Raw genomic sequence first — 72,089 nt, 5'->3', positions numbered from 1 at the left:
CTGGAAGGCTATACCGACTCTAGCTTCCAAAGTGATGTGGATGACTCGAAGTCTACCTCTGGATTTGTGTTCATGCTCAATGGCGGTGCTGTCTCTTGGAAGAGTTCCAAGCAGGACACCACAGCGGATTCCACCACTGAGGCTGAATACATTGCAGCATCAGCTGCTGCTAAAGAGGCCGTTTGGATGAGGAATTTCGTCCAAGAGTTGGGCGTCATTCCTGAATTTGTTGGTCCAGTCCCGGTGTACTGCGACAACACGGGTGCCGTTGCTCAAGCAAAGGAACCAAGGTCTCATCAAAGGTCCAAACACGTACTGAGGAAATACCACATAATCCGGGAGATTGTGGAAAGAGGAGACATCATTGTCGAACGAGTGGCCTCTGCAGACAATATCGCTGATCCGCTTACTAAGCCCTTGCCAGGACCATTGTTTGACAAACATCGCGAAGCAATGGGTCTACGTAGTATGACTAGTTGGCTATAGGGCAAGTGGGAGATTGTAAGAGTGGGTGCCCAGTGAGCCAACTGTGTGGCTATGGGCTTTGATGACTCTTTGTATAAACAATCTTTTGTTTAATATTATTTACACTTTTATGGCAATGACTTTATATTACTTCATATTGTTATATTGTGATATACTATTGTTGTTTTGATAAAGACCTTGAATATACTATAGTGTATGTAAGATGTGGTAGAACATGGAGATGTCTATCATGAAATACATCTTATAGTCACTGTATGTTCTAAAACCGTTCCTAGTCGATTGAGCCGTCCGATAATAAGGATAAGGATCGCTCGAGTTTGAGACTAGCATTTGCGATGCGGAGTACCACGTTTCATTGGTAGGGAACATGGAGATGTTCGAAGCATGCAAATGGATATTCATAGGATGAATAATCGAACTACCCTATCCGGACTTTCCAAGTGGTTATCACTTATCGAGTGGATTAAGTCCGCGGTTTTGGTTGTACACCATTAGTCCTTACGACTTGAAACATCATGGAGACTCTATATGCTAGTGCTGTGCTTTGACTCGTTTACCGACTCTATGGGGGTCATCAGGTGTCGAGATTGGGTACAGTTACGACACATATAGGAGTCAATGCATTGTTGTCAAGGATTCACCACATACTTGCGAGTATGGATATCCTATGCGATCTGAGGAGATATTAGTGTGACAAATCTCTGGCCAGAGTACTTGATGTGATTTAAGAAATGGTTTCTTAGTAGCACATGCGATGTCACTAATTTGATCTTCAAGATGTATTGCATAGTTATCGAATCTTGAGCGACTCTCGATATACCAATGGTTGTTGATTCGATCGGGATATATGGATGAAGGGACCGTACTGTACGCTAACCAAAATCTACTGGTTCTTGTAGGCACTATCAGTGATACCTAGGGAATCATGGGGCGATGTTGCTAGGCGCTTTACCATGATTCGTTGGGCAAGTCGGAAAGTGTTGTTCCGAGTCACAAGGAGTTGTGAGCCCACGGCTAGCTGTATCCCTGAACCATTGAGGGTCACACAGTGTAATGGAGTTTTAATCCCCGTTGAGATAGTTAAATTTAAAGAGTTAAATTTAATGAACTAAGGAGTTGGACTTCTTAAATAAGAGTAAGGGAGTAGGATTTCCTAAAATGACATAGGGATGGACATTTTTGGAAATCACTGAATTCGGATTCAGGAAAATTTATTTTGACTTTAAAATGTGCAGAAATGGTTTCTGTGCACATTGGTGAAATCAGTTCATCAATCGGAGTCACGATGAATTTTATATTAATTTCTGAACGAGCGGGCTTTGCTTGTCGGGCCCCAGCTTATGACTAATGGGCCCTAAGGTGTTAGTGGCCTGCATTATAAATAAGTTATTTCAGTACAGAAATTACACACAACAGGTCATAATTTTTGAGACAGAGCAAAAATCGAACCCTAGCCTCTCTCTCAACAAATCGGCCGAACCCTCCCCCTCTGCCCGAGAAAATTCCGGTCTGTGATTTTGAATCGCGGTCAGGAATAACGAATCAGATTCGTGTAATCTCTTCGCAGAAAACTTCTGATAGATTTTCTAGTGCAATCTATCAGAGGGATTAAACCTCTGTTCGTGGACCTGATTGAAGGAGTTCATCGGTTCCAGGGAGAGACAACAAGAGCAGATAAAATCTGTTGGTGTCCATTAATCTCGTTGCGAGATTTAAGGTAAAATTGAATTAACTGTTATTTAAATTTTACACACACACAATAATTTAATCGTTGAACGGTTGATACCCACACTATGGAATTGTTCCATAACAAAATTTTAAACTTCCGCTGCACCGGGTATCAATCGTGATTGATCAGAGAGCCGTGTTTTCCAACACGACCATCTTCGCAGCCTCCTGCAAAGAAGCAGTATACTGGGCCGTCTAAGGGCCCGAACCAGCAGAGGCCACAGCAGCAGAGACAGCAGCCTAGGGGCGGGGCCCCTAATGCGGGAGGATATCCTACTTGCCCGAAGTGCCAGAAGATGCATCCAGGACCATGTCTTCTAGGAGCGGGTGTCTGTTTTCATTGTAAAGAGCCAGGGCACCAGATGGCCAATTGCTCGAGGAAGAAGAACACTACAGGGAGAGTGTTCGTGATGTGGGCTAAGGAGGCAGACCTAGATACCTCCTTGATCACGGGTATATCTTACCCCTAGTATTTTATAATTTCTTCCTTTGGTTAAGAATTTCGATTTTTCTTTTTGGAATAATTTGTTATTTGGGATTTCCTATTTGCATGTTAGAATAGGAAGCATGTTTTACTTGTGATTAGAATTAAGGGTTGTTAGTGACTCATCTTTGGGAAAAGTAAGTAGTGGTATGAAATTGTTGGGTTCTTCTGCGTGCAGGGAGAATTCTAGTTGGAGGCAACTCCACGTTTGCGTTGCTAGATTCAGGGGCTACGCATTCGTTTATCTCCTTGGAGTTTATAAAACAGATAGGCATCACACCTGAGATTGTCGACAGTGGTTATGATGTCACTATGCCGTCAGGACAGATTATTACTACCACCAGTGTCATCCGAGAGTTGGAGTTAGAGCTACAGGGGCACTCCATCCGCGCAAATGTAGTGGTTTTGCCGTTGACCGGCTTTGATTTGATATTGGGTATGGACTGGTTGACAGCCAATGGAGCTTCGATTGATTTTCGTCGGAGGACAGTGTCAGTAAAACCGTCAGAAGGCGACCCGTTTACTTTCCATGCATCTTAGAGCAGTAGTACTTCTCAGGTGATATCTCTTATTCAGGCGAGGAAGTTGTTGAAACGGGGTTCCCAAGGTTTTCTAGCAAGTATTGTCACGGCCTCAGAACCATCTAGCAGATCACTATCAGAGATAGATGTGGTTTGTGATTTTCCGGACGTCTTTTCGAAGGATGTTGCAGGAATTCCACCAGTGAGAAATGTGGAGTTCAGCATCGACTTAGTGCCAGACACCGTGCCTATCTCTAAGGCACCGTACCGACTTGCTCCTACCGAGATGAAAGAGTTGAAAGAGCAGATTCAGGAGTTATTAGAGAAAGGCTTTGTTCGTCCTAGATTTTCTCCATGGGGAGCTCCAGTGTTATTTGTGAAGAAGAAGGATGGCAGTATGAGACTGTGTATCGATTATCGAGAGCTCAATAGGGTCACAGTGAAGAATAAGTACCCACTGCCGAGGATAAAGGACTTATTTGATCAGTTGCAGGGAGCTTCGGTGTTCTCCAAGATCAATCTGCGATATGGTTATCATCAGCTGCGAGTTAGAGAGGCAGATGTGTCCAAGACTGCTTTCCGAACACGTTATGGGCATTACGAGTTCTTAGTAATGCCATTTGGGATGACCAATGCTCCAGCGGTTTTCATGGATCTCATGAACCGGGTATTTTAGCCGTATCTTGATCAGTTCATCATAGTCTTCATTGATGATATCTTGATCTACTTTAGGAGCATTGAGGAGCATAGGCAGCATCTACAGACAGCCTTGCAGACTTTGAGGGAGCATCGTTTGTACGCCAAGTTCAGAAAGTGCGAGTTTTGGCTTGAGCAGGTGGCATTTCTTGGCCACCTTATTTCTAGAGATGGGATTGCAGTGGATCAGTCGAAGGTTGAGGCAGTGCAGAAATGGGGTATTCCGAGGAATGCTTCGAAGATTCGCAGTTTTTTGGGTTTGGCAGGATACTATAGGAAGTTCATCAAGGGTTTTTCCTCTATTGCAGTACCCTTGACTTCCTTAACCAAGAAGAATGCGAAGTTTATTTGGAGTCCAGACTGTAAGAGGAGCTTCGATCAGCTGAAGGAAGCACTCACTACCGCACCGGTTTTGGCGATGGCAGTACCACACGAGGAGTTAGTGGTGTACACCAACGCGTCTAAGCTAGGTTTAGGCGCAGTACTTATGCAGTGTGGTAAGGTTATTGCTTATGCGTCGAGGCAGTTGAAGATTCACGAGCAAAACTACCCGACACATGATTTGGAGTTAGCAGCAGTGGTCTTCGCTTTGAAAATCTGGAGGCACTATCTGTATGGCGAGAAGTGCAAGATTTTCACGATCATAAGAGCCTCAAGTACTTCTTCACTCAGAAGGAGTTAAACATGAGGCAACGGAGATGGTTGGAGTTGGTGAAGGATTACGACTGCGACATTAGCTACCATCCAGGTAAGGCTAATGTAGTGGCCGATGCTTTGAGTCGGAAGTCGACAGTGGTATCGTGTTTGACAGTGCAGTTACCACTGCAGAACGAGATTCATAGGTTTTATTTGGAGTTTTACTCGAGTGGTCATGCACCGAGCTTGTCAGTGTTGACGATGCAGCCAGTTTTACGAGATCGGATCAGGGATGGACAGCCTACAGATGAGGAGTTACAGCGGTTGGTGCAGAGGGATGAGGCTAAGGGCAATCTTCTTTTTACTGTCAGTGATGGCATTATTCAGTACAGTGGTCGTTTGTGTGTCCCGAACATTGATCAACTGAGGAATGAGATCCTGACAGAGGCTCACACATCTCCGTATTCCATTCATCCAGGAAGTACGAAGATGTATAAGGATTTGCAGACTTTGTATTGGTGGCCCGGCATAAAGAGTGATATCGCACGATTCGTATCAGAGTGCTTGACTTGTCAGCAGTTCAAGGCAGAGCATCAGCGTCCAGCAGGGCTGCTTAATCCTCTACCCATTCTGGTATGGAAGTGGGAGAACATCACGATGGATTTTGTAGTTGGCCTTTCGAGGAGTAACAGAGGGTGCACAGCTATTTGGGTGATCGTGGATAGACTCACCAAGTCAGCTCATTTCTTGCCGGTGAGGACTACTTACTCGTTGACACAGTATGCAGAGCTTTACATCAAGGATATTGTTAGACTGCATGGAATACCAGTGTCGATAGTATCAGACAGAGATCCGAGATTTACGTCTGCGTTTTGGAAGAGTTTGCACACAACATTGGGGACTAGACTTTTGTTCAGTACAGCGTTCCATCCCCAGACAGATGGTCAGTCTGAGAGAGTGATCCAGGTTCTCGAGGATCTACTGAGAGCTTGTGTCATCGACTTTCAGGGCTCGTGGGAGACTAGACTGCCATTAGTGGAGTTTACCTATAACAACAGTTTTCAGTCGTCTATAGGTATGGCTCCTTATGCAGCATTGTATGGGAGGAGATGCAGATCTCCTGTGCATTGGAATGAGGTTGGTGAGAGGATTTTACTTGGTCCTGAGATCGTGCAGCAGACAGCTGACATTGTGACTCAGATTCGGGATCGTATGAGGACTGCTCAAAGTCGTCAGAAGAATTATGCAGATACTCGACGATGAGATTTGGAGTTCGCAGTAGGTGATCACGTGTTTCTGAGAGTGTCACCTATGAAGGGAGTGGTACGATTTGGCCGGAGAGGTAAGCTTAATCCGAGATATATTGGACCTTTTAAGATCTTGGAGAGAGTTGGCACATTGGCCTACCGGTTGGCCTTACCACCAGGGCTTGCGGCAGTGCACGATGTCTTCCATGTATCCATGCTTCGGAGGTATGTCTCTAACTCGTCGCATGTGTTGGATTACGAGCCCTTGCAGTTGCCACCTGATCTAGTTTATGAGGAGAGGCCAGTGCGGATCTTGGCTAGGGAGGAGCGGAGACTTAGGACGCGGGTCATACCGATGGTCAGAGTCCAGTGGTTGAATCACTCGAAGGAGGAAGCTACTTGGGAGACCGAGGCAGACATGAGGACTCGCTACCCGGAGTTGTTCGGGTAAGTACTTTAATTTCGAGGACGAAATTCAAATTAAGGGGGGGAGAATTGTAACACCCAGTATTTTTAGCACGTAAATTCGCATGCATAATTAGGGATTTTATTTATTTAGAATTTTAAATTATGGGTTAAATAATTATGTGAAATTATTTGTGCATGTTTTAAGTTATTTTTAAGCATTTAATTCATAATTAGTGATTTTCATGATTTATGGAAATTTAATTATTTTATCGCATAGACGGGACCGTGGACGGACGAGATGACAACTTTCTATCCAATTTATTTCATGAGCCTTTTAAGAGCCCAAAAATATTATTTTGAGTTTTATCTCCTCAAAATTATCAGTATTTAATTTTATATATATTTTATGAGTCCGTTTTTATTCAAATTTAGGCAAAATAGTGACTTTTAATTATCTTTAAAAATCCCCTAATTTAATATTTCGGGATTTGTGTTATATTATTTAAGTTATCATTATTTTTAAAGGTTAGGAATCTTTTATTTTAATAATGATCTCCTAATTAATTATTGGGATCATTATCTACCTAATTATTTTATACTAGTTATTAATCTATTATTAAACCTAAACCTACCCAGCCCCACGTTTCCCACTCAGCCGCCATCACCCCCATCCTTCATCATCTTCTTCATCGACCAGCCATCCCCAAGAAATCCATAGCCACGTTTTTTAAGCTTCCAAGTTGGTTGTCATCGCCCCGTCGTCCTGGAATCGTTCTACGCGCTTTCTTCTCTTCATCCTTCGGTGCTAGGCATGTTTTTCTTTCTATTTTTGCACCATGACAGTATTAATTATGTGTGTGTTGTGTATGTATCGTAAACTTTAAGATTTTTCAGAAAGTGGCATCGGTTTTTGTTGTTTGCAACTTGTTCTAGTGTTTATTCCATCATTCTCACGTTTTCTTCCTCCATGGTGCGTCCAGTGTAAGAGTGGGTGCCCAGTGAGCCAACTGTGTGGCTATGGGCTTTGTTGACTCTTTGTATAAACAATCTTTTGTTTAATATTATTTACACTTTTATGGCAATGACTTTATATTACTTCATATTGTTATATTGTGATATACTATTGTTGTTTTGATAAAGACCTTGAATATACTATAGTGTATGTAAGATGTGGTAGAACATGGAGATGTCTATCATGAAATACATCTTATAGTCACTGTATATTCTAAAACCGTTCCTAGTCGATTGAGCCGTCCGATAATAAGGATAAGGATCGCTCGAGTTTGAGACTAGCATTTGCGATGCGGAGTACCACGTTTCATTGGTAGGGAACATGGAGATGTTCGAAGCATGCAAATGGATATTCATAGGATGAATAGTCGAACTACCCTATCCGGACTTTCCAAGTGGTTATCACTTATCGAGTGGATAAAGTCCGCGGTTTTGGTTGTACACCATTAGTCCTTACGACTTGAAACATCATGGAGACTCTATATGCTAGTACTGTGCTTTGACTCGTTTACCGACTCTGAGGGGGTCATCAGGTGTCGAGATTGGGTACAGTTACGACACATATAGGATTCAATGCATTGTTGTCAAGGATTCACCACATACTTGCGAGTGTGGATATCCTATGCGATCTGAGGAGATATTAGTGTGACAAATCTCTGGCCAGAGTACTTGATGTGATTTAAGAAATGGTTTCTTAGTAGCACATGCGATGTCACTAATTTGATCTTCAAGATGCATTGCATAGTTATCGAATCTTGAGCGACTCTCGATATACCAATGGTTGTTGATTCGATCGGGATATATGGATGAAGGGACCGTACTGTACGCTAACCAAAATCTACTGGTTCTTGTAGGCACTATCAGTGATACCTAGGGAATCATGGGGCGATGTTGCTAGGCGCTTTACCATGATTCGTTGGGCAAGTCGGAAAGTGTTGTTCCGAGTCACAAGGAGTTGTGAGCCCACGGCTAGCTGTATCCCTGAACCATTGAGGGTCACACAGTGTAATGGAGTTTTAATCCCCGTTGAGATAGTTAAATTTAAAGAGTTAAATTTAATGAACTAAGGAGTTGGACTTCTTAAATAAGAGTAAGGGAGTAGGGCTTCCTAAAATGACATAGGGATGGACATTTTTGGAAACCACTGAATTCGGATTCAGGAAAATTTATTTTGACTTTAAAACGTGCAGAAATGGTTTCTGTGCACATTGGTGAAATCGTTTCATCAATCGGAGTCACGATGAATTTTATATTAATTTCTGAACGAGCGGGCTTTGCTTGTCGGGCCCCAGCTTATGACTAATGGGCCCTAAGGTGTTAGTGGCCTGCATTATAAATAAGTTATTTCAGTACAGAAATTACACACAACAGGTCATATTTTGAGAGCAATTTTCGAAAACCCTACCCTCTCTCTCAAACATATTTCGGCCGCCCCCCTTCACTCTGCCCGAGAAATTCCGGTCTGTGATTTTGAATTGCAGTCAGGAATAACGAATCAAATTCGTTTATTCTCTTCGCAGAAAACTTCTGATAGATTTTCTAGTGCAATCTATCAGAGGGATTAAACCTCTGTTCGTGGACCTGATTGAAGGCGTTCATCGGTTCCAGGGAGAGACAACAAGAGCAGAATTGTTCTGTTGGTGTCCATTAATCTCGTTGCGAGATTTGAGGTAAAATTTATTTAATTGTTATTTAAATTTTACACACACGTAATTCAATCGTTGTATGGTTGATACCCACACCATGGAATCGTTCCATGAGAAAAATTTTAAACTTCCGCTGCACTGGGTATCAATCGTAATTGGTCTGGGAACTCGCCAGTTTTCCAACAGTGGTATCAGAGCCAGGTTGCTCAGATCAATCGATTGAATAATCAATTGTACAAAATTTTTGAGTCTCGGTTTATGAAACAAAATAAATATTTTTTAATAAAAAAAAAAAAAAAATTTTCGGGGCAAAACCCGGGCAGCGATTGGATCGCTGCCCGGTGGGGCAGCAATTGTTGCTGCCCCGGGCGGCGCACGGCGCCGCCCAAAGGGGGCGCACAGCGCCGCCCAAGGCGGCGACCGTCGCCGCCCAGGGCGGCGCACGGCGCCGCCCAGGGCAGCGCTGTGCGCTGCCCAGCGCAGCGCTGGGCGCTGCGCAGGGCGGCGCTCGGCGCCGCCCAGGGCAGCGCCAGGCGCTGCCCTAAGGGGGCAGCCGGGCTGCCCCCGGCCCGCGCCCCGGGTGCGGGCCGGCCCGGGAGTGTCCCGGGCGGCCCGCGGGAAAAATTAATTTTTAATTTTTTATTAATTTTAATATTTAAAATTTTATTTTTGGTCCGGTCAAAAATTGTTTTTGATTGGTTCACGAGATTTCGGATCGAATTGTTCGAGTCCGTAAATTTTAAAATTGATTTTGGATAAATTTGAATTTTTGGAAAATTTTAATATTTTATCCGTAAATTGAATTTTGAAATCAATTATTTTGGTACAATTGATGATAAGATATGATCTTATGATATATTAGATAAAATATGATTTTATTTGTAAAATTGGATTTTATAGATAAAATATGATTTTATTTGATATGGAGATAAAATATGATTTTATATGTGAAATGTGATTTTATATATAAAATATGATTTTATCTTGTTTAAATTTGAATTGCCACAGCATGTTATCCAATAAATTAATTTTGAATTAAATGTTATTGGATAAGGATGATCGATTGCCATGACCAATTTTGTAGGTGTATGTTAGGAATTTACATTTTGTCTTTATTGTTGTTGGTTTTATTAATGGGCCTGGTTTATGGCCCGATATGAATGTCATATGTAATAAAAGTGGGCTTGGTTTATAGCCCGTTCCCACCCCCTAAAAATGTATCCCCTACTTGTCATTGTTATTTAATTGTAAATACATTAGATTTAGTGGGAGATCAAGATTTGAAGATGGTGGGCCCAGCAGACAATGAAGACTGAAGAAATGTAAATTGGAAGCATATGTAATAGGATTGCATTTGCATACTGCATATTACCTAGGATTGGACTAAGACCCGTGATTGGCAACCACGGGTCAATTAGAAATGGAATCGATCATCCTATATAATATGTGATATTATGATTGTATGCATGTTTAGACATAAATTGCGTGAATCCGGCAATGCATGCAATAAATTAAATATGATGAGACAAATATTTTTATAAATAAAATCCCTCATTTTAAATATGATTTAAAATTTATATCAAGATAAATAAAGGAAATTTAAATATTGTTTAAATGTTCCTACCTTCCATCAACGGTCAATGTATGTGATGCTACCCGCGGATACGGTCCGGCTCATATTATTGGGGGGGCCCGTCCGTCGGAAAGCTGTACATTGGATCGACAAATGTTGTAAGTTGGGTGGAACTCCCATGGGATCGGCTCATATTATTGGGGGATCCACATGGCGACCGTCCATCACAACTTAATATTGATGGGTCATCTTGACATGTCACTTTAAACGGCGTCATATTATTGGGCCCTTATTGGACATGAGGTAAATACATGGGGGTTGCTTTGGAAGCAATTGGGCTCTACCTTTTGAGAATTATGGTTGGCTGATATTATTCGGGACCATAAGTTTGTCAATTGGACTCCATGTTCTCACTAAGGAAAAAGTTTCCCGTTTTCACTAGAGGGTGGTGAAATCGTTAAAATAGTGGGAGTGAGATTCATAAAATTAAATTCGCCTATTTTATGTCTTAGTAAATTGTTAAACAATCATTGATATATGTCTGTTTTTCCTTTTCAGTATTTCATACAATGAATTCGCGAAATCCTTTATTCTCGATCCTCGAACAAAACAAGCTGACTGGCGCCAACTATACGGAATGGTTCCGAAAGTTGAAGATTGTCTTAACTTCGGAGAAAATGCTCTACGTGTTAGAGAAAGCACCTCCGAAGGAAGCACCAGCTGACATAAGTCCGGAGGAATTGGCCAAACTTGATGCATGGTGTGACCATGACATCAAGACCAAATGCTATATGCAAGCCTCGATGTCTGATGAACTCCAGAGGCGATTTGAGGACACGGTGAATGCTGCTGACATTCACACGCAACTCAAGGAACTTTTTGGGGCTCAGTCGAGGGCTGAAAGGTTCTCTACTGTTAAGGAGTTGATGACGTGCCGCATGCGTGAAGGGACTTCGGTCCGTGATCATGGGGTACGAGTGATTTGGCTCATACAGAAGTTAGCGACCCTTGATTTGGTGTTGGAGCATGAACTCAATGTGGACTTGCTGCTTCTATCTCTTCCTTCTTCATTTGATGGATTCGTGATAAATTTTAATATGAACAAGATAGAGGCCACCCTTGAAGAGATGGTCAATATGCTCGTTACATATGAATCCACACTTAAGAAGGATAAGCCAGCTTTCTTGGTGGGCTCCTCATCTTCTGCTAAGAAGGGGCCAAGTATGAAGGGCAAGAAACGTTCTGCCCCACCCAAGAAAGTGGAACCCGAGAAGAAGCAAAAGACAAAGGCTTCAAACGATGGAAAATCCAAGGATGTTTGCCATTACTGCAAGAAGCCGGGTCATTGGAAGCGCAACTGCAAGGAGTATCTTGAGCAGTTGGGAACTGCAAAGGGTATGTTCTATATCGAAATAAACATGTCACTTAATACAACTTCTTGGGTATTGGATACCGGATGTGGTTCTCACATTTGCAATGATTTGCAGGTGATGACAAGAAGTCGCAGGCTTAGAATGGGTGAGACCCAGCTGAGGCTCGGGAATGGTTCCAGAGTTGAAGCTACGGCCATTGGAGATGTTTGTTTGATTTTGCAGAATGGTTTTAAATTATTGTTGAGAGATGTTTTATTTGTGCCAGATTTAATTAAAAACATTATTTCTATTTCTATGCTTGATAGAGATGGTTATTCTTGTAATTTTGTGAATGGGATTTGCAGTATTTACAAGAATGAATGTTTAATTGGAAATGGACAACTTGAAAACGATCTATACAATTTAAAACTAAAAGACGTTCCAGTGAATTGTATTGACAAACCGGCAACAACAAACAAAAGGAAAATCGATAGTCAAAACCCGGCAAACCTTTGGCACGCTAGACTAGGTCATATTTCCTCAAGGAGGATGAACAAGCTAGTGGGAGAGGGCATGTTTGATATGTCTGATATTAACTCTCTACCTACTTGTGAATCCTGCCTAAAAGGGAAAATGACTAAATCTCCTTTTAAGGGGAAGCCTGAACGTAGTCAGAATCTGTTGGATTTGATCCATACAGATGTTTGTGGTCCATTTAGAGTAGGGACTCAACATGGCCACACCTACTTCATTACCTTTACTGATGATTATTCAAGGTATGGGTATTTATATTTAATGAAATATAAGTCTGAAGCATTTGAAAAGTTCAAAGAATTCAGGGCTGAAGTAGAAAACAAGCTAGGTAAAAGTATTAAAGCACTTCGATCGGATCGAGGTGGAGAATACTTGAGTACCGAGTTTTTGGACTATCTAAAAGAGAATGGGATTCTCTCTCAGTGGACTCCTCCTATGACACCACAGCTTAATGGTGTATCGGAGCGCCGTAATCGAACTTTGTTGGACATGGTTCGATCCATGATGAGCTTCACTGAGCTTCCACCTTCGTTTTGGGGCTATGCGCTTGAAACGGCGGTATTGTTGTTGAATAACGTCCACACTAAAGCAGTGGACAAAACACCATACGAGTTATGGAATGGCAAAGCTCCTAAGTATTCATACTTGAGGATTTGGGGATGTCCTGCTTACGTGAAGCGGACAGTGGGAGATAAGTTGGATAGTCGATCCAGCCTGTGTTATTTTGTGGGGTATCCGAAGAATTCAATCGGATATTATTTCTATTATCCTGCTGAAACAAAGGTGTTTGTTTCGCGGAATGCCACCTTCTTGGAGAAGGAGTTCTTATTGGATAAGAAAGGCGAGATGATGGAACTCGAAGAAGTTCGAGAAGAACCCGAAATACAAAATAACGATCCCACACCTCAGGAACCATTGCTGGACACGCCTGCACCTAGAAGATCCGAGAGGACTTCTAGACCTCCAGTTCGATATGGTCTTCTTCTTGAAGAGGGTCAAGATGAACCCGACATTGGATGTGATCCAAGAAGCTTCAAGGAAGCAATTTCTGATGCGGATTCGAATTTATGGCTTGAAGCTATGCAATCAGAATTGGATTCGATGCATACTAACCAAGTCTGGACTTTAGTGGATCCTCCCGATGGAATTGTTCCAATAGGGTGTAAATGGATCTACAAAAGAAAGCTTGGGCCTGATGGTAAGGTATTGACCTACAAGGCGCGATTGGTGGCGAAAGGTTATACTCAAAGGCAAGGAGTTGACTATGATGAAACCTTTTCACCAGTCGCAATGTTCAAGTCCATAAGAATCCTAATTGCCATAGCTGCATGGTATGACTATGAGATATGGCAAATGGATGTGAAGACTGCTTTTCTTAATGGAGACATTAAGGAAGAAATCTATATGAAGCAGCCTGAGGGGTACACATCCATGGGAAGCGAGCATAAGGTATGCAAGCTTCAGAGATCAATTTATGGTTTAAAACAAGCATCAAGAAGTTGGAACCAGAAATTTGATGAAACAATTAAAGACTTTGGTTTCATCAAGAACCCGGAGGAACCTTGCGTGTACAAGAAAGTAGTTAAGGATGCGGTGACATTCTTAGTACTTTATGTTGATGACATCCTACTCATTGGGAATGATGTAGGGATGTTGCAGTCAACAAAGATATGGTTATCAGGTAGATTTTCGATGAAGGATTTGGGTGAGGCATCCTACATTCTTGGGATACAGATCTATAGGGATAGATCTAAGAGAATGATAGGACTCACTCAATCAACCTACATCGATACCATATTGAAACGGTTTTCAATGGATGGGTCCAAGAGAGGACATCTACCCATGTGTCATGGAGTTTCTCTATCCAAGTCTATGTGTCCCAAGACTGATGCAGAGATAGAGAATATGACACATGTACCATATGCGTCAGCTATAGGTAGTATCATGTATGGGATGATATCTACCAGACCGGATGTAGCATTTGCTCTGAGTGTCACGAGCAGATATCAGTCTAATCCTGGTCAGATGCATTGGAAAGCCGTGAAGGACATTCTTAAGTACTTGCGAAGGACTAAGAATATGTTCATGGTTTATGGAGGACGAGAACTCAAACTGGAAGGCTATACCGACTCTAGCTTCCAAAGTGATGTGGATGACTCGAAGTCAACCTCTGGATTTGTGTTCATGCTCAATGGCGGTGCTGTCTCTTGGAAGAGTTCCAAGCAGGACACCACAGCGGATTCCACCACTGAGGCTGAATACATTGCAGCATCAGCTGCTGCTAAAGAGGCCGTTTGGATGAGGAATTTCGTCCAAGAGTTGGGCGTCATTCCTGAATTTGTTGGTCCAGTCCCGGTGTACTGCGACAACACGGGTGCCGTTGCTCAAGCAAAGGAACCAAGGTCTCATCAAAGATCCAAACACGTACTGAGGAAATACCACATAATCCGGGAGATTGTGGAAAGAGGAGACATCAGTGTCGAACGAGTGGCCTCTGCAGACAATATCGCTGATCCACTTACTAAGCCTTTGCCAGGACCATTGTTTGACAAACATCGCGAAGCAATGGGTCTACGTAGTATGACTAGTTGGCTATAGGGCAAGTGGGAGATTGTAAGAGTGGGTGCCCAGTGAGCCAACTGTGTGGCTATGGGCTTTGTTGACTCTTTGTATAAACAATCTTTTGTTTAATATTATTTACACTTTTATGGCAATGACTTTATATTACTTCATATTGTTATATTGTGATATACTATTGTTGTTTTGATAAAGACCTTGAATATACTATAGTGTATGTAAGATGTGGTAGAACATGGAGATGTCTATCATGAAATACATCTTATAGTCACTGTATATTCTAAAACCGTTCCTAGTCGATTGAGCCGTCCGATAATAAGGATAAGGATCGCTCGAGTTTGAGACTAGCATTTGCGATGCGGAGTACCACGTTTCATTGGTAGGGAACATGGAGATGTTCGAAGCATGCAAATGGATATTCATAGGATGAATAGTCGAACTACCCTATCCGGACTTTCCAAGTGGTTATCACTTATCGAGTGGATAAAGTCCGCGGTTTTGGTTGTACACCATTAGTCCTTACGACTTGAAACATCATGGAGACTCTATATGCTAGTACTGTGCTTTGACTCGTTTACCGACTCTGAGGGGGTCATCAGGTGTCGAGATTGGGTACAGTTACGACACATATAGGAGTCAATGCATTGTTGTCAAGGATTCACCACATACTTGCGAGTGTGGATATCCTATGCGATCTGAGGAGATATTAGTGTGACAAATCTCTGGCCAGAGTACTTGATGTGATTTAAGAAATGGTTTCTTAGTAGCACATGCGATGTCACTAATTTGATCTTCAAGATGCATTGCATAGTTATCGAATCTTGAGCGACTCTCGATATACCAATGGTTGTTGATTCGATCGGGATATATGGATGAAGGGACCGTACTGTACGCTAACCAAAATCTACTGGTTCTTGTAGGCACTATCAGTGATACCTAGGGAATCATGGGGCGATGTTGCTAGGCGCTTTACCATGATTCGTTGGGCAAGTCGGAAAGTGTTGTTCCGAGTCACAAGGAGTTGTGAGCCCACGGCTAGCTGTATCCCTGAACCATTGAGGGTCACACAGTGTAATGGAGTTTTAATCCCCGTTGAGATAGTTAAATTTAAAGAGTTAAATTTAATGAACTAAGGAGTTGGACTTCTTAAATAAGAGTAAGGGAGTAGGGCTTCCTAAAATGACATAGGGATGGACATTTTTGGAAACCACTGAATTCGGATTCAGGAAAATTTATTTTGACTTTAAAACGTGCAGAAATGGTTTCTGTGCACATTGGTGAAATCGTTTCATCAATCGGAGTCACGATGAATTTTATATTAATTTCTGAACGAGCGGGCTTTGCTTGTCGGGCCCCAGCTTATGACTAATGGGCCCTAAGGTGTTAGTGGCCTGCATTATAAATAAGTTATTTCAGTACAGAAATTACACACAACAGGTCATATTTTGAGAGCAATTTTCGAAAACCCTACCCTCTCTCTCAAACATATTTCGGCCGCCCCCCTTCACTCTGCCCGAGAAATTCCGATCTGTGATTTTGAATTGCAGTCAGGAATAACGAATCAAATTCGTTTATTCTCTTCGCAGAAAACTTCTGATAGATTTTCTAGTGCAATCTATCAGAGGGATTAAACCTCTGTTCGTGGACCTGATTGAAGGCGTTCATCGGTTCCAGGGAGAGACAACAAGAGCAGAATTGTTCTGTTGGTGTCCATTAATCTCGTTGCGAGATTTGAGGTAAAATTTATTTAATTGTTATTTAAATTTTACACACACGTAATTCAATCGTTGTATGGTTGATACCCACACCATGGAATCGTTCCATGAGAAAAATTTTAAACTTCCGCTGCACTGGGTATCAATCGTAATTGGTCTGGGAACTCGCCAGTTTTCCAACATCCAGCTGCTGGTCAAGGGTCCCTAGGTCGAGAGAGGGTGGTCTGGACTCGAGTGGCTCGAGTGGTTCGAGCCAAACGAGCCTAGGAAGCAAGCTAGGCTCGATCGGGTGTCCTAAGTCGCGCAGGCTAGGGCTTTTGGAAGGGGCTTCGGGTTATGTGGTTCAGGGTGCATGGGGTCTGGACATGGGCTAGGTTCGAACCGCCCAGACGTGGGCTACATCTGGGCGGCGGCGCTCCGGCCAGGGGTGGCCGGAGCCGGCCGGCAGCAGCCAGGGAGTGGCTGCTGCTCACGGCCGCAGCAGTATAGGGAAGAGGGGAGATCGGGTTAGGGTGTTAGGGCTGGGTCCGGGTCGGGTCAAGGGCCTGGGTCGGGTCTGGAAAGTAGCGGGTCAAGTCGGGTTGGTCCGGGTCCGGGTTAAGTTAGTCGGGCTCGGGTATTTTATTTTTAAGATATTATTTAAGTTTAAGTGTTTAATGGGCCTAATTAAATCCCAAAATTTAATTGGGCTCCATTTAAATTCTTTTGGGTTGAATTTATTTGTTATTGGACTTATTTAAATTTAATTAAGTTAGTCCAATAATTTTTATGGGCTTGGGGGCCCATGGAAGTTATTGGGCCAATCTTTGGGCTTTTGGGCCCATTGGGCCAGATTAGGTTGTTATTGGGCCAAGTGTGTGTTAATGGGCTTGAATAAATTAGTTGGGCTTAGAAATGTATTTTTGGGCTTAAGTATGTTATTGGGTCAGTCTCAGTGTTAATGGGCCAGAATTTAAGAAAATGGGCTTGAGTGTTAGGGCCAGCAGTTCAGTACAAACCATGAAAAATTGCATGTGTCCTAAATATATATTTAATTATTTTATGCATGAATGTTATTTTAGTATTTATATGTTAGTATAAAAATTAAATTAAATATATATGAAAAACACACATTTTATTTAAGTACATGCATTCATGAAATAATTTTATGGCATGATTTAATGTTTAAGGTTGAGCTAGAAAATAATTTTTATGTTGGAAGTTGAAGTAGTGTGACAATTTAAGGGAGACAAGTCCCCACATGTTAAGGGCAGTTTACTGTCAATTTAAGGGTAGTTTATTACCAGTAAGAGGTGATTCGTCACCGCCGCGTACGTTGGTTTTAAGAGACTGATCAGTCGAACCTTTAAGTTTAAGGTTACACTACGGATATGACCATGTGATGTTAGAAAAATGTTATGCTCAACAATGTTTATGTATGTAATATATGATTATATTTAAGATCAAGTTTAAGTAAGATTTTAAGTTATGATTCATGATTTTTAAGCATGCTCATTCATGTATATGTTATGTATTAGTATTTCAGTAATTTAAATTATTTTAAACCCTTGTTATGTTAGCATGTTGGGCTCTAGGCTCACTACACTTATATGGTGCAGGTGAGTACGTAAAGTAAGATGTAGTTCCTACCGATGGTGAGGACGTATGAGCGGACATGCAGTGATCCCCCATGACCGTCGGCTGAGTCTTTATGAACATTTTATGAATTATAAACTCTGTTCCTTATTTATTTTTATGTCTTTTCAGTGGTGAATTTTAGTACTAGTTTTATTAAATAATTTTATTGCATGCAAACTTTTAAGTGGATTGTTTGACAGTATTTTATTTAAGTTTGACTCGGTTATTTAAGTAAAAATGTTGCATTTTATTTATGTTATTTTTAAATCTGTTTATTTTGTGCATATATGTATGGGCATGTATGTACATCTATGTTACTTAGTATTATTATTTTTAAAAAAAAAAAAAAAATTTCCGCATATATATTATTTTAGAATGTTTGGGTCATTTCACTTTGAATAGCAACAAATAGTTTATTCTCTTTAGTCTGCTTATTTCCTTCACAAAGTTGAATCAATTTCTCCCAAATTTCTTTCCCTGTCTTGCACGTCTTGATCTTGCGAAAAGTATTCTTGTACAGAGTCTTGTACAAGATATCTTTTGCAACATTGTCAAGATTTGCCTTTTTTTTGTCATCAGCAGTCCACTCAATTCTTGGCTTTTCAATGTATTGTGGACTTCCACCAGAAAGAGCTACAGAAATGTTAACTTTGGTGATTGTGAGAGGTCCATCAGTGATGACAAACCACATGTCATCATCTAGAGCTAATAGATGCTCTTGCATGTGTATCTTCAAATCATCAAAATCTTCTTTAGAGAACATCGGAATCTTGCTGAATGAAGTCATTTTGATACAGTGTTCAGGAGTAAGATAAGAACCTTTCTCTGACACCAATTGATAGGATCGGTTGAAAGTATAGAGGGGGGGTGAATAGACTTTCAAGCAGTTTAGTATGAAATAATTGAACTCGATCGGTTTAGGGACTGAGTTCTAGACTTATCTTAATGTCTGATGTAATTTGACAAACAGGAGTATGTGCGGAAGTATGTCAAATTACAGATTTGAACACTTCAAAGGTTATCAGTTTAGGTTAAGTAATGATAATGGTAAACTGAAATAACACAAGCAAATGTTTATGGATGTTCGGAGATTTCAAATACTCCTACGTCACCCCTTCTTCCAACTCGGAAGGATATCACTAGAAGACTTTGAATTTTACAAGTACTTTGCAAAACCCCGATCCAGTTTAGGACTTAACACTGCCTAAACAATAACTCCTAGTACAACACTTCAGTTTCAGTCCTAGACTGATGATAGAATACAGATGAATATAACTCAAATCCTTGGCACAAAAATGATCCTTCAATGATCAGAGTAACACTTCAGCGTTTGTGCTTCGAGTTTCTTGATCAAATCTTGAGCCTATAGAACTTTGAATATTCTCGTAAAATGGCAAAAATTGCAGATCGTGAGAGTTCTCCTTTGATCGATCAAGATCTTTATTTATATCTTTGTATTGTTAACAGTCATAAATTCAAATTGAATCTTCAGATAGGGTTTTGAATTTTTCCCGTTGGATTTGTCACTATCAACAACAAATTCTGGAGCCGACATTTCCCTTTGCATCGCGGCACTACCTTCTGCAGAGTATGTTAGGGTACGAAAGAACTTATCCATAAAAGGCACGGTAGTAGACTGGTGAGGGGTAAACTGATGAAGTCGGTTTAGCGAGTGTAAACTGATGAAATCAGTTTAGCATCTTTGACCAGTTGAGCGCGGTGATTGAGTGTGAAGTAGTTTAGCTCCATATATCAGTTTTAGCGCTTTGGAGTTGCTTGATTAGTTTAGCCTTCTTTTAGGCTTTGTAATTTGTTAAACACCAAAACTAATTTCCCAACATAATGTAATAAAAAATAAATAAGAAATGATAGAGTATATAGTATTGGATTTGATTGATAGATTATAGTTTATTTGATTTTATTGATTAAATTTTATATAAAAATGTTAAATGACAATTTTGTATTTTTAACAAAAAATAAAATATAAATAATATTATTTATAAGGGATAATATAATAATTTAAATTCAATGATTTGATTGACTTAAGATTTATTAATGATTTGATTGACGTAAAATTAATAATTAATAGATGGATAAATAATATGACGAGAATAAAGCGAGATTGAATTAGATAAGTTATACATAGATTAATAATATTGTCTACCAAACGGTACCTTAAAGTCATATGATTATTACTTTGTCGTTTTCTATAAGAATTAGTCAAAGTTTTAAAAAGTTATATAATATTTAATATGTTGATTACTAATTTATCACTCGATTTATTTGCACTAAAACCTTCAAAATTATATCAAATTAAAATTTCATATGTAATAAATGTTAATTTTTTTTGAAACAATAAATGTTATATTTTTTATAGTTAAAAAATATTTTTAGAAAACAATGTCAATTAATCCACTATATTAATAATATGATATCTATGATAATAAAAAAAATCTTCTTTACAAAAGCTTTTGATGAAAAACTAATTACATATTAACAAATATCAATAAACTCACTAATAATAATAATAATAATAATAATGATAATAATAATAATAATAATAATAATAATAATAATAATAATAATATTATTATTATTATTATTATTATTATTATTATTATTATTATTATCATCATCTTTTGTAAAACAAATAAATGACTTTCATGATAAAATAATGAATTAATAACAAAATACTAAATTCACTAACTTTTATTAGGGGAGTGTTATTTACACTCCAAAAATTATTAATAATTCTCCAACTTATCAATATAATTCTTTTATGAACAAGATTACCCTCTAATTAATTACTTTCCTATACAATAAAATTTCTATTTACCTTAAAAAAAACCCAAATCCAATCCTTATATTTGTTACAACAAAAAATTTAATAATCTCAAAAAACTGTATCGTTTTTTTTTTCATATGCAAAAAAATTATAAAACAACAAAAAAATTTTTTCTAAGTCTTAAAAAGTTAATATTTTTTATATTATATCTCAATATTTTGTATCATATACAAAATGTTATTACATATTTTTTTATAAAATACATGAACCTAACGGGTTAAAAAAATTTGATTTACCTAAAAGTTAAAGTGTTTGAGATAGTATTTAAATTTACATATATTTACATTAAGATAAAAAAAAAAAAAAAGATATTTTATTATTGTCATGATCGGTTGAAAATCTAGAGGGGGAGTGAATATACTTTCAAGGAGTTTACGAGAATATATTGAACTTGATCTTTTTAATGAACGAGTTCGAGGATTATTTTAGTGTCGAATGCAGTTTGACAAACTAAATATGTGCGAAAATATGTCAAACTAAAGATTTGAAAGCACTGAGTAAATGTCAGTTTGAGGTGTGTGGTAATATGGTGAGTAAACTGAATTGACACACGAAGTTGTTTATGGATATTCGGAGATTTCAAATACTCCTACGTCACCCCTTCTTCCACCTCGAAAGGATATCACTAGAAGACTTTGATTTATACAAGTGATTTGCACAAACCCAATCTAGTTTAGGACTTAGACACTGCCTAAACAAGAACTTCTAGTATAACACTTTAGTTTCAGTCCTAGACTGATAGTACAAAGAAAAGTATACAACTCGAAATCTTTTAGCACAACAATTGATCCTTCAATGATCTGTATGCTGCTTTGAGTGTTTGTGCTTTCGAGCTCCTTGATCAATTCTTAAGCGTAATAAGCTTTTTGTGTTCTTGCAAAAATGGCAGAGTTTTTGGAACGTCCGTGGTTTTTGTGATAGATTAAGATCTCTATTTATACTCTTTAGATTACCAACGGTCATAAATTCAAATTGTCCTTCTGATAAGATTTTGAATTATTCCCGTTGGAATTGTCACTATCATCAACGAATTCTGAAGCCGACATTCCCTTAGGATCGCAACACTACCTTCTGCAGAGATGTCAGGGAGTACGGATGATCTTATCCGGAAATAGTACGGTAGTAAACTGTTGTGACACTGATGGAATCAGTTTAGCGAGATAAACTGCTTTGTATCCTTGAACAATCAGTTGGGCAAGGGAAAACTGATGGAATCAGTTTAGCGAGATAAACTGCTTTGTATCCTTGAAGCAATCAGTTGGGCAAGGGTAAACTGATGGAATCAGTTTAGCGAGATAAACTGCTTTGTACCCTTGAAGAAATCAGTTTGGCAAGGGTAAACTGATAAGATGCGTTTGGCAACGTAAACTGTATCTGTTGATCATAGAGACGTCATCATTTCCTGATCAATATTAGTTTAGCCCTTTTTTATAGTTGCTCAAGTAGTTTGGCTTTCTTTTGTAAATATCAAAACTAAATTTCCCAACAATTATTTTAGAATATTTATTTGAAATAATGTAATACTTATTTTAGTTTTAGTGATTAAAAGCAAAACTACAATGACATAACTCATTTCAAATAAATTTATACTCGTTTTTTTTTTTGTTACAAAATTTTTTTTTATACAAATATATTAACTTCAAATGAACATTTTTATTGGTAGCCATATATCTTTCATTAGATATTGTGATTAAACTAAAATTTTTATTTTTAAAGTTAAAATAAAAATTAGAATAAATTATAAAAAAATAAGAATGAAACATTATCTTTTTATTTTTTAAAAAATTTGAAATACAACATAATATTGAACGTTATTTTGATCAATAATTTTTTAAAATTTGTTTGTATTCTATATTTACAAATATAATTATAATATTTTGAGTTGTTAAAAGTTTAGAAATATTATTTTAGGAATTTATGAGAGTATATTGAAGAATTTATTAAAATTATTAAAGGGTAATATAGTCAATTTATAGTACAAAATTAATGAATGAAGCGTGCTTCACAAAAATTAGAGTATAAATAACACTCCTCCTTTTATTATTGTGATTAATATTATTATTATTAATTTAAATTAGTATTTTTTATTTTAAAATATAAAATTTTACATTAATTAATAGTTTATATCATCATCTAATCATTTTAAACAAAATTTTTCGTAATAGTTATTATATATAAAAGGATACTTTCAGTGAGTGTTATTATATATTAATTAATAATTTTAGTTATTATTTTAATTATCATCTTAAATTTATAATATTTAATTAACGTTTCATTTTTTTCTTTCACCAACTGAAGTATAGTAAAATATAATTTATAACACTCTTTAATTATAAATTTTTTATTAATTATTTAACAAAATAGTTTTTTATTCAAAAAATACCAAATATAAAAAAATCAAAATAAATTAATATCCTTGCCAAAATATTTTTGAATGAATATATAATAGCAATGTTACATCGTAAAAAAATTATTTTAGTATACATAATAATTTATATATATCAAAGTATAGTTTTGTTATGATGCCCACTTTTCGTGCCCACCACCATGCCCACCTATAAGGTAGCACTCATCCATTGGATGAACCATTTGTATATGATTCATCTCATCCATTAGATGATTGCCACCTCATAGGTGGGCATGGAGATGGGCACGGGAGGTGCATGGACATCATAGCATAACTCAATCAAAGTATTCTAATTTGCTATGTTTTTATTAATCTTTGATTTTTATATCAATTCATATATAATATTGTTCTGTCAAAATGATCACCCAAATGCATTAGATTTTATTTACATTAGAGGGTATTTTTTGTAAAAAAATTATTAATAATTTTTTATTTATAAGAAACACAATAATAAATTTACATAACCAATGTTTTTTGTTGAAATGATGTTACCATTTTTTTAAAATCAACCAAACTAATACCATAATAGTAAACAAAATAGTATAACTATGCAACTATTTAAAGCATAAAAATTTGAAATAAATCATCATAATAAATAATTGAAATAAATATTGGATATTTAAATTTCTGTCTATTTACTTTAAATATTATAAAATCTTTTAAAACACTATATCAAAATAGTTTATTAACTGATTGCATTTATATTACAATAATATAAGAGGTTAACTTTATAAATGTAGTTTTGAAATTTAATTTTATTTTCTTACTAATATAGTGTGTTTTTATTACTATAGTAAATCATGTAACTTATTCTTAATAACACACACATATATATATATATGTAAGACGATTCTCTCTATCTACAGATTATCTTAAACAAAAATTTTGTATAAGTGTAAATATTGCTAAAAAAATTTAAATGATTAATTATTTTTATTGTGATAGTGGGAAATGACGTTAATAATTTCAAAAATAATAAATAAAATATATCAAGTTTATTCATTGATTGCACTTATGTTAACAATATTATACATGGTTAACTTTATAAATGCAATATGATGTATATAAAGCAAAAAAACATAATCATGGGAGCTTTTTTTGCCTCTTAATTTACCTCATACTCGATCTACATATTTCAAGAGAAAAAATATCACGGATAATTATTACAAAATTACATTGGAATATTGCAAATACATGGACGAAATAGAACAAAAAGCATATAATAAGATATAAAATTTATGTATGAAAATCTGACACAATTAATATTAAGAAGAAAGTAAAGTGGAAGAACATATAAATTTTATGTATAACAAATATTTGACACAATTAATAGTAGGATAAAACTAAAATGAGAGTTATAGAATTAAATATAGTCCATTAATTTCTGTCTATTTAATTTAAATATTTTTATATATTTGTCAAAATGCTATATAAATTTAGTATATAAATTTTTTTAAAATATAAAATTTATGTATGAAAATCTTACACAATTAATATTAAGAAGAAAGTAAATTGGAAGAACATATAAATTTTATGTATAACAAATATTTGACACAATTAATAGTAGCATAGAACTAAAGTGAGAGTTATAGAATTAAATATAGCCCATTAATTTCTGTCTATTTACTTTAAATATCTTTATATATTTGTCAAAATGCTATATAAATTTAGTATATGAATTTGTTTATTTTGAAAATACATTTTAATATAATATTAATCGATAATAATAATCTATTCCTTGATTGAATAAAATCTAATATATTATTACAAAATTTATAATTGGCATATTGCAAATACATGGACGAAATGAAAAAAAAATCATATAATAGCATATAAAATGTATGTATCAAAATTTGACACTATTAATAGTAGAAGAGAAGTAAAGTAGAAAAATATATAATTTTATGTATGACAAATATTTGACACAATTAATAGTAGGATATAAGTAAAGTGAAAGTTATAGAATCAAATAGAGTCCATTAATTTATGTCTATTTACTTTAAATATTTTTTGAGAATTTGTTAAAATGTTATATAAATTTAGTATATGCATTTGTTTATTTTGCAAGATGACAATAATCTATTCTTTGATTGAATATTATTAATATATTATTACAAAATTTATATTGAAATATTGCAAACAATGGAAGAAATGAAAAAAAAAATTATATAATAACAATAATAACATATAAAATGTATGTATGAAAATTTGATACAATTAATAGTAAGAAGGATTTAAATGGAAGACATAGAATTAAATAGAGTTCATTAAAATGAAAGTTATATGTGAAATCAGATTTCATTAAAATGAAAGTTATATGTGAAATCATTACATTTAATTTAATTGTCTTGTGCATTTTCCATTTTTGTCCTTTTTTAAAAAAAATTTACTCATATAACCCTCATTATTATCTCATTTATATAGAATAAAAGGATACATATGTATATACACAATAAAAAAATTTTACCCCTACATTCATACTTTATAATAAAAATAGATATTTGCGTGAACATCTAAATTCGAAATAAAAATAAATACTAATAAATCTTATATATATCAATCTAAATTACTTCCGATATTAGCATAGAAGAAACTAGAAAGAGCGGACCAACACATTGGGACAAATAAATGCTACCACCACCTGCATACGTGCAGGAGAAAATGTGGTCCATTTGGCATGCCCACTTGTTAGGCGTGTTATATTGAAGTGTTTGGTGTCATTATTATCATTAAATCAATAAATCTCAAGGTCTTGGCTTCTAAAAATGTACAGCATTAAAAAAAAAATTTAACAGGAAAAAAGAAAAGAAAAGGAAAACCCAATTAAAAAGTATAATTTTTTTTTTTTACGGAGAAACTCTTGTAATTTATTGAGAAAAAGAGTAATTTTTCAATACAAGATTATTCAGCCAAAAAGAAAAATTTCCCGGATCCCAAACAAATTGGGATAGAGGAGAAATAAAAAAAGAGGAGATCGCATGAGCAACCGTGTTAGCCGATCTTCGAACATGTGAAATAGTGATAGAATGTTGTGACGTCAATAAATGCCGAATGTCAGCCGCAATAGCACCTATATAACTGAAATCATCGTCCAAGCGAGTGATTGCTTGCACCACTAGGAGAGAGTCCGATGCGATTTGGTGAACTTAAATACCGTATTACTGCCACCCAAAATAGCCTGAAGTTCGGCCAGTGTGACAGATTGTGGCCTCTCTAATCTCCTACCAAAAGCCAAAATTGGACAGCCTTTATGGTCCCTAATAACCTCACCAAAGGCATAGCTGTTGGTTCTCATTGTACGCCGCATCAACATCTATACGTAGACAATTAATTGGCGGAGCAATCCACTTGTCCGCAGATTTGCAATCCTCGCCCTCATTGCAAAATTTGAGAGCCAACCAAGCAGAACGAAAATCACCCAGAAGACTTTCACTCCAATCCACATTCAACACAGCCGAGAACCCCTTCGATTTATGCACCACACACAGCCTCTCACACCAAGTTGCCCAAGATCTCATAACAAATACCTCAAAATCCAGCCTGCTTAATGTGTCTTTCATCCATAAGAATATATCAAAGATCTCCAGATGCCGCATCTGCTTCAATATGACCCAAAACCGGGTATCCTTCCAGCATGACTTGACCACGACACAAAAGAATAAAGCGTGAGTTGTGGAGTCACAACTCGAGCAACAAAGTGGGCACGTTCCAGCCACTGGGACATGGTGAGATAAAAGGTTCTTCGATGTTGGAATGATATCATGCAACACTCTCCACCAAAATATCCTAACTTTCGGAGGGATATTAAGTGACCATAAGAATTGCCACCAACCTCTCGACTGATGCTCAGAGCTTGTCGCTGGCGGATCGAAAAAACCAAGTGCAACCTTGTATCCATCCCGGACCAAGTATTTGCCTTTAGAGTCGAACATCCATATCCGGAGATCCTCTTGTTGAGTCTGCGACAGTGGAATGACCATAATGTTTTGAGTTATGTGAAGAGGAAAAATTTGTTGAACCCTTCCCTTCATTCCATCTACCATTTTCAATGAGGTTACTAACTCGATCACAGTTACTCGGATCCCGTACTGTGCTCAACCGCCCTCTAATCCCCGGAACCCATCTGGCATCAAATGTGGCAATTTTTATTGGTGTGGATCTTTCGGATTTGTGCCCATGAAACAAATCAATCTTATCAATATTACACAACGAAAAAAAAGTAGGATTTTTTATAAGAGATTCGTCTCACAGATTGACTCGGAATACAATCTCACGGGAGTTTTTGTATTTAAAAGATAAGCAAATCTTGTTTGTTGATCTTTGACACATTTCATACACACATTCATGGAGTTGTTTATAAAGTTCTGAGTCCATCTCCATCGCAACAAGTCTCGGAAAATTTTGTACATACATGGGATAGTCACCCAGCATTCTACCCAATAATGCATCAAATCATCAACACAAACAAAGAATCTTTACATCAACATATGGGAGTATTCCCTGCTCTCTAACAGCAAAACAACTTTCACTAAATTGTAACTCAATCTGATACAACAAATAAACTGCACACCACGGAATTCCCCGGAGATACTACTGCTGATTGTTGGTACCTCCTCAACCACCTGTTCCGTACGGTATAATATACATCCCTTAGATAGATCGGAAACTAAGTATAATACAACATTAGATTCATCATTACATGACGATAGGCGTATACATGTGGCTATAGCAGCTCGGATATGATTATAATCGTATGAATCTCAAGTAAAAAAAGTTAGGGAAATAAACAAAAGGGTAAATGGAATGTTAAGCTTTCAAGCTGACATTTTAACCAGTGGGATAGCAATCTCTTCAACATTTAAAACAAGCCAAGGGTGCAATATATTACATAATTTATTTACTTTTTCAACAGACTCCAATGAACATGCATATAATAAAAACAATACAAGTTTCACTGTAAACGATCGCATTAGTGAAAAGAATTTCCATGTACTACTTCAGTTGCTACGTGTGTTTCTTACTATATTCATTAATTTATATATTTTAAACATGATGTCCTCGTAAAGTAAGAAAGTAGCATGGCAGAAAAGCAGGCAACTACCTGTAAAAAAGGCTTTGAATTATGAAGTTAAAGCGCTCCTGGGGCATCTCTCATGCTAATGTTTAAGCTGTTCCGCATAGTTCGCCTCCCCACGCCATTTCCTTTAGTCATCATAGCAACAAATTCCCCATAATCAATCCTTCCATCCTGCAAGGACATGTATTCAAAAGTTAACCATACATAACCCATTGAATAAATTAATTGGAAGGTCAAAACCTCCTGAATAGAACAAATACAATCTAACAGGCACATTGGCTCCAGCCCTTCACAACACAAAGTTTTAAGCACCTCTAACGCATCTCCTCTAACGCATCTCCAAATCATGGGAGTACTGCTTACAACTAGTCTACATCAACATAGTACCTGCTAACTGTTAAATATGATAAATTGCATAAAATAAACCATAATAACATGTTCAAAAGAAGAGTAAACCACAGTAAACCGTATCATGTTTCTTCTAAAACTAAAATTAATAACATGTTTGGACACCATTCCATGAAATAAAACCTTCCAAGTCTATGCAAGTACACAAACTAGAGTACAAGAATGAAATGTTTAAAGAATGAAATGGTAATTGATATTATAGGTGAATCGAACTCCTTTTGAAAAATCTTGAAGCTAGAGTATGACCTGAATACATATACAGCTAAGTTGTACATACTGTACAGGCAACATTTCTGACTTGCAGTGTTCCACATTCTCAACAAAGGAACCAAGACAGGCCATGATGCTAAGGGACTTACGTTATCTTGATCGACTTCTTTGATGATATCTTCAAGGAAAACATCTGTCATACCATGCTCAACACAAGCTTGTTGAAGTTCATCAACTGTAATATAACCACTCGCATCCTTGTCAAAATATTGGAATGCTGCCAAAAGATGTTCCTCGCGTTCTAGTTTATTCAAATGAATTGTTGCTGCTATAAATTCACCATAGTCAATTGTTCCACTATTGTCTACATCAGCCTGCAAGCGCGGAAATAATTCAGAAACAACAATGGCCACAAAACCAATTTCAGTCTGATGGTTGGCATGCTTCAATCTATCAAGGAGGAAGATGAAACTATGAATAAGACAACAAAAATATCCGGTGCATAATGATTTCATTTTTTGGTATCGAATGTAACCACCACTAAAATTTCTAGCTTTTGGAAGACCTGAACTACTGGATTCGGTTAGCATGAAGTCTTAGCAACATGATTGCAGAAAATCCAGGCACACCCTGCTGAATCTTTTATCTTTGCCCATTTTAACCATGATATCAACCAAATAATACATGAAGAAAAATGACACGGAGTTATAAATCTGGAAAAACTGCAAATTCCATGACTGCGTGAAAAAAGAAATTAAGCAAAGAACATATAATACTGAGACGAAGTAACCATACTGCATCCATAAGATCACGAATTTCTGTATCTTTTAATGTCGATCCATATTTTCTTAAACCAACTTTGAGCTCATCAAATGTGATTGCACCACTGTTATCGGTGTCCATGGCTCTAAACATCTCTGTCAAGCCAGCAATCTCCTCTTCTGACAAACTTTCAGCTATTACCTGAAAAAAAATTCACTTCATAAATAAATGTTTTGAACATCATGTTTCAGCAGATATGTGAGTAGCATGTACATTGATATGGTTCTGCAGATGAAAAGGATGATGAATATTTGCTTAAGACGTGTTCACATGACCACATTTTCAGTTGACAGTGATTAAAAGCTCAATGTTGTAGATTTCATGTTCAGGCGAATAGCATACCCGCAAAGCCATTTTCTTCAATTTATTCATAGCAGAAAACTGTTTAAGGCGGGAAAGTACAGCTGAATCCAGGGATTTGTCAGGTGCAACACCATTTTCACATATCCAGGGGTGGCCTACATATTTGATATGTGATTAGACAAGGATTATAAGATCATTATCCCGCAAAAAACATAGTCAATGACATGAAAGGAACTTTCTAACATCACTGTTTCACTATAGCAAGAAAAATCAATTGATAGAAAAACATCCAAAGAATCACAAAGTTACGGGTTTTTATATAACACTAAAAGTAGAAATGATGAAAAAAATACAGCAACTGTGTTAGGATGCTGATTCTTTGGCCACAAAGTCACAGTAATCTAGCGGGGTATTGATCGATTGAACACAATAAAGAAACTGAAAATATACTTTGACAATATAAACGGAAATATATGAAGGACTTTTCCCCGAGATAAACTCTGCTACATAAAACACCTAGCAACTGCCAGTATTACCCTAGCCTAGGCTAGTTACAAGACTCAAAGCAAGAATAGTCGAATATCCTCAAACTCAATCCCAACACCCTCTTCTTATACTCTCCCTTTTCCCCTTTTCCAAGGTAGTACTTCTAGAATTCTCTTCATAACTGAACAATGACTTTGGCCCGTTTCATTTTGACCCAATATACCTAAATCCCAAACAAACTGCTTGGGTGATTAGATATTCCACAATGGAAACCTCGGTTTACAGAAATTCAAGCTGCTCTGGAATAAGATCAGTAAAAGGTCTCCCAATTGATCCACGACAATGTACAGATACAGATAACATTGCAGAAAGAAAAAACATTAAGAAGAGACGAAGGAATCAGGAATCCAACATTAAACAAATAACAGTAGCTCCGTCCATCTAGGGGAAGAGAACATACACAATACTTCATGGGCAGTTAACCGGTCTGAAGGTCTCATGCATAACATCTTTCGAATAAGATCCTTAGCACTTTCAGATATCAATGGCCAAGGGTCAGAATTGAAATCTATGTGTCCCTTTAAAACCGCATCAAATATCCCCTGCTGATTTTCTGAACAACCGGGATAACCTTCAATACATTGCACATGAATATGGATTTGCTTACTTGAATAATGACAACTTACCGGCCCAAAATGGCGGCACCCCGCTCAGTAATATGTATAATATCACCCCTGCTGTCCATACATCTGCTTCTGGGCCATAATGCTTCAAAAGAACCTCGGGTGCAACATAGTACGGGCTCCCAACCACATCGGTGAAAATCTGACCTGAAGATATACACCCCATACACAGATCGGCAAACAACACAAGAATAAACCTATCAAATAAGTATTGTAGAGTATACCACTATACCTGGCTTGAAGAAAACAGATAGACCAAAATCAATTGCTTTAAGAGAGAAATCATCATCTTTATTGACCAACAAAAAGTTCTCCGGTTTAAGATCTCTATGCATGACCCCAAGTGAATGGCAAGCCTCCACAACTCCTACAACAATCTTAGTCAGCTCGGCTGCCTTTCTTTCGCTGTAATGCCCCCTTTGTATTATGCGGTCGAACAATTCACCACCAGCACAAAGTTCCATCACAATGTGAACGTAAAGGGGGTCTTCATATGCCCCTTTGATGGTGACTATGTTCTTGTGACCAGCCAGATGGTGCATTATCTGAATCTCCCTTCTGACGTCTTCGACGTCTTCTTTGGAAATAAGCTTCCTTTTTGATATAGATTTACAAGCATATTCAATGCCTGTTGACAACTCAGTGCACAAAAACGTTATGCCAAATTGGCCTTGTCCTAATTTACGCCCAAGTGTGTAGAGATCTCGGATATTAGCAGTCTTGTGACCTAACACGAAGTAAGCTTGATTATTAGCACCACGGTTCATGACACTCTCTTTCCTGGGACTGGTGAGGGCTGGCAAATTGGAATCCTTTTTGTGGTTTTGTTGTGTGTCAACAATGTGCTGTGAGTTCCCGGTAGGAGAGTAACTGTCAGAAGAATTAGAAGCGCTGTTGTGTTTAGAGTTTGACTGGTCTTCGGGCTGGTTGTAGCCCTGTAATGGTTTGCTTCTGAAAGACCCACGGCATGTATTGCCCATGAAACAACAGAATCCCCTTCCCTTATGTCACCTCAAATAGTGCCTTAGCAGCCCTTTCCGCATCCGTTTATCTTTCACATAAAATCAGACCTTCACCAAATTCTGAAAATTTAACAGCCAGACAAAGAAACGAAAGATTTGCAGCATCAAAACCAACCTTTCAGCATAATCAACAAACAGAACTTAGAAAAATGCTGAAACAAAGGGATAAGACGAATATTGGCACCAACACCAGCTCAAGAGCCCTCCACCCCGAGCTCGAGAACCAAAAGACAGAGAAAATTAAAAAGAGAAGAAAGGCAAACTAAAAATGACAGAAACTCCTAAAAGGGGTTAAAAAAAACCCATCATGGATCAGATCGGATCGATGACGAAAGAGCCAGCAATACCTCAGCAGCAAAATAATACACAATTCAAGATATGAACAACAATCCAACTTTCAGTTACAGATCAAGCAAACCATTTCCGTAAATGAATGCAAAAAAGGGCATAAAAGACCTACACAGATCACATGTATGCATGAAAGAAACAGTTGAAAAAGATTCCACAAAAGGGAAAGCCTTTATTCATATAATCACTGTTAAATTATTAAGGGAAAAAAAAAAAAGAAAAGAGAAAGACGAAGATAAGCAAGAAAGAACGTAATGGAATCTTAATCATCATCAGATGAAAGCGAATCTGTACCAGGGAAAAAGTAGCCGGAGGAGTAGGAGTCAAATCGTCATTCTGAATTTACATTTATATACATGTCCGTAGGAAGTGGTGGACAATACATGAATCGCTTTTGCTTCTCTACACATTACAGCCTTTCTTTTCGATATATAAATTAATTAAATGACCTTTATGATTAGAATTTATCCGTCAGTCTAATCCATATCTTTAACGAAAAGTAACATAAAAGTAATAATTTTTATTAATCAAATTATTTTTGTTTTACAGAATTGAGCTGTGATATTTATGTTATAATTACAAGGTGTGATTACATTTGTCATAAATGTAAATGAATAGAGTTTAATTATTAAACTATGGAGTTTGATTTACTCCCAAGTTACAATTTTATGATTCTTTCTGGATCATTATGGAGGTAATTAAATCGAATTTAATTATTATGGAGGTGAAATTCTTTTTGGGTTGACGAGATTTCTCATAAATGTGTTGATGTGTTCAATATTTTTAATGCTTACTAATTGATCAATAAAATAAAAAAGTGCACACGGAAAACATTCTATAAGGGCTCAACTACTATACGTGTGTACACGTCGTCTGCGTGTACTCTTGCGAAAACAAAATTGAAAAATTAAAATTTTCTTATTTTTTAAATAAATTTTCTAGATTTAATTACATAAATTTAATGATAAAAAGATAATGACAAAAGTAACCATTAACCAACCGTTGTCCTTTCGTAATCTGTCCTGTTCCTCCAAATGATAATCAATCAATCAAGACAGAAAACCAAAAAAAATAAATAAATAAATTGAATAATAGGGTAAAAATTATTTCGATACACACTAACTATTGATGAAATGTCAAATTGATACATGAATTGTTGAAAAATAGTTTAATTGATATATGATCAAACTCAAAAATCAATTTTTTTCATTTACTTAAATTGTTTTTAAGTTTAATATTGTTATTACATTCAATTATATACATATCTGGATTATTGTCTCGATTTACACAATTATGATTGTCAAATTTTTTTTTAACTTGGTTTAGATTTTTTAACCTGCATTTTCAAATAAATATTCAAATATAAAAAAATATTTACTTTATAATATAATAAATTATTTTATCTCTGTATATTCTGATTTATTAAATTGTAGTTTTATTATTATAAATGATAATATTATAACATAGATAAAGAGAAAAATATCATTTTATTACATATTTATAAATATTTTTTATTGTATATATTATTTTTAAAAGTATAATTTATCAGGTGTTTATATATACCACCACCAGTGCACTGAAGCACATCAAAATAAATTTTTATAAATTTAAATTTATTTATAAATTTATAAATTAGGATCATGAGTAAAATGATAGTGGTAATTATAAATTAGAATAATGGGATAGTGGGGAGACATAGTGGAAAGTTTTTGAATCATAAATTATTTTTTTGTCTATTAATTATTGAATATGTTAAAAGAATGATAAGGATAAATTTGAAAATCTATTAAATTGATCAAAAATAGTTTATCTAATGGGTTTAGCTATTATAATATAGTAAGGATAGTATGGATAATAAGGATATGTGTGTGTTTGTGTTTATATTAATATTTTTTATACAATGAGTACAATATCTTTATTATAATATGAATTTTAAATAAATGTAAATTTATACTTACAATTGTAAACAATAAAATAATCTTGAAAAATGGTGTATTTATTTTAATTTAACAATAATATCGGACTTAAAAATAATTTAAGTAAAAAGTAAATTTAACTTTATAATTTGATCATATATCAATTGAACCATTTTCAATATTTCATGACATTTTATTAAAATTGTGTACCAAATTGAATTATACTTTTGCATCATAATAAAATAGAAACCAAAGTGGAAACTGTCGTCTTCGTCTAGTTAAATATTAAATTAAAAAAGAAAGAAGCTTACTTTGTCATTAAATGCGTAAATGAGAGCGACAAAGAAATAATCTAAGCCATCAAAATTATTTGGTCATTTTACATTCGACACATTAACGGTTTATTGTACAAAGTCATCTGTCCAAATAGTCCGTCAACAAAAGTCTAATGAACCACCACTAGGCTTAAAGTTTGGACCACAATTCTATCGACATGTATAATAAAAAATAGGGAAAATTTGTGGGTTTGTGTTATAGCAAGAACAAAATAAAATAAGATAAGATACTTGTGAATACAAGTCGCCACCGGCATTAAGGAATTCAGTCCCTCAAAGTTCCTAAAAAACTTGCAGATACCACTTTGCCTCTTTAAGTCTTATATGATTCCAAACTGTTGGAGAGAATCTGGGCCGACTAGGAATACGCGCCTCGGGGGATGATAACGAAAAACAACTACTCCTTTATATGCCGTTCTTGGGACACCATCCTGATTATATATGTAAACCTCGTTAAGGTAAACTGATGGTTTAAAATAAGTCAGCTACAGTTCTACATCGGGGATGTAGAAGAAACGAAAGTGAAAGTGACAACTAATGGAAGAGAACCTTGAGGAACAAACTTTTACCTTCCATTCTTCAAAAATGCCGAACCGTCTGGCAATGTACTCGAAATCTGATTGGTCTCTGTAAAGGACGCGTACATCGCCTTTGATGTTATGTGCCTTAAGAGCAGCATCAGCTCCATGCATTGGAGTCGCTTTTTTAAGCAGGTCGGCAAAGTAATTCGTGTACTTGCCCTATAAAAGTAGATCTAATCTCAGTATCTCGATAGACTACGTTCCTCCTTGTCATATCACAGTTGCATGGCATATATTTCACTTATAAATGCAAGACTTTTACCTCCTCCAAGAAGCTCAGGTCCATTGATTTCCAATCAACCTTTCAGACCAGTAAAAAAGTTATCAAATGAAGGCTAGCACAAATTGAGCAAGGTAACAAGGACCATACTAGTTGCATACCTGGACATCATTCAGTCTGATAGGTTCGAGATATTGTTTGAAAAACTGCCCCATACTGGAACCCTATGAAGAAAAAGTAGGAAGCCTGGTAAGAACAATTTCGACTTAAAAAATGTAACAAGCACTTCTTACGCATAGCTTCGAAACATGTGACAGACAATAATTTATTAAGTGACCTTAAGATAAAACCAAAAATCACAGTAAAATTTCATGCCAAACATTAAACATATGCTCCGCCGACCCTTCTTTAACAACCCAAAAAAGGTAATTATTGTTTTCAATGATAGAAATCTGTAAAAAAAACATCAGTCGGCATTTACACTTTTAGTCAAAATATCTACCAGGTTTGAAGATATCATAGTAAATACTCTCCTCGAGAAGAAAAAGAACATGGATGTGAAAATTTCTTACATGCTCCCCAAAGTTATATGTTCTGCACACTTCTGGGCGAATGAATTGACGCCCTCTATGATTCTCTTTCAGCCGCAACCAGTCATCCCAGTAAGTGATTGTTTGGTCAAGAAAATGCACAAGACTGAAGTGAAAGGTACCACAGAGAAAAAAATCTAGAACGATCACAGATAAAACAATTTAAGATTCTGAATTCAAATATCACGACTATAAAGATGATTGAAGGATATGCCTTTGGCCATTTAGGAGACAATTCATCCCATGTGGATCTAGAGAGCATCCATCCAAGACCAGGGAAAAAATCTGAGCGATAAAGAGTATCTGCAAGAGATAGGAAACAGATACAGAAGAGCGACTGACATTTGACCAAATAGGCTGTTTAATGATGTAGACCAAAAATAGTGGAAACTTTGCATCTGCGTTAATAATCCTCAGATTGTAAAAATTCCCAAATTTGAACTGTACACACATAATGAAAATCTCATTTCAAACAGTTCAATAAAGAAGAATGTCAATCTAGCAGACGAAAAAAATAATGATAGCATATCCCATCTCAGCACAAAAAATATGAGAAATAAATTTGTAGCATGATCTATCAGTGAGTAGAAAAATGAGGATAGAGGGGAACCTCATGGATTCAAGAAGTTCAAAGACGGAACCATGAACAAAGATATATAAATGGATCTGTGACGGAACAAATCTGGTGATATGTTAAAAGCTAATGGTATAGCATACAGGAACTCAGAGAGCCTGCTTCACAAAAATTTAACGATCCTTCAAACAGTCAACCATAATTTAGTGTTGACGCTGAAAATCACAGGCTTATGATCTATACAATAATTATTTTTAAAATAAAAAAATAACTTGAACGAATATATGGCATATTGTTTGCATTACTTCATACAACAGTGATCGTAATCCAATAGATTCACTAATGACTAAAAGCAATCAAAATCGAATAGCTTATTATGATTACATGACCACAAAAAAAAAAAGGGTTAAGGGAGTTAAAGGGGAAACAACAGCAGTACAAGTCATTTTACATACAGATGAATTACCATTCATTATGAATAATACTCAATACAGAACCAGTGGTGTGGTAAGTGATAAGAAAGAACTAACCTACAGAACCAAGTTTTCTCAAGGAACAAGAATGACAAACATAGTCAAAGCCCAGAAACACGGTAACAACAACTTTATGTAGAACAATTTCTATTAGTGAAAGTTACATACTAACATTAATCTAAAAACATTTTTGTAGAGGTTTATCAGATCAATAGGAAAACGGAGGAACTTACAAGAATCATGTACAAACTGCTTTTGTCCATTATCGTTCCATGAAGAAATCGCCATGATAGATCTATTGTTGGTGCATTTCAATCAAATACTTCCCCAATCAGAAAATCGACATAGGATGTCAAATAGTCAATGGATCTGTAATTCATCATATCTTGGAGAGAACAACTCACTTGTCATGGTCAAGGAGAGCAGCTCCAGCCTCAAAATAATCAAAGAAATCGGGAGCAATTTCCATATCATCTGCAGATGATGGCATGTTCAGTGAAACAAATACCAGAGGCAAAAAGAAAAACAAAAGAAAGTAAAAAAAGAATGAAGAAAACAGGAACCTTCAAGAATGATTACTTTGTCAAACTTGTGTTCATAGAACAACTTATCCAGAGCCCATTTATAATGGCCTGAACAGCAAACAATAAGACTGTGTCAGCAAAAGAATCTCTCCTCAAACAGAAAGGAAGGCTAATAACAAGAAACAAATTAACCAAAAACTTAACGTGCAATTTTGTAGTAAGCAATCAATTCCCCAGGCCTTTCGGTATGTACTGGTTCATAATCCAAATGCTGGGGCACATGAAAGTATATTAAAACTGTTGTAGTCGAACAAGAACCAGGAATAAAATTTTAAGACCTTAAAAGTTAATCCAATCCAATGAATACGCAGGTACTCGAACTGAGTAAGAACTAATTTTAGAATGTAAAAGATAGAAAGAAAAACGTGCCTGCATGTATGTTAGCTGATCATAACTCAAACCCTTCTTCTTAACGAGAGGATCTGATCCATCCTGCCAAAAAAGAATGCAAGTATAATTTGCATCTGCCACATGCCCCCTGTTCTCAATGAAAAACTCCAAACTCATGTCAAACAGATGTTTCACTATTAAGTACCTGTGATATGAAGAGAGGATATCTTGATGCCACAGGAATTTGATACCTAGTATGGAAAAAAGGGGGAAAGGATTTAAAGAAAATGTCAGCTGACGGCTAGAAGTGTTGTGATAGATGCGTGGAGAGTGGAGACACATCATACGTTAGAATAGATTTAATAGTTCTTTCAAGGTAATCGGCACGGTTACAAGCCATAACCACAACAGCTGCTACTGGAACCTGATAAACAAGTAGCGTGTTCGATATATAAGAGTTCAAGAAAATAGCAAACAACACAAAGAAACAAATATTTTCTACAAACCTGTAAATCACCAACCATTTTCTTGATACCCTTCCCTGAATTTGGATAGAGAAACGATCACACTAATAACAAAGGCAGGCATTGATCATGGGCAACAAAAGGTAACTACAGGCCCAAAATACAATATAAAATAAAAATTAAAGGTGAAAGAACAAGAACCTAATTATGGAGCCAACCAAGTTGTAGTACCAAAGTCAGAGATTGTGTTATCACCCTACTTAAGTTTCCCCAGAACCATGCAGAAGTACAAAATGGAAAAAAGCCAATACAAAGGACTAATAATAGATATTTGCTGAGTGAAAACTAACCTTTACATGCATTGTGCAAAGCAAGAAAGCGATTACTAGGTGACACAGAAATAAAGGAAGGAACTGTATAAACATACTTTCAAGATCTTGAACAAGTGCTCTCAACTGTCCACATTCTTTATCTTGGCGCTTCCTTTCCTCTGGTATTGTAGCATGTCAAAAGATAATCGGTAAATTTTTCTCATCAATAACACCACATCATCGATGGAAAAAATAGAGAAAAACATGGGAACAAAAAAGAAGTCAATCAGACGAGCTGTTTCATCATCCTTGACTGGGCGTAAGTATAAAGATTATACACGAAAAATGCTCAGTAATTTATCTCTTCCCGATTAAATAAACAATTTATCTCATATCACGAGCCAAATCTATCCTGCATAGTTAAGTATAGGCTTTTTATATTGAATTGATCCCAAACTGGCAAACCTTACTAATGGATCTTTATGATGTTCCAGAACCGAGTGAATCCTTTCCAAAATTTCCAGTTAATGGCAGGAAGGCCGTTAAAATCTATGGATTTAACAACAAGACATTGCAACGCATTTGTTTAAGACCAGCCATCAGGGAAAGAAGCAAAAAGGATAAAGCACCTTCAAGAGCAAGAATTTGTCCTTGCTGCTGACTGATCTGATCAATTAACTGTCGTGTATGTCTTGTACACTGATTTTCTGAGTCAATCTGCCATCAATACTGTACATGTTAGATGCAGTACATCATACATGTACATGGGCCTTTTGTATGATGGCATACTACGGAAAGTGTTGAGCATATTTAAAGCGGGTAACTCGATGACACATGAGTAAAATAATAAGGCTGTATTAATCATGAATTCCATTCAGGGAAACAGAGTAAAACAAGTTTTATTGTTTGGTTTAAAAGGAAAATGTAAAAAAATGCCTGTACAAACCAATATAATTTTTTTATTATTATTTCTAAAGATACTTTATTTTTTTTATTCAGTACACATGTACACCCTTCCCGTGGTTGTAGAGTTTGGAAACTAATTTTGTTTCTACCAAGAAGTTTTATCAGAAGGGCTGCCAAATAATTCTTACACTGACTGAATTATCTTACATTAAATCTTTAATTAATAAAGCATGTCAAATCCAAGGTATATACATTATGAAAGAAATAAGCATAGTTCAAATGCTAGTATCTGATTATTGCTGGAGATGGGAAGCCATTTAAAAAGTCTAAATTTTCTGATCTCTTCAAAAGAATTAAAATGCATTTTCCATTACAACTCCTATAATGTTGAACGAACACCATATCTTTCCCTCTCTCTGTAGAATCAACAAGGCCACCCCGAACTTTTATTATGATAATATACATAAAGTTATTGCCGTAAGAGAACAAGTTTTCTCTATTCGGACCTAAAAGTTAAATTTTTCTTAATGACGAGTAGTTCATTGTAATTAATCGATCCTGATACAAAAGTTTTTATGACCACATACGGGGAGGTTGTAAAAGAAAATTACAATAAAATACATATAGTAACAATAGCTACCCAATCAAGAATAGAAGGTATGCAACGAAAGTGTTACAGTATGAGAGAACTAGGCATTCAACATTGAACCAAAAAAACAGGTGCGAAGTCAATGAACCACTGATGCCATCAAATGAACCTATCGAAAATCTATTTGTGATTTTGCTAGAAATGTGAACAACTATCAGCCTCAAATGCATTCCATTGTTGCTCTCGCACCCCAAACACAGTTTCTCAATTCGCCCCCACTCATAAGCTTGTCTTAATTCTAAATATAATACAATTGAGCAAATCAAAACAGAGAGAACCGTACAGCATCAGCAAGACGATCAGCATACTCTGATTGAGCGGTGAAAAGACGCATCTGCGAGTACAGAACCCGAGTCAATCATGTCAGCAATTACTTGGATTCGAAATACTAGCCTTTGCTAAAGAAATCAAGCAAGCGGCTAACATGAATAAGGTATAATCATCCTTGTTTGGACACAAAAATATCCATATGAGCATCCGAAGCAAAAGATAACTTCATACATCAGCTGGTGGCAGCATATGAGTAAGTATAATTCCAAATAACAGATACAGATCAGAAAAGTATGGGAATCAACAATCATGCTATAACCTGTCTTTGGTGATCAGAAATCAAAATCAAAGTAAACCTAGATTTGACCTGGATGTAGATGAAGGGGACGGCCGCGAAGAGTAGGAGGTACCGGTAATTACAGCACCGGTTTCCCATGTTTAATTTCGTCTCCCCCTCCGCCTCCTACGGCTGTGTTTGTACTTCACTCCGCCGTATTCATTTTCATTTATATCACATCACGGTCGTCAGTTAATCACATTTGTGAATTATTATTATTATTATCTTCTTAAAAAAAAAAAAAATTTATTATTATTATATTATTATCTCTACTATTTTATAACAATGGAGAACATGTAGAAACTAGGAGAAATAATCAATAAATCTCTATAATCAAACTTAACTTTGCCTTCAGTGCTCATGTCCCACTCTCCGACAAAGTTCTGTCATTTGTTTCAACTCTCTATTTGAGCACAAAATACGAAAATGCCTCCATTTTCTTTTGAAACCCAACAATACCCCTTACTTTTTAAAAATAAAATAAAAATTACTTTTAAGGTAACATACAGTATGAGTTTTTTTCCTTCATTCTTGTTGAAATTCTCCATAAATTTATCCATCAATCGTAAACGACCAATCCACCGATCGCAATATTGCAGATCTGCTTCGAATCGAATTGAAAAAAGTTTTTAATCATTATGAATTGTTTCTGGACCTTGAAAATATTTTTGAAGAACCATTATTTCAAAGATTTTAAAGTACTATGGTTTTTAAAAATTTGCAGCCAAAAAATTGCATTATAGTGTTTGATGTTGTGTAATTGTTTTTATATATCCTTTTTAATTGAACGATTCTTTGAAATTTGTTATGGTTTTAGTGATTGTATTAAATTTTTGTGTTATCGTGTGAATTGTACATATTTTTTATCAATCTTTGGTTTTCCCTTATGTGGGTGAGAATGAATCTCATTTATTGCAATTTTGAGATAGAGTAACTGAAATTCCTTGTTGTTCTCGATTATAACGATTTAATTCCGAACCGTAATGGTTTTAGTGTTGCATTATGACTTAAATATTGATAATTTTTTATCATTAAAAAAAAATTGGGTTGCTTGAATTTGTTATTATGTACTGTTTTTTTGTATGCCAGGTGTTATATGAATGAATATATGATTTTCAATTTAGATCTTATTATATTGAATGTAGTTTTTTTAATAGTTTGATAATGAAATCTAGAAGTGATTCTTTTAATATCTTCTTTTTTGGTTGCTACAAGTAAAAATACAGATTTATGTGATTTCAATCTTCATTGGATGTAGCTTGATGGATATTTTTGTGAGCCTGAGAACAATGTGCTGAAATTTCATTAGAAACCATGATTCTTCGATATGTATCTCCACTACAGTTTGAGAAGTATTCTACTTTCATATCAATGCACTCTATTCGACGAGTTCACTTTTTTTCGGATAGACACCCTGAAATTATCAAGGCAGCTGAATGACTATTTATGGGGAGTAATCATGTTTATTGTTTGTAACATTTAGTAGATAGTTTTGTGAAGCTAATAATACTAAATTATTTATTATTATCTAATTTTATTAAAATTTTTATGCACGATTTTATCTTTTTAACCTCAATGTAAATTATTTTGTTTTTATTTAGGTGTTGAGAAGTTACCGTCGACATAACAAAAAATATTGGGCTTCCATAATCAAGAAAGCAACGTATGCTCCATCTTTACACTTGCACAGAAGAAAAGCGGCTATGGAAGTTGGCTCGAGCACGGACCTTCGAGGAGATATGCCTGTTCCAGTGGAAACATTGTTGGTTTACGCTTGATTTGATGATTCTGTGGAACACACTATTGTTTTATATTAATTTGAGTTCTGGTTGTAGTGTACTCTTATGTATTGGGTTCTCTTGTGTTGTCGTATCGTGTGAAGTTGGTTCGCAAGTCATAGTTTATTTAGAAGTTGTTTGGTCGAAACTTATTTTTGTGTTTAAAGATGATGATAGACACTTGAATGATGAGTACTTTGAGTGATTAATTTATGAAATATGTTCTTTGTTTAATTTAGTTTTTATTTAAATTTCAATGTTTGATTTATTATTTGAGGCACAATCAATATTTGATTTATGATTAAGGCACATTTTCTATGCAGTGAGTAGGGCAGGTCATAATGATGTTTCTTTTTTTTTATTTTTTATTGTGAGGGTAAAATATAATTTTATGATCATAAATCAGAAAGTCATTTTGTATTAAATGTACGTACCATGACTACTATATATTAACACTTGTGTGACTGATCTCTGTCTTTATATCCTAGAACTTTACACGTTACAACATAAATACAAATCGACATATTCAATATATTCGATTAAATTCGGGAATTTGAATCATACATTACCAAAAAAGTGAGTTTCATACTGCCTCAAAAGAACGAGTCATAAAAGTGTCATATTGCCTAAAAATTGAGTATTTCATTCTCAATTGTCTATTTGTTTATTCCACAAAATTCTTGGATTATTCCAAATATATTTTTAGTTATCCCAAATCAGGGACAATGCATGCGTCTCATATATTTGACAAAGTTTGTGAATTTGCAAAGAATGAATATCTCACATTTCAGATTGTCTGTTTGCTTATTCCGCAAATATCTGAGATTATTCCAAATATATTTGAAATTATCCCGAATCAAGGCAATTGAAACTAATTTAATATCTCTTGGGAAGGTCGATCATAGTGGCCCAAAATTTTATCCTGAGAAGTAGAACGTTATATGCTCAATTGAGACACATTTGTACTCTTCTAGCTCATGTGTTGTGCCAGATCCCATTATAACAAATGTTCTTTTAATATTGGAGTTCAAATACATATGTCGTATTGCAAATTGAGGTAATCGATGTCAAAATATCACACTCAACAATTTTTTAAGTTTAGAATTACATTAGTTATGCAAAGAATGAGTCACTTATATCCAATTTCTTGTGTATTTGAGTCGCAAATATCCGAGATTGTTCTAAATTAATATGGAATGATTTCTAATCTTAGAAAATTCGAAACTAATTTGTTTTCACTAAATGTTAGTGACCCAAAATTTTATGTGATTACAATAATCTCATAAAATAAGATCATGATTGTTCTACATATTTAATACGAATTAGTTAATTAAACACACAAAAGAATAGGGATTACCCTTGAAGCATGCTTTAACTATTTCTTGTTTTGAATATGCGCCTCAAGTCTCCAAACCCTCAAGCCTTCTCCGATGTTCTCTCAAAATCGAACATAGGATTATTTGTGCGTGATCACAACTTTCTGTCAGCGTATACCCTAACCAAACTGGAACCAAGTGAGTGGATGAGATGAAGTGTACCAACAGAGCTTAATAATGAGGGGTAGGTGGTAGTCAAAGTCTTTGATTGGTCAATATCTACTAGAAGAGTGTGATTCTCATGACCCACAATGTTTTTCTACAATCGGAACACATTGTTCTCGATTAAATAATATTTATCACATCCCTGCGTACTAGTTATGCTCGATATCGTAGTCACATGTTTAGAAGAGATTAGTGGAATTAGAGTAAATGATAGTCCTCAAAGATGAGAAAGCATCATATTAAACAAGTTACGAGTTTGGATTTTGGAAAATATACCCCTATTGTATACATTGGGTGGCAATGGACATCCAAAAATAGTGCTCTCATTGGGTCATGATCAATGTCTTCCTCCTACACCTTAGACAAGAGTGGGGCAATACACATTACTAGACAAACACTTGGGTGATGGTTCTACCAATCTCCAGGGATGGAAAAATTCTCTCCATTTGTGTCATGCAGTGTATTATAGGATATTGGTGCATGTTAACATGGGCATGTCTTCTTGTTCCGAAAATCAAAAATATTATTCTGCATAAGTCTGAGATTTTTCCTAATACATGACATTTTGATCCAGAGCCAGTTTCACTAGGAGAGTGTGATCTTCATGGCCCACAATTTTTTTTCCTACAATCGGAACACATTGTTCTCGATTCAGTAATATTTATGTCATCTTTGCGTACTAGTTGTGCTCGATCTCGCAGTCACATGTTTAGAAAGATGAGTGGAATTAGTATAGTGACACTGCATTAAATCACCTACTAACTGGCAACTAATAACATACATTAAACTTAATAAAGTAAAATTGCTTAACAGAGTAAAATGTGCGAAAACATAACCCATAATTTACATATCACCTTAGTAAAACATATCCAGGCTTATTATAGTAGTGATACAACCATAAGGAAAAGCTTAAAATACGACTGTCTAAAAGATTTATACAGCTAAACAAATCCTGCTGTATAAAATCCCATGAAAAGCTCTGGCTCCCTAGTCCTGCCTCGAACCACCGGCTCCATCCATCCTGCGACCTGCCCCATGGAATAGGGTGTCCAAGATAACAACTAGGACGTGAGCGCTAACGCCTAGTACATAAACATAAGTAAACATATGTATATGATGTATACAACCATGATGACTGGTAAAGGGTCATTTGATAAGTCATGCTCAGTACAGGCGCCACATGAGTGATGTAACCTCGCGGATCAATCTCTTGGTACAACCACACTCGTCTAGTACACCAGAGTAGTCAGACATACATTTCCCCATCGTTGCGGTACCCTCAGTGACAGACTAACAAGTATAGAGCTGAGCGGTTCTATAATCAAGTATAACAAGGTATAGGCTCAACGTGTGTATGAACATGATAAATGAATATGGAAAGCGGTAAATCATATATCATGTCATATAATAATGCCAAATAAATGCAACAATAAACATGTATACTTGCTGGAAATCTCAGTCAATGTGTACGTACCTCTAGGCTAGTTCAAGTCTAGTAAGATCCTAGGTTACAATCCTATATTCAAGAGTTCACTGTATCACTACACAAGTTCTATAAGCCTTAACTAAGCTAATAAATACTCCCAAAACTTAAATAGATTCCCGGACCATACCTTCGTTCGTAGTAAGCTATAAGACCCGGGATTATTTAATTTAATCCAGGATTATTTAATTTAATCCGAGATTATTTAATTTTAATTCGAGTATATTTAATTTTGAAATATTTAGAGTTTTGATTTAAATTCTAATATTCTTAAATTATTTAGGATTGAAATTGAATTAAAAAGAGGGCCGAGAACCAAATTGCAAATATTGAAGAATTGAGGGGCTAAACTGCAATTATATTTGAAGTTATCAGATTATAATTGATTTATAAGCATAAATACGTGTAAGGTTCATATGTATTCAGAAAATTACAGAACAAAGCCGAGATCTTCTTCATTTCTATTGGAATTTGATTTTTCAAACCCCCGTAACTTTTGATCCGATCGTCCGATTTCGATTTTGAAAAGTGTTCTGGAATCCATGTGACAAAGGCTTAGATTTGATGTAAGTTTTATTAATTTTTCAGAATGTTTGAAGATTGAGATAAGCTACAGATCAGAATTTGTTTATGTATGCATGTTTTGAGATGATTTGTGGTATCGTATCGACATCGGCGCAATGAATGGTTATTGTTTTGTATTCGATATGATTTCCAGCATGTAGCTCGATATATATAGCCTCCGAAATGTTGGTTTATTGCTGATCTACTGCTGATGAGTTGTATATGATAGATAGAATGGTTTCGATATTATGTCGGTTTCCGATTTTCAATCGCCACGTTATTGGGTTATGTTTTGAGACTGTTTTGATAGCCGATGATTGTGTCGAGATGTGCTTCGAGATGTTGTTGATTTGTAGTATTTATATTCTTCCATTTCAGATTAGTTTGGAAGGCTAACAACTCAAGAACTTTGATTTCGAACCAAAGAAGAAGAAGTCGAGGTTTGAAGTGATTTGGTTGTGAAGATTGAATGAAGTTTTGATCGATGATGTTGAATAGAGTTTGATCTATTTGTTCTTATTGTAATATTTCAGATTTGAAGCTAGAGAATTGACAAGAATGAGAAGGTATAAGACGACATCACAAGTCAGGGATTTGTAACTCGAGAATGAAGCTTCTTGAGTTGTCCCGCCAAAATCACATACTTGTTTATTGCTTTGATTATGATATGATGTTGTCGATCCATCCCAGGTAGTGGATCTTATTTGATATGAGATATGAATTGATTCTTATGCCAGGGTCTGAGGCGACCTTATTTTCTAGTCCGAAGGGACGACGATAGATGTATATCCATGTCAAGATCGTATACGAATCTTGATGGCAAAGAGTGTGATAGGAATCAATTCTTTATATATGCGTTTACTCTATTCTCGAGTTGAAATGTTTAGAGTTGATATGTTGTTATTTAACGCGTATATATGTTGATTATACTAAGACTGTATTCTCACCGGACGTTTCCGGCTGTTGTCTTATTTTGTATGTGTGCATGACGACAGATGGGGCAGGAGCTGGCCAAAGTCAACGAGGGTAGCTCATGAGAGAGTCTAGATATGTGGACTCGGGTTGTTGTTGGTGAAATGATGTATATTAAGTCTAGAAAGCATGTTAGAAAACACTCTAGTTGTTGTTCTTGATGAATTGATGAACACTTTGTATAATTTCATGCTTTTGGTTGGATTCAAACCTCTAGTTTTATGTACTAGCTTGTTATAAACATGTTTAGATCTTGTTCTATATATATCTACATGTTTTGGAACATCATTATGTTGAATTGGAGGGGTTGAAAGGATCAAATTTTGCTATAAAAAACCAGAGCACAAGGCTGCCCAGTGTTGTGCTCGGTCTGCTCTTTTTAGCAGACCGAGCGCTGCCTATTTTTCTCCCAACCCGAGAGTTGGGTTAGGGGGGCGAACGGTCTGCTCTTTTTGACCGACCCCGCGCACCCCCCTTTGAAAAAAAAATAAAATTGTTTGATCTTATTCCTTCCATTGGCATTAATGATGTTTAATTACTAATTGCCCTAAGAATGAGATTAGCAACCAGAGGCTTCACAACAGGTAGTATCAGAGCACTGTTAGTTCTTGAACTGAACTAGAATGAGCGGGGTAGATCGAGTCTTCTATTTTGATTGATTTATTCTTGAAGCATGTTTATTATCTGAAATGATTTACAACTTTAAGAATTGCATGCTATCTGTTATCTGATATGATTGGAAGCGTGTTAGACTACAATCAGAACTCGATCTCTTGAGAAGGCATTGTGTGCTTATCAGAGGCGGACTGAAACAAAATTGTGTTATGATATGATGATGTGTACACTAATCTGTTTGATTATCAGATATGCCTCCTCGACCAGCACCGACTACTAGACAGACATTGGCAGTGAATCAGCCAGAACAGACTAATGCTGCACAGGTACCAGTAACAGCACCTGAACTAGGACAGGGTAGTACGTCTGTTGATACGATGAGTGGTGATGCAAATCCTATGGAAAAACTGCTGAAACGATTTCAATCCTTCAAACCAACGACGTTACAAGGAACTGAGAACTCTGTTGATTGTGAGAATTGACTGGAGGATATCGAGCAGTTATTTGAATCTCTCGACTATACAGATGATCGCCGTGTGAGACTGGTGATTCATCAACTACATGGTCTTGCCAAAAGTTGGTGGATAGAGACGAAGAGAGCGTTTGAAAATCAAGGTACTGTTATTACCTGGTTGGTGTTTCAAACTGCTTTCTATCAACGGTTCTTTCCTGTTTCTTATCCAAAGGACAAAGGAGCAGATGCAAGTTTGCAACATGGACATTTAAATATCGAAGAATATGTTGCAAAGTTCACTAGCCTATTGAAGTTTGCTCCACATATTGCTGCCAGTGATGAAGCTCAAGCCGATCAATTTATAAATGGCTTGAATCCAGATGTGTTCACTCTTGTAAATTTGGGAAGACCGAATACCTTTGCCGATGCTCTGAATCATGAAAAGGGTGCTAAAGCAGGAATACTGAGGCAACGAGGAGCACAGTTTGTACCACAACAGATGAAACAACCGCAAAAGCAACCACAGATTCCACCACCACCTCGATTTGATGCTGGAGGTAGTAGTAGTGGTAAAAAAAATTTCTTTAAAGGCAAAAGTAAACAGTTTAAACGTCCAGGTGGTAGTTCTTCTAGTTCAAGTGGATCCCGACAGTTGAAAGCTGATCAGAAATCTGATGTGTATTGTACCAAGTGTGGAGGACGTCATACCAGTGAACAATGCCGAGGAGTTTTTGGTACTTGTCACATTTGCAATCAGACAGGTCATTTTGAACGAGTTTGCCCACAGCGTGGTTCTGGAGGTGCATAGGGTACTGGATCATAGAGACCAGTGGCTCAATCAGGATCTTCTGTGCATTCATATCAACCACAACCAGAAGCACAAGGTAGAGGAGGAGGAGGTCAGTCAGTGAATCAACCTCCAAGGCAAAAAGCGCGAGTGTTTGCATTGACTGAGGAGCAAGAACAAGCCGCGCCTGATGATGTGATTGCAGGTAACTGCTCTATTTATGGTTATCCTGCTTATGTGTTAGTCGATACAGGTGCCTCACACACATTTATATCTGAGCAATTTGTTGCATTACATGAATTGCCTGTTGACCTTTTAGCTACTGTAGTATCTATATCTTCACCGTTGGGAAAAGGTATAGTATCTGTAAAGTCTGTCAGAAATTGTGTGCTACAGTACGAAGGTAGTGAGATTGAGCTGGACTGTATTGTTCTTGGTCTATCTGATTTTGATTGTATTATCGATATCGATATGCTAACCAAGTACAGAGCCACAATTGATTGCTTCCAGAAAATTGTGAGGTTTAGACCGAAGATGGCTGACGAATGGAAATTTTATGGTAAGGGTTCACGAGCCAGAATTCCTTTGATATCTGTTCTTGCTATGACTGATTTGTTGCAGAAAGGGGCAGAGGGATTTTTGATTTATGCAGTTGATGTAGCGACCCTACCCGGATCCGCTACCTAATCAGAGTTAAGAGCATAATTAAACATGCATTAAATAAATCGCTGCGGAAGACTTAAACAAAAACAGACCGGAAGAATACAACCGGTTAAATAAATTCGATTTATACAATCAAATCGAATAAATAGCCTAAAGGTAAAACCTACAGCTAATCCTGCTGTCTTCACTGATCACTGGCTACTCCAAGCTCCGGGTGCTCAATCCTGCACCTACACCTGCCCCGTCGAATGGGGTGTCCAAATATACAAAAAGACTGGACGTGAGCTCTAAGCTCAATACGAAAGCACTGGGTAAAACATACAAATATGATGCATGCAAATGATAGGGTATCCATATCTGGGATAACTGTATATAACTGCTCAGTAAAGGCGCCTAGGACATGAGTGGTACAACCCGGGGAGCAAACCCTGCGTACACTGCTCATTCCTACAAGACGTGGACTGTGTCCCCAGATGCTAACTACCCATGACCCATCAGTCACTGAGCACAAGACATCAACCGTCCAGACAGGGCTGAGCGGCCCTACGTGGCTCATCTCACAAGATGGACAGACACAATATGATATGCATATGCTGCATAATAAATGACATACAAAATGCAACATATAAGCATGCAAAACCCGCTGGCTATCTCAATCTGTACTTACGTACCTTACTACAGGCAGTTCCTAGCAGTCCCGCTCTAGGTTCCAAGCCTATATCAGCTCTACAATGCAAATACCCATGCATCAATAATTAAGCTCTAAAAGCCTTAACTAAGCTATTGCATACTCCTAAATAATTTAAGAAGACCATAGCTATACCTGCGTTCGTCGTTAGCCCGCTGATGAAAATTTCCTCAAAACTAGGCCACAGCTCCGCCTCGACGCCTGGATCGCTATGCCACTTCCGGATTCCCAATAGGATGCCTAGAACTCCCTAGATCTGAGTTAGAAGGCCTAGGAATCAGAGAGAAGAGAGGGAAAGGTGCACTTTGAAATGAAATCTCGGCCCCCTATTTATAGACGGAGTTCGGAGCCTCCAAACCCGGTTCGGAACGTCCGAACATGATCGGAACCTCCGATCCCACCTTCGGAGCATCCAATCGCCCAATATTACGTCAGCCATGACGTCACCTTGCTGACGTAAGCGATGACGTGTGCCCTGGTCCCGATCGGAACGTCCGATCTTGCCGACGGAGCTTCCGATCTCGATCGGAGCCTCCGATCCTGAGTTCGGATCCTCCGATCTAGTTCGGAGCCTCCTGACTTGGTTCGGAGCTTCCGAACCCTCCGGACCTTCGGGACCTTTCCGGCTACTTTCGAGTGTCCTGAATCCATTTTTGGACTCCGTTTACCCATTTGGAATTTCCTTAATCATGTTTTACTTAATCTAAACATGATTAATCGATTAATATACTCATTAATCGCTAATTCTGGATACGGGTTACTACCTTCTCCTCCCCTTAAAAGATTTTGTACTCGAAATCTAAGGTAATACCTCGAGAACGTACCAGAAACCCTTGCTCGAGTGTCTGGTCGAAATATCCTCCGACACACTCAGACTCCCGTCGAATTCTTTGCAAGCTTCATTAATGCTGAACTGCATTAACATTTTCCTAGCTGAAGATTTCTGCGCTACTGGTCGACAATCGAACTTCCCTTGCGCTAGCGTATCGTAACACCGACACTTCTTTCACTCGGACCACGATCTTCCTGACCACGAAGGATACAATACCCGCTTGATCAAGATCATCGTCTCAAAGGAAATCTTATACTGACGAAGACCAAGTCATAACCTGACCGGTTTTACTGCATTCGTAGAATCACTAATCAAAACTAACCATCTAATGGTTCAAAAAGTTCTCGGTGCTCAACAACTCTAGTTAGGAAAACACTAATCCCAATATTGTGCTGACACATTCTAACATGAATCTCGCTTGAAGATAATCCAGTGGATTCAAGTCTATACTTCAACGTAACTGCTCGCAATGTTCCCTAGACTGGTTACCCTCCCCACTTTCTCTGAAACACAACCGGCTTTCCATGGAATACTGGGAACTTAAACCGTCATGTCTAGTACATTCTGCTGTCCACATTTCTTAGTATAACCTCAACACTGTGCCCTGATGATAACTATCATCACTTGAAATTCGTGACGCTACATCATCTCCTAGCCATTGGCCTATGAAGTCACGCATACATTGCAATAGAAGTCATTACGCCTCTGATGATTTACATCATCTTGATCATAGGTTATTCACCTCATGAATTTAATCGATGAACATCCTCTGGTTAGTTATACATACTCGCAATCACTGTACACACATCAAGACTAAGGAAAGCTCCCACCAATATGCTCGACTGGGACATTCCACAGTGCACAGCCATATGGAAACGCTTCCTATTCCGTCTCGAAATTCGACAGTCATTGCACCTGGTATAACTCAACTCAGAGTCTCTGATAATACCATCAGCTCAAACCAATCTCCCAAGGTTGAACATACTGATCCTGGAACTAAATCCCAACAGATTCTCAATAGTCAAATCGCTCCCTTGCCGAACGCATCAGTCTCAGCACTGTATGATCTAACTCGTCGATTCCCTAGTCAATCCTGAGAAACACTTGTGCTCGAAGTAACTTGCCACACAATGCGTCTCTGATTGTCGTTTATTGATACAACGCAATATTCTTTGACCAACAGTCTGTATAGATGTGACTCACTAATTCGAAAGAACAATTTCGATCCGTCATGATCTTGCAAAATCTTTGACCCAAAAGACAAACCTCGTTGGCTACTAAGTCGATCCTTAACTATTTCTGTCATTTCAAAGGCATCATTCTTCACGCTAGAAGACTAGTGACACAACCTGTTAGATCTCGAGAATCAGATTCTAGCTAATGTCACACAGATCAGACAACTGATGTTTCCTTGCTAATGTCCATTAGCATTCCAACTACTCGTCGAATCCAAACACAACGGTATACATAGATGCCCTCACTTAACCGAAATGTCCGGTCAACAATCTACACTATTGTTGTTGAATGGAAAACTCTCACATGAAACAATAACATGATCCTTTCTTGACCTATTGCTATCACTAAGCAATTGATTGAATCAATATCAGCTTCCTTCTTAACAAGAATGCACTATACTGGAAACTACCAACTCACTTGCTTGTCTCCACTGTCAAGTTAGCACCTAACTTGATCATACAAGTCAATTGCAAACATTCCCAATTACAGCAATCCCAGAAGATTCATCTTTGTTGATCATTGAGACTAAATAACTCAAATCTCCGATTTCTCTGAGATGATATTCAGTACTCATCCTATAAGCATTTACTCGACAAAATACTATCCCAAGTATTTCTTAATTGTTACATCCTGATCAACCCTGATTGGCTCAACCAATCGAATTCGTCGATCTACTTAAGCTCGTACTTATCAGATCAGACCACCACTGATCATCCAACTTACATGGCTCGGTCAAATAACCATGACTTAGCTGCCACAAGGAATCATTTCCAAACGGTGTTAGATCACAGTACATAAGTAGTTTACTTGGCACAAGTCCTGCGCCTTTTCAGCACTACTAACCGCTGCTTCGTATTCTAAACTTAATCATCCTAACTCTGACAGAGTTACCCAATAACCACTAGTAGTCACTAGCACAGATCCCGTGCCATCTTAGCACTACTAATCGTTGTCTTGTTCACCCAAGGCAAACATCAAGATAAACTAAGCCCATTTCCATCCCATGGAGAATCCTACGCTCAACCTCTGAAAATATCAGACAGTACTTAGCGCAACCACTGGACTCACTATCCTTACCTCGTTCATTCAGAATGAACACCACGGCTCGTCAAGTCCAAGAAGAATAACTAAAGAATCTCCAAGATTTCCACAATCTTCGGACACTCTCCTGATCATATCCCTTGTTAAGATTGTGCAATAGTTCAAGACTAAGGTAGCTTACCTCAATAACCCACCTGGACAACCACCAAGGTTTCACAGTCATAGGCCATGCTTCCCTCACATCTCAATTAATGCTTATACAATCCTTAGCATATGGTATAAACCATCACAGATGAAGTCCATCATCATGAAGTAATTCTCATATTTCGAGTCTAAGTCTTAAAACAGCATCCCATCCAAGTTTTTGGATGATTCCTATCACAGGAAAAGTTTAACCACAACTCTGATGACAACCCTAGTCGTCGCTGGTAAAAATCCGTCCACCTACTAGATCCACACGTCTAGCAGTAACTCAAAGGTTAAAACCTATATGCTCAGAGTACACACTTGTCAAGAAAATCCCTCCATGACTGGTTCCCATAGCAGAACACTCAAACTATAGCTCTGGCACACCAGACGATATCAAACCATCGATATCAAACCTGATATCTAATCCAAGGTCATACCTCGTCGTGACTGTCACCAAATCCCTAGACTGAATAGCCTTCCCACCGCCAATCCTGAAGCACCAAGGCTCCCAGATAACCTCTGAAGTACAAGGACTCCCAGAGTAACACTGGCATAGGGTCGCGCCCCATCACGTCTAGTCCTGGTCATAGTCCACAACTCTTGGCATATACTGGACCTGGTATCCCGATGAAAACCCATCATCACAAGCCTCAACCTAACAAAGGTCAGACAACCTACTGTTCCAAGAAACAACCTAGAACAAAGCCCAAATGTTCTAAACCGGACAATACCCTTAATGCCTCTAGATGAGTCCACTCATCGTTGGTACTATCTTAGTCCACTGACTAACTAGGTCAATCCTAGGAAAACGTCTAGACTAACCACAAGTCAAACAGTCACAGTTGACCCACTCAAATCTCATGAGTTGAAATAGTTGAACGCTAATCAACTAAACTCAATCCAAATTTCCGCACAATCATGCAATCATCCATGAATTGCTGGATAAATAAAACATGTATCACTTATTTCAAGTTATGTACAATTCTCTTTATTACAATCTTATGTAATACATACAGTATTCAAAATACAATGAAATGTACAACCAAACTTGAAATAATACAACCAAAGTATGATGATTCATTACAACTGAAATACTGTTTACAACTACAACGATACAATATTTAAATCATCGTACTAGTCTTCGTTTCTTGAGCATGAAGCTTCTAATCGACACACGCATCGATACAAGCATACTCCCGACCAAGTCTCTCTACACATCCTCCTACGAAGAACTCCGGAAAAATGGCCCGTGATAGCTAATCAGCTATGCTCTGCGTCAGTGCATGTCAGTCGACCCCTCTTGCTCACGATCTACCATCAGCGTTCTTCTTGTATTCATATCATGCTTTTGAACATGAAGTTTCCCGTGTGCTCATCGAATGCATCGATACTAGCATACCAGCAAAACCATGTACTGCATGAGGTTAAAGACCTCACTCTCGAAACCTATCATGCTTTAGGCACTCGAGACATTCTTTGGTGAAGGTCTATCTGACAATCTCTCCAACTACTAGTGTAGAATCTTCAGAGTAGTGTCTTCATGGTATGGACTGTACAGATGCAAGCATCAAGTGCGTCCCATCCAATGCTCTGCCACTGCCTCTGGCATCCGGTACTTGATCCAAAACTAGGATCCATATGAGTAAAAATCTTGAAAACTCGGACACGATTCATCACTCCTGTCCGCACTTGCTGGAATCCCATAAGTCAAATCTTCAGAAATCCTGCTGATGATGGTAATATCTGGGCAAACTAATTGCCGCATCATTACTTCTTCCAAGGTCTCATCCATCCTATAAGGATAACCCAAAGTCTCAGTACTATCTCCCAAGTCTCTTGCATGTATATGCTCTGATACCAATAAATGTAGCGACCCTACCCGGATCCGCTACCTAATCAGAGTTAAGAGCATAATTAAACATGAATTAAATAAATCGCTGCGGAAGACTTAAATAAAAACATACCGGCAGAATACAACCGGTTAAATAAATTCGATTTATACAACCAAATCGAATAAATAGCCTAAAGGCAAAACCTACAGCTAATCCTGCTGTCTTCACTGATCACTGGCTACTCCAAGCTCCGGGTGCTCAATCCTGCACCTACACCTGCCCCGTCGAATGGGGTGTCCAAATATACAGAAAGACTGGACGTGAGCTCTAAGCTCAATACGAAAGCACTGGGTAAAACATACAAATATGATGCATGCAAATGATAGGGTATCCATATATGGGATAACTGTATATAACTGCTCAGTAAAGGCGCCTAGGACATGAGTGGTACAACCCGGGGAGCAAACCCTGCGTACACTGCTCATTCCTACAGGACGTGGACTGTGTCCCCAGATGCTAACTACCCATAACCCGTCAGTCACTGAGCACTAGACATCAACCGTCCAGACAGGGCTGTGCGGCCCTACGTGGCTCATCTCACAAGATGGACAGGCACAATATGATATGCATATGCTGCATAATAAATGACATACAAAATGCAACATATAAGCATGCAAAACCCGCTGGCTATCTCAGTCTGTACTTACGTACCTTACTACAGGCAGTTCCTAGCAGTCCCGCTCTAGGTTCCAAGCCTATATCAGCTCTACAATGCAAATACCCATGCATCAATAATTAAGCTCTAAAAGCCTTAACTAAGCTATTGCATACTCCTAAATAATTTAAGGAGACCATAGTTATACCTGCGTCCGTCGTCAGCCCACTGATGACAATTGCCTCAAAACTAGGCCACAGCTCCGCCTCGACGCCTGGATTGCTATGCCACTTCCGGATTCCCAATAGGATGCCTAGAACTCCCTAGATCTGAGTTAGACGGCCTAGGAATCAGAGAGAAGAGAGGGAAAGGTGCACTTTGAAATGAAATCTTGGCCCCCTATTTATAGACGGAGTTCAGAACGTCCGAACACGATCGGAACCTCCGATCCCACCTTCGGAGCGTTCGATCGCCCAATATTACGTCAGCCATGATGTCACCTTGCTGATGTAAGCGATGACGTGTGCCCTGGTCCCAATCGGAACGTCCGATCTTGCCGACGGAGCTTCCGATCTCGATCGGAGCCTCCGATCCTGAGTTCGGATCCTTCGATCCAGTTCGGAGCCTCCTAACTTGGTTCGGAGCTTCCGAACCCTCCGGACCTTCGGGACCTTTCCGGCTACTTTCGAGTGTCCTGAATCCATTTCTGGACTCCGTTTACCCATTTGGAATTTCCTTAATAATATTTTACTTAATCTAAACATGATTACTCGATTAATATACTCATTAATCGCTAATTCTGGATACGGGTTACTACAGTTGATGTACTGAAGACTTGCCCGAAATTGGCTGACTTGCCAGTGGTTAGTGAGTTCGCTGATGTCTTCCCTGATGAGATTCCGGGATTGCCTCCGTTTCGAGAGGTAGACTTCAGTATAGAATTGATGCCAGGTACACAAACGATATCGAAAGCACCTTATCGTATGGCACCAATTGAATTGAAAGAACTGAAAGAGCAGCTTGAAGATTTGTTAGCCTTTTGTTTGTTAGAAAGACAGACGGAACGATGAGACTATGTATTGACTACCGACAATTGAATAAAGCAACGGTAAAGAATCGCTATCCTTTACCTCGTATCGATGATTTATTTGATCAATTGCAGGGTTCGTCAGTATATTCGAAGATTGATTTACGATCTGGCTATCATCAACTGAGAGTAAGAGATGAAGATATCCCTAAGACTGCATTTAGAACCAGGTATGGCCATTACAAATTTATAGTCATGCCTTTTGGTTTAACGAATGCACCAGAAATATTTATGGGATTGATGAATAGAGTATTTCAAAAGTATCTAAATGAATTCTTGATCATATTTATCGATGATATTTTGATTTACTCTAAGAATTTGTGTGATCATTCTGACCACTTGAGAACAGTTTTGAAGACGTTGAGAGAGGAGAAACTGTATGCGAAGCTATCCAAATGTGAGTTTTGGTTGAAACAGGTGGTATTTTTGGGTCATATTATTTCAAGAGATGGTATTGCAGTCGATCCGAGTAAAGTTGAAGTTGTGATCAGCTGGCAAAGACCAACATCTGTGCCAGAAATCAGAAGTTTTATGGGCTTGACAGGATATTATCGTCGATTTATCCGAGATTTCTCGTCTATTGCAAATCCTATTACTCAGCTTACACAGAAGAATGCACCGTTTGTGTGGTCTGAAGCATGTGAAACTAGTTTCCTGGAACTGAAGAAAAGATTGACTACATCACCGGTCTTGACAATCCCTTCAGTTACTGGTGATTTTGTTGTTTATTACGATGCTTCTCACCGAGGATTAGGATGTATTTTGATGCAGAGAGGACATGTTGTTGCTTATGCTTCTCGACAACTGAAACCACATAAAGTTAGATATCCAATTCATGATCTTGAATTGGCAGCCATTGTCTTTGCACTGAAGATCTGGCGACATTTTCTGTATGGCGAAAAGTTTGAAATCTTTTCATATCACAAAAGTTTGAAGTATCTGTTCTCACAGTCTGAATTGAATATGAGACAATGAAGATGGCTTGATTTATTGAAAGATTTTGACTTTGAAATCAAATATTATCCAGGGAAGTCGAATGCAACAGCTGATTCCCTAAGTAGGAAGGTATGTGCTTTATCCTTGTCTACTATAGGTGTATCTAATTTGATTGAAGATTGCTGTGTTTCTGGCTATATATTTGAGACAGATAAAAGACCGATGAGAATTTATGCTATCAGTGTTGAGCCTGAATTATTGATTCGAGTCAAAGAAGCACATAAATCTGATTTGAATGTACAGAAGTCGATTGAAATGATCAGATCAGGACATCAGTCTAAGTACAAGGTTAGTGATGATGATATTCTGTATGTGAATAACCGAATTGTTGTTACCGGTCTTTCAGATTTGAGACAGAATATTTTGACAGAAGCCCATTGTAGTCGATTCAGTATACACCCTGGAGGCATAAAAATGTACAATGATTTGAAAAATCAGTACTGGTGGAAACAAATGAAGTCTAATGTGACTCAATTTGTATCAAAATGTCTGAATTGCCAACAGGTGAAGGCTGAGAGGAAGAAACCAGGTGGCTTATTATAGAGTTTGGCTATTCCTGAATGAAAAGGGGATCACATTTCCATGGATTTTGTGACGTATTTACCACGATCATCCCGAGGATGCGATGCTATATGGGTGATCATTGACAGGTTGACGAAATCTGCATGTTTTATTCCATACCGAATGACTTATCGTCATGATCAAATGGCAGATCTCTATATTTGAGAAGTGTTAAGACTACACGGAGTGCCAAAATCAATTGTATCTGATCGAGATCCTAGATTTACTTCGCACTTTTGGCATAGCCTACAGGAAGCTCTAGGTACGCGTTTACATTTGAGTACCGCTTATCATCCTCAAACTGACGGTCAATCTAAACAAACTATTCAGACTCTTGAGGATATGCTTAGAGCTGTGATACTTGATTTTGGTGTTACATGGCAAGATTCTATACCACTTGTCGAATTCTCTTATAACAACAGTTATCAGACGAGTATAGAGATGGCTCCATTTGAAGCATTGTATGGGAAGAAGTGTCGATCGTCATTTTATTGGGATGATGTGTCAGAGGTGCCTGAATTGGGACTGGATATGATTAGACAGATGACTGAGAAGGTGAAGTTGATTCAGCAGAGAATGAAAACAGCGCAGCACAGACAAGCCAGATATGCAAATGTTCGATGACGGCCGTTATCTTTTGAATAGGGAGATAGAGTATTCTTGAAGATTTCACCTTTCAGGGGTACTGTAAGATTTGGCAAGAGAGGAAAGTTATCTTCGCGATTTATTGGTCCATATGAGATTCTCGAGAAGATAGGCAATCTTTCTTATCGACTAGCTCTTCCTCCATCTTTATCTGAAATACATGATTTCTTTCATGTATCTATGCTGAGGAAATATCTATCTGATGCGTCGCATATTATTCGATCTGATGAAGCTGAATTGGATGAAACCCTTAGCTACTTTGAACAACCGATTCAGATACTTGATAGGAAAGAAAAGAAACTCCGAACGAAGACCATTCCATTGGTGAAGATTCAATGGAGTCGGCACGGAGTTGAAGAACCGACATGGGAAGTTGAAGATGACATGAGACAGAGATTTTCTTATCTATTCCACTGATGTGAGTTCTTATTCAGTTTTCTGTTCTTCTTTATTCTTATGAGTATACCGAATGCATATCTATACTGTTTATGAATTCGAGGACGAACTCATATCTTAGTGGGGAAGAAATGTAAGACTCGGGATTATTTAATTTAATCCAGGATTATTTAATTTAATCCGAGATTATTTAATTTTAAACCGAGTATATTTAATTAGGGAATATTTAGAGTTTTGATTTAAATTCTAATATTCTCAAATTATTTAGGATTGAAATTGAATTAAAAAGAGGGCCGAGAACCAAATTGCAAATATTGAAGAATTAAGGGGCTAAACTGCAATTGTATTTGAAGTTATCAGATTATAATTGATTTATCAGCATGAATACATGTAAGGTTCATCTGTATTCAGAAAATTACAGAACAAAGCCGAGATCTTCTTCCTTTCTATTGGAAGTTGATTTTTCAAACCCCCTCCCATAACTTTTGATCCGATCGTCCGATTTTGATTCTGAAAAGTGTTCTGGAATCCTTGTGACAAAGGATTCGATTTGGCGTAAGTTTTATTACTTTTTCAGCATGTTTGAAGATTGGTATAAGCTACAGATCAAAAATTGTTTATGTATGCATGTTTTGAGATGATTTGTGGTATCGTATCGACATCGGCACAACGAATGGTTATTGTTTTGTATTCGATATGATTTCCAGCATATAGCTCAATATATATAGCCTCCGAAATGTTGGTTTATTTCTGATATACTGCTGATGAGTTGTATATGATAGATATAATGGTTTCAATATTATGTCAGTTCCCGATTTTCAATCGCCACGTTATTGGGTTATGTTTTGAGACTGTTTTGATAGCCGATGATTGAGTCGAGATGTACTTCGAGATGTTTTTGATGTTGTAGTATTTATATTCTTCAATTTCAGATTAGTTTGTAAGGCTAACAACTCAAGAACTTTGATTTCAAACCAAAGAAGAAGAAGTCGAGGTTTGAAGTGATTTGGTTGTGAAGATTGAATGAAGTTTTGATCGATGATGTTGAATAGAGTTTGATCTATTTGTCCTTATTGTTATATTTCAGATTTGAAGCTAGAGAATTGACAAGAACGAGAAGGTATAAGACGACATCGCAAGTCAGGGATTTGTAACTCGAGAATGAAGCTTCTTGAGTTGTCCCGCCAAAATCACATACTTGTTTATTGCTTTGATTATGATATGATGTTGTCGATCCATCTCAGGTAGTGGATCTTATTTGATATGAGATATGAATTGATTCTTATGCCAGGGTCTGAGGCGACCTTATTTTCTAGTCCTAAGGGACGACGATATATGGATATCCATGTCAAGATCGTATACGAATCTTGATGGCAAAGAGTGTGATAGGTATCAATTATTTATATATGCGTTTACTCTATTCTCGAGTTGAAATGTTTAGAGTTGATATGTTGTTATTTAACGCGTATATATGTTGATTATACTGAGATTGTATTCTCACCGGACGTTTTCGGCTGTTGTCTTATTTTGTATGTGTGCATGACGACAGATGGGGCAGGAGCTGTCCAAAGTCGACGAGGGTAGTTCATGAGAGAGTCTAGATATGTGGACTCGGGTTGTTGTTGGTGAAATGATGTATATTAAGTCTAGAAAGCATGTTAGAAAACACTATAGTTGTTGTTCTTGAAGAATTGATGAACACTTTGTATAATTTCATGATTTTAGTTGGATTCAAACCTCTAGTTTTATTTACTAGCTTGTTATAAACATGTTTAGATCTTGTTCTATATATATCTACATGTTTTGGGACATCATTATGTTGAATTGGAGGGGTTGAAAGGATCAAATTTTGCTGTAAAAAACCAGAGCACAAGGCTGCCCAGTGTTGTGCTCGGTCTGCTCTTTTTAGCAGACCGAGCGCTGCATATTTTTCTCCCAACCCGAGAGTTGGGTTAGGGGGGCGAACGGTCTGCTCTTTTTGACCGACCCCGCGCACCCCCCTTTGAAAAAAAAAATTGTTTGATCTTATTCCTTCCTTTGGTATTAATGATATTTAATTACTAATTGCCCTAAGAATGAGATTAGCAACCCGAGGCTTCACAACAGGTGGTATCAGAGCACTGTTAGTTCTTGAACTGAACTAGAATGAGCGGGGTAGATCGAGTCTTCTATTTTGATTGATTTATTCTTGAAGCATGTTTATTATCTGAAATGATTTACCGCTTTAAGAATTGCATGCTATCTGTTATCTGATATGATTGGAAGCGTGTTAGACTGCAATCAGAACTCGATCTCTAGAGAAAGCATTGTGTGCTTATCAGAGGAGGACTGAAACAGAATTGTGTTATGATATGGAGTTGTACAAAGCAAACAACTCAGGATATTTTGCTCGCATACGACTCTCGATTTCCCAAGTCGCTTCTTCTACGCCTCGGCGCTTGTAACGCCCCGTTTTTATCTTAAATGAGTTTATTTGAGTTAATCAGAGATTACAGAGTTCTCGAGCCGGTTTGATTTTGATCAGGGTCCATTTTGAAAATTTTTGAAATTTCAGGGACTAAAACACAAATATTGATTTTTATATATTATCTACACTTGGATTTGATTGGAGAAGCCTTCTCCTCCTTCCTCAAGCACGCCTCCTCCATTGTAGACGCCACTTTTGAGCTTTTGAGCTTTGTGATTTCATTCCGGGCTCGATCCGTCTGTTGGAAATTATTTCTGAAGGCAGATTATCGATCACTGCAGTGAGAGCTCTGTTATATCGTAAGTTCTTCTTCGATCCGATACATTCTAGTTTTTGGATGTTGTTAGAATCGTTCTAGATTCGAGTATGTTGTTCTTGACAGAGTTCTGATCGTTTATTATCTGTCGGTTTTGAAATAGAGCGACGTTCGGAATTGTTATGATTTTTGGAAGCCATTTTCGAAAATCATGGTTTTGAGATTTGTTGGGTTTGTCTTGTTGTTGTTGTATTAGCATTGAATTGAGTTGTTATCGGTATTGAACTGCCGTCTGCGTTGCCGGTTTGTTCAGTTATAGCCGTTATGCCATCGGTTTGAGTTTTGGGGATTTTGAACCGTTTTTGAGTTGTTGGAACTTGGCTTATAAGTTGATCTTGGTTATTGATCATTCATTTGTCTCCGTACAGATTCGTTTGGAGGTATCAAGCCCAGAGTTAGCAGCTGTTTGATCGTTTCCAAGATTTGAACAAAGAACGGTATAGAGCATTTCCTTGAACCGTTGCCTTGTTGTTGTTAGATTGTATAGTTGTTGATACAGTCTCTTTTGTAGCGTATCTAGAGTTGGAAGCTACTGCATTGAAGGTAAAAGCAGTCATCGTAGCGGGATAGCATACTCGGGACTGTGGTTCTCGAGTTTTCCCTTTGAAATCACATACTTACATTTACACTTGTTCTAGCATGAGGAACTTGTGTCTTGTTTGATTGTATTGGCTTTTGTTAAATGACTTATGTGTTATATTTATGTTATGAATTCATCTTGAGCCAATCTTGTTTCAGCGGGCAGAACCGCCCTTTTTGTTTGGACATTTGGGAACTATGATTGAGTGGCCTAGGTCGTAGTCGTTTCGCCTAGTGCTAGCATACTCATTATAGTTGCTCAAAGTCTAGAGGAGTGAGATACGTGGCACCACCTCGATTGGGAGAGTCGGTGAGTTGTTACGTGATCTTATCCTCGGGATCCCAAAAGCACAGCAGCAATCCCTCGTTTATCAGATTGATATCCCGGTTTAAAAGACATGCATTCATTATGTTGTTATTAATTTAATTGTTGTATTGAAAGCATGTTGATTGTTGTATAAATTGTTATGTTGCTTTTACTGGGAATGTCGTTCTCACTGGTTATCCGGCTGTTGCTTTGTTTTGTATGTGTACTTGGCAACAGGTGGGGCAGGATCAAGTCAGAAGAGGCATGGTTAGCTATGAGAGAAAGTTGTAGCAGTGAGACTCGGTTTAGAAGTCGTGTCAGCATGTCTACTTGGTGTTGTTAGAACATGTTTAGATATCGAACTTCGTTATTATGTTGTATTGACATGCAAGCTTTGCCGTGTTGTTATCATGGCATGTTCTATTTTGGAGTAGTTGTTAAACTCTAGAACTTCATGTATTAATCGGAGGAACTGCATTTATAATGTATGTGTTGATTTGGATTGCATTGGAATAGTTTTAGATGGAGTTGCAAAGCATGTTTTTCTGCTGTTCTGTTTCTGCTGTAGGGGGCGCCCGAGCTGCAATTTTTAGCAGCCCGAGCGCACCCCACTCTGAGATCAGTATCGCCTCTGTCCAGGGCGCGATCGAGCGGCGGTTTCAGCCGCCCGAGCGCGGCCCTCTTTAAAAAAAAAAAATTTTTTTTTTCCTTTGCTTTGCTTTTAGTTCTTAGATCTTGGATGCTTAATTATTGTTTACTCCTTAATTAGATGTTTAGAACCGAGGTCTCACATTAAGTGGTATCAGAGCGTTAAGATTCTTGGTTGAACTAGAGTGAGCGGGTAGATCGAGTCTGCGTGTATTGGCTCCTCGCATGTATTTGAATTATTTTAACTGTGTACTTAATTCCATGCGTGCATGCTTTATTATTGAGAGTTATTGAATTACATGATTTTGTGATTTAATTTATAAAGCATGATCTACTTGAAATATAACTGTTTCTGTTATCGACTGGTATCCGGTATTCCAAGCGGTTGTAAGGGCACTGATTGTAGCGATTGAAATATCTCGTGTCCTAACCTTTGATTATCAGATGGGTCCTCGTCGAGTGATAAACAGAAACACACCGCCAGTTATCCCTGTGACTGAGCAAGCTAGCACTGAAGTTGATCAGTTGGATGCTTTAGCGACTCCTATGGAAACCTTGCTGAAGAGGTTTCAGTCGTTCAATCCGCCATTGTTGATGGGTTTAGAAAATCCAGTTGACTATGAGAGTTGGTTGGATGATATGGATCAGTTGTTTGATTCCATTGACTACTCAGATGACCGCCGAATCAGGTTAGTAATTCATCAGCTGCGTGGTGGTGCTAAGAGCTGGTGGATCATGACAAAGAAAGCATTTGAGAGTAGAGGTACAGAGGTTACTTGGACTCTTTTAAAATCTGAGTTTTATAAGCGGTTTTTCCCTATCTCGTATCGTAAGGATAAGGGAGCAGAGTTTGCAAATTTGAAGCAAGGGAATCTGAACGTTGAAGAGTACGTGGCTAAGTTCGATAGTCTGTTGCGTTTTGCACCGCTAATTGCCGGAGATGAAGAAGCAAAGGCAGATCAGTTTATAAACGGGTTGAACCCCGATGTCTTCACGTTGGTTAACACCAACAGGCCTAGCAACTTTGCGGATGCCATGAATCACGCAAAGGGAGCAGAAGCGGGCTTGTGGAGGCAAAGAGGTAATCAGGGGGCACCTCAGCAGCAGAGGCAGTATCAAAACCAACTATCTCAGTACCAGAATCAGCCACCTCAACATCAGAACCAGCAGCAGAGGTATGAAGGTGGTAGCAGTGGGGGAAACAGAAAAGATCAGTACAAAGAAAGAGGTAAACAGTTCAAGAGGCAAGGGAACAGTTCGTCCAGTTCCAGTGGTTCGAAGCAATTCGGTTCAGGACCGAGTTCTGGGTCATCATCCTTGTACTGCAGCAAGTTTGGAGGAAGACACTCACCGGATTAGTGTGTGGGAGTCTTCGGCAATTGTAACACCTGTCAGCAACCGGGTTACTTTTCTAAAGTTTGCCCACCGCGTAACAGAGACAGAGCTCAGAGTGGGAGTTCGTCTAGACCTGTAGTTCAGCCGGAGAGGCAGTCGTCTGCAGTGCACTCTTTCCAGCCTCAGTAGCAGAACAGACAGGGAGGTAATTCTAGTGTGAATCAGCCTCCGAGACAGCAAGCACGAGTCTTTGCTTTGACAGAGGATCAGGCTCAGGCAGCACCTTATGATGTTATAGCAGGTAACTGTTTGATTTTTGGTCATTCTGCTCATGTTTTGATAGATACAGGTGCTTCCCATTCCTTTATCTCTGAGAAATTTGTGTTATTGCATGCTTTGCCAACTGAATTGTTGCCTACAGTAGTAGCTGTTACTTCACCTTTGGGTGGAGGAATTGTTTCTGTCAGACTAGTCAGGAACTGTGAACTTTGTTTTGAGGGGAATTTGTTAGAATTCGACTGTATTGTGCTTGGGTTGTCAGATTTTGATTGTATTGTCGGTATAGATGCTTTGACCAAGTACATGACAACAGTTGATTGTTTTCTGAAGGTTGTCAGGTTCAGACCGGAAATGGCAGACGAGTGGAAATTCTTTGGTAAGGGTTCTCGATCTAGAATTCCTTTGATTTCAGTGTTATTGACCGGCTAAATTGGTTTGATAAAAATCTACTGGCAAGCGCACCAGGTCAAGTAATAGTAAAGTGGACTGAGAGTCCAAGTATCGATCCCACAGGGACTGCAGTCAATTCTCAAGAATTAATTATTTTACTTAATCTAGACAAAATAATAGAAGGATTTTGAATTAAATAAAATAAGAATATAAAATAAAAACTGATTAAGAAATAAGAATAAAAATAACTGAAGATAAAAATAATCAAGACAAAGACAACCAAGACACACGTAGGTACCGAACAAATTTTGTAACATGTAGTCAATTCAGGACTCAGATTTAATCTTAATTCACGGGAATTCTCTTAATTTTTTCAAAGGACTATTTCTAGAACAATCAAAACTATTCAAATATTGATGAACTAATCTTTCATAATTCTAATCAAATTTGAATGCATTAAATATTTGTAAAAATTCAGTTTACACCTAAACCGCATACTGAAACCGAATTCTATTTTTAGTCGGTTTTACAATATGTTAATTATCAGAGTGATCAAAATCAAAACCTCATCTGTCGATTTGGAATTGATTAACATGCAAGAAAACAGTTGATCAGACTATTCACAAGACAAATATAAATCTGACAATCAATAAAATAAAATCAGCTCTAAAAAATCCCAAACAAACATCCAAGTTTTCTACATGAATTTGTTCGGCCCAATCACGCCGTCTTGGTTGAAAATAAACTACTCAATAATTAAAAACAATAATTCAAAAATAAAAATAAAAAAAGAAAAGAAAGAAGAAATCTTCTCTCCCAAGCCTTGTAGCCGCCTCCTCTTGCGTTGTCTGCGCTCTGGAGCTTCCCAAACCCTCAAAAATATGTTATATATTGTATATATATAGTCCGGAATGCCTATCAGTTAATTTCCTCTCAAAACAAGGATTTTTCGGAACACATATTACCCCCAAACACGCGCGCGCGCGCGCAGCACATAAAAACAGAGGCCTGTACGTCGGACTCGCGCGCGCGCGAGCTTGATTCTCGCGCGCGCGTAGTACAAAAAAGCTGCGCCGAGCGACAATTTTCAAAAATTCATATCTCGAGATCTAGCCATCGGATTGAGCTGAAATTTGGACAGCAGCTTCAAAACATCTTTGACTGTAATCGGAACGGTGGAGATTGGATTTCAATGTCTCTAAAATTAAATATGATTTTTCGATCAAGGCTGCTCTGTAATTCACTCTTCAAAAATCCATTTTCCTACAAAATTAACCCAAGGAGTGAAATACACACACATGCACTAAAACACATAAAAACACATAAAAATAATATGAATGCACACAAAATAGACATAAAAATAACATGAAATAATGCATACAAAATGCACTTATCAATACCCCCATACTTAAACCTTGCTCGCCCTCGAGCAAGACATGAAAAAACAACATGCAAACAAAAACATAAGTGAGGACGATTCATAAATGTGCAAAGCCTCTGAGAAGTTTAATCACAAAACATAAAACACAGACATGCTCGCAACTTTTCATAATACACCTTCGGTTGAACGTGAACGTGTGTGTGTGAAATGTCATTCCAGTTTCATACAACTTAGACCGAATTCGTCTCAAATCTGCTTAGCGACCTATGACAAATTAGTGCAAGTTTAACTCTTCAAGTGCTCATTCCTTCCAACGACCTCTAGACAAACCCACCTCCCTTGAGATAATGAATTACACACCTCCGGATTTTGCACCCGGTATTGCAATAGCCCCAATAATTACCCGCTGACTTAGCTATAATTGGCTAGGATACGAAAAATCATTCTATTTTTTCTTTCTAATCCCCTCGTCTATAGCCCGGATGGAGCATCAATCCCGTTGAATCCGCATACTTAGCCTTAAATTTGATTTTTTTTTTTTTAGGATTTTAATCCTTTCAAGGCCCGGATGGAATTGTATATAAATTTTTCTAGGTGCGCCCAAGATCATAAGTGTAAACTAGAGCCTCTTCAAAATTCATAGAACACAATCAAGATCCACAAACCACCTATTGCCGTGCAATGGTCAAACAGACAGAAACTTCATCAAATATTTCGCTACAATTCACTGGTCTAACATTAGTGCTTAAAAATATTCACGGTTCAACCTAAAGTTTCTCATGTCCAGTCAAGAGCAAAATTTTTTCAAAAATCCATTTTTTCAAACTTCATCATCATAGGCTACCATGACTTATCCTACCCATGCAGGACAACACAAACAACAACAAAAACACACTATATGCAAACAGACATGAAACGAACATTATGCAACACAAACACAAAACATAATGAAATAAACTAGTCTACCCCCCCCCCCCCCATACTTATCCAAAGCATTGACCTCAATGCTTCAGACAATGAACAGAATTCAAAACGAACAAAAACACAATGAAAACAGAAATAACACTCCCCTGGTTTTTGTTTCATTCTCTTCCTTCTTGACGGCATCAGCTGGGACAGTAGCATCAGTCTAGATATATCGGCAGGCATGACCAACTGGCATGGGAAAGAAAACAAAATCAAATAAAAACAAAATATAAAAAAAAAACAAAATAAAAACAAAAGCAAAAACATTGGGTTGCCTCCCAGTCAGCGCTAAAATTATAGTCTATAGCCCGACTATGCAGAAGCCACCATCAAAGAGCGGCTGCCGCCCATAGTAAGAATCATACGATTCTACGTATGGGTTTTGAATTTCTTCGCCCTCAAGCTTGGCGTGATATTTGCAGTTTAAGCTTGTCGGTCCAACAGTACTCGGCATGAAATTTTTCCTTTGGAAAGAGACTCTGATTCTAGGCTGAAGCTCAAAGAGGATGTAATAATGTGGAGGTGGCGTCAATGGCAAAAAAGTATCTTCTAACGGTGTACATAAAACGACCACTGACGAGGTAAAATCTCTCTCCTTGTATGGTTCTTCCTTCTCCACTATCTTGTTTGGCTCATCCTCACAAGAAGATTCCTCAAAAATGATTTCTTCATGCTCTGGCTCAGTTACTTCACTCAATTGGCAGATATCCAAAACTGGTTCTCTAATAAGCGCAATCTGTTCATCCAAAAGACTTATGCGGCTTTCTAAAAATTGATTTGACTCTGTCTGCTGTTGCACAAGATTTTCCAACTGAGCCACATAATCTTCGGAATGCCCTATGCACTCTTCTTGATGCTCCGGTGGCTGATTCGCAAAATTTTTAAAGTTGATATCTGGAGGATATTGGTGACTCCAACCCTGCAGTGAAGGATCACAATGCCAATGGTAGTCAAAATCTGCCATATCATTTAACAAGTGAATCGCACTGTCTTCATCTCTTCTAAACAATTGATTGCCAGTGGCCAACGCTCCATAATCCACCCAACTTCTTGTAATCTCATCCAAACCACCATAAAAAAATTGAGTGAGGGTGTAGCTCGAAAATTTATGGCATCGAAATCTGTTCGCCAAATCATTGAATCTCCCCCAAACAGCATAGAATGGCTCCAAGTATTGCTGGCCAAATCTTGTGAACACCTGATGATGATCCATCTCCAAGTACCTCACAAGCAAAAGAAAAGAAAAAAAATCAAAATTAAAATAAAATAAAAAAAAACGAAAAGAACGAAAAGATAGAAATAAAAAAAAATGTCTAGCCTCAAGCAAATAATTTATCCTAATATCAACTAAACAGTCCCCGGCAACGGCGCCAAAAACTTGACCGGCTAAATCGGTTTGATAAAAATCTACTGGCAAGCACACCAGGTCAAGTAATAGTAAAGTGGACTGAGAGTCCAAGTATCAATCCCACAGGGACTGCAGTCAATTCTCAAGAATTAATTATTTTACTTAATCTAGACAAAATAATAAAAGGATTTTGAATTAAATAAAATAAGAATATAAAATAAAAACTGATTAAGAAATAAGAATAAAAATAACTGAAGATAAAAATAATCAAGACAAAGACAACCAAGACACACGTAGGTACCGAACAAATTTTGTAACATGTAGTCAATTCAGGACTCAGATTTAATCTTAATTCACGGGAATTCTCCTAATTTGTTCAAAGGACTATTTCTAGAACAATCAAACCTATTCAAATATTGATGAACTAATCTTTCGTAATTCTAATCAAATTTGAATGCATTAAATATTTGTAAAAATTCAGTTTACACCTAAACCGCACACTGAAACCGAATTCTATTTTTAGTCGGTTTTACAATATGTTAATTATCAGAGTGATCAAAATCAAAACCTCATCTGTCGATTTGGAATTGATTAACATGCAAGAAAACAGTTGATCAGACTATTCACAAGACAAATATAAATCTGACAATCAATAAAATAAAATCAACTCTAAAAATTCCCAAACAAACATCCAAGTTTTCTACATGAATTTGTTCGGCCCAATCACGCCGTCTTGGTTGAAAATAAACTACTCAATAATTAAAAACAATAATTCAAAAATAAAAATAAAAAAAAGAAAAAAAAGAAGAAATCTTCTCTCCCAAGCCTTGTAGCCGCCTCCTCTTGCGTTGTCTGCGCTCTAGAGCTTCCCAAACCCTCAAAAATATGTTATATATTGTATATATATGGTCCGGAACGCCTATCAGTTAATTTCCTCTCAAAACAAGGATTTTTTGGAACACATATGACCTCGAACACGCGCGCGCGCGCGCAGCACATAAAAACAGAGGCCTGTACGTCGGACTCGCGCGCGCGCGAGCTTGATTCTCGCGCGCGCGCAGTACAAAAAATCTGCGCCCGAGCGACAATTTTCAAAAATTCATATCTTGAGATCTAGCCGTCGGATTGAGCTGAAATTTGGACAGCAGCTTCAAAACATCTTTAACTTTAATCTGAATGGTGGAGGTTGGATTTAAATGTCTCTAAAATTAAATATGATTTTTCGATCAAGGCTGCTCCGTAATTCACTCTTCAAAAATCCATTTTCCTACAAAATTAACCCAAGGAGTGAAATACACACACATGAACTAAAACACATAAAAACACATAAAAATAATATGAATGCACACAAAATAGACATAAAAATAACATGAAATAATGCATACAAAATGCACTTATCAGTTATCTATGACTCGTTTGCTACAGAAAGGTGCAGAAGGATTTTTGGTGTATGAAGTTGATGTACTGAAATCTAGCCCAGCTTTGGTCGATATACCAGTGGTTAGAGATTTTGCGGATGTGTTTCCGGAAGATGTTCCTGGATTGCCGCCTATTCAAGAAGTCGAATTCAGTATTGACTTAGTGCCAGGTACTCAACCGATTTCAAAAGCTCCTTATCGTATGGCACTTGTTGAATTGAGAGAGTTGAAGGAGCAGCTTGAGGATTTGATTGCCAA

The 72,089-nt window shown here is 37.3% G+C and overlaps 3 protein-coding genes across 4 annotated transcripts; all 3 read right to left on the bottom strand.

Annotated features, from left to right (window-relative positions):
- Window positions 1–26,749: 26,749 nt before the first annotated feature.
- LOC140861035 (uncharacterized) lies at window positions 26,750–27,526 on the bottom strand. The gene has a single exon (XM_073264043.1). The coding sequence runs from the start codon at window positions 27,524–27,526 to the stop codon at window positions 26,750–26,752; it is 777 nt and encodes a 258-aa protein (XP_073120144.1).
- A 254-nt stretch (window positions 27,527–27,780) lies between these two features.
- LOC140894554 (calcium-dependent protein kinase 26) lies at window positions 27,781–33,120 on the bottom strand. The gene is made up of 8 exons (XM_073303098.1): window positions 31,705–33,120; window positions 31,476–31,619; window positions 31,250–31,402; window positions 30,343–30,458; window positions 29,974–30,141; window positions 29,328–29,552; window positions 28,585–28,731; window positions 27,781–28,105 (listed from the first exon to the last, which is right to left on the bottom strand). Exons 1-7 carry the CDS (start codon window positions 32,450–32,452, stop codon window positions 28,612–28,614), a joined length of 1,674 nt encoding a protein of 557 aa, XP_073159199.1. The 5' UTR covers window positions 32,453–33,120; the 3' UTR covers window positions 27,781–28,105; window positions 28,585–28,611.
- Window positions 33,121–35,241: 2,121 nt separating this feature from the next.
- LOC140860397 (alpha-1,3-mannosyl-glycoprotein 2-beta-N-acetylglucosaminyltransferase) lies at window positions 35,242–41,551 on the bottom strand. Of its 2 annotated transcripts, XM_073263414.1 has the most exons (19): window positions 41,365–41,480; window positions 41,200–41,281; window positions 41,059–41,109; window positions 39,850–39,937; window positions 39,337–39,399; window positions 38,952–38,986; window positions 38,793–38,869; window positions 38,651–38,696; window positions 38,485–38,547; window positions 38,260–38,326; window positions 38,095–38,163; window positions 37,936–38,005; window positions 37,765–37,826; window positions 36,698–36,787; window positions 36,467–36,561; window positions 36,056–36,118; window positions 35,937–35,975; window positions 35,663–35,833; window positions 35,242–35,524 (listed from the first exon to the last, which is right to left on the bottom strand). In XM_073263414.1, the coding sequence occupies exons 3-19, from the start codon at window positions 41,107–41,109 to the stop codon at window positions 35,414–35,416; spliced, it is 1,260 nt and encodes a 419-aa protein (XP_073119515.1). In that variant the 5' UTR covers window positions 41,200–41,281; window positions 41,365–41,480; the 3' UTR covers window positions 35,242–35,413. The 2 variants fall into 2 exon arrangements, with proteins under 2 accessions (XP_073119515.1, XP_073119514.1); XM_073263413.1 differs by lacking the exon at window positions 41,200–41,281 and having other exon boundaries at window positions 41,413–41,551.
- Between the last annotated feature and the right edge of the window lie 30,538 nt (window positions 41,552–72,089).

Source organism: Henckelia pumila, chromosome 4 (assembly GCF_033568475.1).
Source record: "Henckelia pumila isolate YLH828 chromosome 4, ASM3356847v2, whole genome shotgun sequence".
NCBI lineage: Eukaryota > Viridiplantae > Streptophyta > Magnoliopsida > Lamiales > Gesneriaceae > Henckelia > Henckelia pumila.
The sequence above is the reverse complement of the archived record's forward strand: the minus strand, read 5'-3'. Positions and strand labels throughout refer to the sequence as shown.

Bases quoted from the DNA above. Each gene is read 5' to 3' on its own strand.
- LOC140861035 (XM_073264043.1), bottom strand. From the start codon at position 27,526: ATGGTAGATGGAATGAAGGGAAGGGTTCAACAAATTTTTCCTCTTCAC.
- LOC140894554 (XM_073303098.1), bottom strand. From the start codon at position 32,452: ATGGGCAATACATGCCGTGGGTCTTTCAGAAGCAAACCATTACAGGGC. The intron at 30,459-31,249 runs GTATGTTCTCTT...TCAAATATGTAG, and splicing joins AACTGCCCATGAAGTATTGT to GCCACCCCTGGATATGTGAA. The intron at 28,732-29,327 runs GTAAGTCCCTTA...ATGTCCTTGCAG, and splicing joins AAGAAGTCGATCAAGATAAC to GATGGAAGGATTGATTATGG.
- LOC140860397 (XM_073263413.1), bottom strand. From the start codon at position 41,481: ATGGGAAACCGGTGCTGTAATTACCGGTACCTCCTACTCTTCGCGGCC. The intron at 38,327-38,484 runs GCACGTTTTTCT...CATGTGCCCCAG, and splicing joins ATCAGCTAACATACATGCAG to CATTTGGATTATGAACCAGT. The intron at 36,562-36,697 runs CATATCCTTCAA...ACCAAACAATCA, and splicing joins GTCTCCTAAATGGCCAAAGG to CTTACTGGGATGACTGGTTG.